The sequence below is a fragment of the Elephas maximus genome, chromosome 6, assembly GCF_024166365.1.
Source record: "Elephas maximus indicus isolate mEleMax1 chromosome 6, mEleMax1 primary haplotype, whole genome shotgun sequence".
Classification (NCBI taxonomy): domain Eukaryota; kingdom Metazoa; phylum Chordata; class Mammalia; order Proboscidea; family Elephantidae; genus Elephas; species Elephas maximus.
In genome coordinates, this window is record NC_064824.1 from 85,288,185 (window position 1) to 85,360,273 (window position 72,089).

Below are 72,089 nucleotides of genomic sequence, written 5' to 3' on the forward strand. Positions count from 1 at the left end.
ATGTGCAATGCGTCTCTTGGTTTCCTGACTGCTGCTTCCATGGGCGTTGATTGTGGATCCAAGAAAAATGAAGTCCTTGACAACTTCCATCTTTTCTCCATTTATCATGATGTTGCTCATTGGTCCAGTTGTGAGGATTTTTTGTTTTCTTTATGTTGAGGTGCAATCCACACTGAAGGCTGTGGTCTTTGATCTTCATGAGTAAGTGCTTCAAGTCCTTTTCGCTTTCAGCAAGCAAGGTTGTGTCATATGCATAATGCAGGTAGTTCATGAGTCTTCCTCCAATCCTGATGCCCTGCTCCTCTTCATGCAGTCCAGCTTCTTGGATTATTTGCTCAGCATACAGATTGAATAGATATGGTGAAAGAATGCATCCCTGAAACTTTAATTATAGCCATTACTAACTATATTGGCTCACTTTCTACAAGTGAAAACTAGATGCAATCATTATGAGCCTGCGCAAAGCTGGAGCATTTAGTGACCTCCTTTCACCATTGGTAGAGGGTCACCTGCAGTGTTACTAACTCTCAGGCACTTTTGGGCTAACCCTGGTAAGAACTGAGCACGCTCTCTTGGAGAAAACCCTGAGAGAGAAAAGAGAATGACAGTGGATTTTTGACAGTATGCATAGAGCTTTCCATTACCCTGTGTTTGAAATCAAAGTTGGGCTAAGAAGAAATAGCATGAGGCACCAAAACTGCCTGCTATACCCTTCCTTACCTCATTCTGAGAGAACGAATAATTATCTGATTTGATTGGACGTTTGATGAGTTTTCTTTACTAGAAAGCAGTACCCTTATATACAGAAATGTCACACATGTACAATTTCTTATTTCCACATCGCTGTTTGTGATGTGAACTGGGGGCTCTATGATACTGATAATCTTATTTCTTTGTTTTCTGCCTACGTAAAATAAGCATATCTCAGAGGCAGTTAGCAATTTTGTTGGTCTTTGTAAGACTGTTCAACTGTGGTAGTTCTTACACTGGATTTTTGTAACAAGTGGCCAGTTAGAACATTGTATGACTATAAGATTTAGCTTTAGACTTAAACAGAAGTAACAGCATATACTTAGGAATCAGCACTGAGCCACTTTCTCCAAGTCAGCTTCATTTATGTATCGGGGCATTGGGATAGCTAATATCAATGAGATATCCTTTTCCCACTTATTGTTCATTACGTGTAGAACTCTCGGGGCACTTCGTAGTAGGAAAGTAAAGGTGTGGGTTTTCAGGGTTTTCTAAGTCAAAAGTGTCCTTGATTCCTAACAGTTTAGTATTAGCAAGCACCAGAGGGTAGAAGGTCAGGTCTTTGAGATGTTACAATGGAATTATTTATTTAAAGAGGATTTTGTGGGGAACTGGATGTGGAGTTCATGGAAGAAGTTAAAAAATGTGTAAGATCACGAACCTACAGAATTAGAGAGTAATAGAACCATTGAACAAAAAGAAAAAACTCATAAGAGTGAACTTGTGGGTAGTGAAACATCTCCAAAAAATTTGTTTTAGGTTTAAATGAAAAATTCAACTTAGATTGCTTACAGATACACTATTTAGGACAAGTCTGATGGTAACGAAACCCTGGTGGCATAGTGGTTAAGAACTTAGGCTGCTAACCAAAAGTTCGACAGTTCAAATCCACCAGATGTTCCTTGGAAACCCTATGGGGCAGTTTTACTCTGTCCTATAGGGTTGCTATGAGTCAGAATCGACTCAACAGCAGCGAGTTTATGATGGTGACAATTGAACTTTGGAGTTAAGTATTGAGATTCACAAACATTTATAGGGTACTTGACACCTCAATGAATGAGTGTCCTGGTGGTGCAACAGTTAAGTACTGGGCTGCTAACCAAAATGTTGGTGGTGCAAACCCACCAGCCTGCTCCACAGGAGGAAATACCTGGCAATCTGCTCCCATAAAGAGATGACATTCTAGGAAACCCTGTGTGTAGTTCTGCTTTTTCCTGTAGGGTCGCTATGAGTTGGAACTGACTCAGAAGCACACAACAACAACAAAGGAGTGACTATAGCAACCCTGAGTAGAGGGGAATCATGGTGCAACAAGTGTTTAATAAGTAGGGATAAAAAGCCAATGAAAGAGAAACCTCTTAATTTCTTTCCATTTTTAAGTATTTATAATTCTAGGAATTCTTATCCACACTGTATTCAAATTATAATAATATTAAGGAACCCCAGAAAGTACATGTTCCCTGAAGGTGACCCCAGAAAGTGTAAAAGAGATGGTTAGCAGTGTCATACGCTGCACATGAGAGGAGGGTGTTGTTTTTGGCTGTGTAGAGGACTTACCAATGTGCCTGCATTACATAGTTTTAAGTACCGAAGATTTCTAGAACTTTGGATTTGCCATTATTAATTTGCTAGAGCAAAAACACTCCAAAATTCAAGCATAAAATATTTTTGAATTAGTTTTTTTTTTCATTATTTACCACCACTCCTTTTGATTTACGTTTGTTCATCACAGACTACCTGCTTACTAGCTGAAATGTACTCTTGTTTCATTTTGATTTTATGGTACATGTCCAAACAAACAAACAAACAAAAAATAATAACTTAAGATTTCTCAATAAATAAGCTCCCCGAAGATTAATACTTTAGATAATTACATTTACTCTATTACATTGTTCTGATGTTAAATAATTCTTATTTTTGGAATATGAATTTTCTCTTATTTATATCTGAAAGCTTGTTCAACACGTTTTCACCTTGACTTATGAAATTTTGACAGATTCTCAACATATATCGTTTTGGACTCTCATAGATGAACCGCTCTGTTTCTCAGCAGTTAGCAAAATCTTCTCTTAAATGATCAGCCAAACTGGCCCTTGTTGCTGCCTCTTAACTCTGACTTTTAACAAGTGCCAAGACACTGGGGGAAAATTGCGAATGGGAGAAATATGAGCATTTGTTGAGATTCTCTGTACTATCTGATTAAAATATTATTTTTCTTGTCCCTTGTGGAGTGGAATTCTCACTTATGAAAATTTTCCCAATCCAGTAATCTTTCAAGGTTCTCAGGAGAATCACTGGGCAATTAAAACTGAGAAGACTGTTACAGAGTCTTCCTGAAGTCCAGGACCTCTCAGAATGTTTGGGTAAAGAATAACATGCCAAAGTACATGTTTTTGTTATTTAGAACAACAAAATCCACATAATTTGAAAGAAATTGTAGTCAAGGCATTCTTTATATAACTATGCAGCCTTTTATTTACCTTAGCAAACCAGTCTAATAAATGCAATTTGCGTTCACTCTTCTCTCTTAAAACTCACTCTTCTGAAGGACTATAAATAGTCTTACGGGTTTAACTGTCACCCACCTGCAGTGTATTTCTGCATTTATACCTGTAGTCCTGGTCATGTTGGGATGCTCTAGTCCATATCTTTAACTGCTTAATACATGACATGAAAGTATTTATTCTCTTTTTACATGAGTGCAGCTTGTTGTCTCCACTAGGTTGTAAATAATCAAAATTCAGGATTCTTATATTTCCCTTGCTCTTCCCCCTCCCCCACCTCTGAAGTTCCATGCAATTTTCTTATACTTAAAAAAATGACATATAATTTGCCATTTGCAGCTCATATGATATTGTAAAATTACATAATGGAATCTAATAAGAAAAACCATTGCCTTATATTTATATAGTGTTCTGACCTTTAAAATACTTTCATCATAAAAAAAATAGATTTGTTTTAATATGATAGTAGTGTCTTATGGCACTTAAGTCATGTTTATTTGCTTTCTAAGTACTAGAATGCATTAAATAGAGCCCTAACCAAATCCTATAACTATTGAAAAAAAGATATATCTGTATTAGAAATAATCATATTCCACATGAACGATTAATTCTACCTTACTCTGAATAGTTTGTGTGATATCTGAAATATTGTTTTTAGCCTCGAATATTACACTGTAAGAGGAACACATGGAAGCTATCCAGATTATGAGCATTCTGCAAAGCAGTCATACTAAGAATAGCTGAAATAACTGGAATAGTTAACCAAATAAAGAGAACATGTAGGACTTCTGTGTATTACTACAAAAAAGAATCAAGACCGGTAGATGGAAGTTAAAGAGAGATGGCCTTGAGCCCAATTTAAGGAATAAATTTATTATGCATGCTTGTATCTCCAGTGCCTAGAGCTGTATCTGGCAAATGGCAAGTTCACAGGAAATGTTTGTTGTTGCAGATGATCAAAGTTAAATATATGCTTTGTAAAAGGAGTGAGGTCATTGTCACTGCATATATGAGAGGTTGTGTGAGGTTTGGTCAAGACTGTTGTAGAGGTGGTCCAAGATGGTGGAGTAGTCAGATACTTCATAACGTCCCTCTTACAACAAAGACCTGAGAAAACAAGTGAATTGTTTTGGAACCCTGAGCATCAAAGACAAGGCTGAAGAATCAGACTAAGCACCACGTGGAAAGAGGGATAGTATAAAAACAGCCCACACAGAGAATTACAGATCACTGGTACACAGCTACCTGAACCTGCACGGTGTAGCCATATTGAAACAAAGCAAGCAGCATTCTCAGCCAGAGTCCCACAGACCTGTAGCACCTCCTCCTCTCTCCAGCCACCTGCACAGGGGGCCTGAGGACCAGTGGTGCCTCCCAGTCCTTCCAGCTACCTATGTTGGGGGCCTGAAGACTGGCAGTGCTCCTACTCCCTCTGGCCACACACATCAGAGGCCTGAGGGCCAGCAGTGCCTCCCACTCCATCCAGCCACCCACGTCAGGGGTCTGAAGGCCAGTGGTGCCTCCCACTCCCTCCAGCTGCCCACACTGGGGGCTAGAGGGCCGGTGATGCCTCCTACTCTCTCCTGCCACCTGTGTCAGAGGATAGAGGATGGGTGATGCCTCCTTTTCCCTTTAGTCACATGTGCCAGGGGCCCAAGGACCAGCAGTGCCTCCTATTCCCTACAGCTACCTGTACCAGGGGCCTGAGGATTGGCTGCACAACCTCCCACATGACACACTAGTGGACAGGGGCACATCCTCCAACTGGGCACCCATGGACAGGTGACATCCCCCCGCCTCATCCCCTGCATCTCCCCCCTTCTGCAACCAGAGACTTGTGCCCACTCCAAACACACCCATGCAGCCCTGCTCACCTGGGACTGTCAGTGAGAGTCCATACTACTGACCCAGTGACTGACGACCTGGGCACACTCACCCTGACCACCTGGCAATTGGCATAGAGCACACACAATGCTCAACCTAGCGACCAGGGGAAATGTCCCCCGCACCTACAGCAGGTGACTGGCAGACATACACATCACCTCACCAGAACCACCAGCTACATCATCAGCAGCCCCCAAAACCAGTGAACAGAGACCTGTGCTCACACACCCAGTCACTGTCCCACCCATCCTGAGACAGGAGATGAGAGCTTCAATATGGCTAGATTAGTGACCACAGTAGCAACGTGCCCACCCTACTCAGATGTATCAAAGAAAAACAAAAATTCAGGATGCTGCAAATAAACATGCAATAAATAAATAAATATAATCACTTCATAATGCCTCAGAGACACCAGACGATATCAAATCCCATAAAGAAGCAGGACAAGATGGCTTCAGAGAGTGACCAAAATAACCAGAAAACCTTTTAGAGGAAGAAATAACAATGGAACTGATAAAGAATTCAAAGACTAATATACAGGGCTCTCCAAGAGATCAAGGAAAACACAGACAAAATCAAGGAAAATACAGACAAAGCAATAGAAGAATTCAGGAAAACGATACAAGAATAAAATGACAAAACAAATAGACAATTAGAACCCACACAAAAGCAATAATGAGAAATCCAAAAGATTAACAATAAAATTTCAGAAATAGACAACTCAATAGAAGGATATAGGAACAGAACTGAAACAATGGAAGACAGAATCAGTGAATTTAAAGACAAATCCTTGACACCAATTTGTTTGAGGAAAAATCAGAAAATAAGAATGAAGAAAAGTGAAGAAAGCCCAGAAATTATGTGGGACACTATTAAGAGGAAAAATTTGCACATGATTGGGAGGCAATGGAAAACACAGAGAGAATTGTCAAAGATTTGCTGATGGAAAACTTCCCTAATATCATGAAAAAAGATGAGAAGATATCCATCCAAGAAGGTTAACCCCAAAAGAGAGTCACTAAGACATATCATAATCAAACTTGCCAAAACCAAAGACAAAGAAAGTATCCTAATAGCACCACAGAAAAAAACAAAAGGCCACCTACAAAGGAGAACTAATAAGACTAAGCTCTGATTTTACTCAGCAGAAACAATGCAGGCAAGAAGGCAATAGGATGACATAAGTAAAACCTTCAAAGAATAAAATTGCCAACCAAGAATTACATATCTAGCAAAATTTTCTCTCAAATTTAATGGTGAAATTAAGACATTTCCAGATAAACAGAAATTAAGGTAATTTGTAAAAACCAGACCAAATTTATGAGAAATATTAGAGGAAGTCCTTTGGATGGAGAACCAGCAACATCAGACAGAAACTGAGATTAGGACACAGGACAGCATCAGCCAGATACCAACTAAGATAAAGAATTCTCAAAAATAAAACAAAGTTAAAAGACAGAAAACAGGGAACCAGAGACATTCATCTGTAAATGATAATGTCAAAACAAAAAAGAGGGAATAAATGGTGTAATTATAGAACATTCATATAGAGAGGAAGTCAAAATGATATCAAGACATAAAAGACTGGTTTAAACTTAGGATGATGAAGGTAAATTTCAAGTTAACCACAAAAAAAGTTAACAAACCTACTCATCAAAATAAAAAAAGAAGAAAAACATACTCTGTGAACACAAAATCAACAACAATGAAAGAAATGAAAAGAAAATCCACAAACAAAAAGAACTCAACACATGAAATTAAGCAGAATGAATAAACTGTCAACACCACAAAAAAGTACAACAAAATGACAGCAGTAAACTGATACCTATTGATAATCACACTGAATGTAAATAGCTTAAATGCACCAGTAAAGAGACAGAGAGTGGCAAAATGGATGAAAAAAAAAAAATGACCTATCTATGCTGTCTACAAGAGACACACCTTAGATACAAAGACCTAAACAGACTAAAACTCAAAGGATGGAAAAATATATATCAAGCAAACAATAACCAAGAAAGAACAGGAGTGGCAATACTAATATCCGATAAAACAGATTTTAAGGCAAAATCAACCATAAAAGATAAGGAAGGGCATTATGTAATGATTAAAGGGTCAATCCACCAGGAGGACATAACCATAATAAGTATCCACGTGCTCAATGACAGGGCTCCAAATACATAAAACAAACTAACGGTATTGAAAAGAGAAATAGACAGTTCCACAATAATAGTAGGGAAATTCAACACACCCCTTTTGGTGAAGGACAGAGCATCTAGAAAAAAACTCAACACAGATACGGAAGATTTAAATGCCACAATCAACCAAATTGACCTCACAGACATATACAAAGCCCACCACCCAATAACAGCAAAGTATACATTCTTTTCCAATGCGCATGGAACACTCTTCACAGTGGACTACATTTTAGGCCACAAAACAAGCCTTGAAAAAATCCAAAACATTGAAATAATACAAACCATTATCTCTGATCAGAACACCATTAAAGTAAAAATCAATAACAAAAATAACAAGGAAAAAATCAAATACATGGAAACTGAATAATACCTTGCTTGAAAACCACTTCGTAATAAAGGAAATCAAAGATGGGATAAAATAATTCCTAGAATCAAATGAGAATGAAAACACATCTTACCAAATCTTTTGGAACACAGCAAAGGCAGTGCTCAGAGATCAATTTATAGCTATAAATGCACACACCAAAAAACAAGAAAGGGCCAAAATCAAAACACTGACCCTACAACTCAAACTAACAGAGAGCAGCAAATGAAGCCCATGGTCACCAGAAGAACGGAAATAATAAAGATTAGATCAGAAGTAAATTAAATCAAGAACGGAAAAACAACAGAAAGAACCAACAAGACCAGAAGTTCGTTCTTTGAAAGAATCAACAAAATCGACCAACCATTAGTCAAATTGACAAAAGAAAAGCAGGAGAGGAAGCAAAAAGCCCAAATAAGAAATGAGATGGGCAACATTACAATAGGCTCAACTGAAAAAGGATCATAACAGAATACTATGAAAAACTGCACTCCAACAAATTTGAAAACTTAGAGGAAATGGACAAATTTCTAGAAACACACTAACACAAACTGAAGTAGAAAAACCGAAAAGACTCATAACAAGAGATAGAAGAGGTAATAAAAAAATTTCCAACAAAAAAAAAGCCCTGGTCCAGATGGCATCACAGGAGAATTCTACCAAACATTCAGAGAAGCACTCACATCAATAGTAGTCAAAATATTTTGGAGTACAGAAAAGGAAAGAATACTCCCGAATTCATTCTATGAAGCCAACATAATCCTGATACCAAAGGCAGGCAAAGGCACCATAAAAAAAGAAAACTACAGACCAGTATCTGTCATGAATGCAGATGCGAAAATTCTCAACACAATTCTAGCCGATAGAATTCAACAGTTTATGAAAAAAATACATATCACGACAAGCGGGATTTATACCTGGTATGTAAGGATGGTTCAACATTAGAAAATCTATCGACGTTATCCGCCACATAAATAAAACAAGAAAAAAATCACATGATAATTTAAATCTATGCTGAAAAGGCATTTGATAAAATCCAACGACAACCATTTCTGGTAAAAACTCTCAGCAAAGTAAGAGTAGGAGAGAAATTTGTCAACATGTTAAAGGGCATTTATACAAAACCAACAGCCAACATTATTCTTAACGGAGATAGACTGAAAGCATTCCCCTTGAGAATGAGAACCAGACGAGGGTGTCCTTTATCACCACTCTTATTCAACAGTGTGCTGGAAGTTCTAGTCAGAGGAATAAGGCAAGAAAATGGAATAAATGGCATCCAAACTGGTAAGGAAGAAGTGAAACTATCCCTACTCACAGATGATATGATTCTATATCTAAAACCCCCCAAAATTCCACAAGAAATCTACTGAAACTAATACAAGGATTCAGCAAAGTAGCTGGATACAAGATCAACTTACAAACATCAGCTGGATTCCTTTACACCAACAGAGAGAACTTCGAAAAGGAAACCAGGAAAGGAATACCATTTGTAATAGCCTCCCCCTCTCCCCGCCAAAAGATGGAATACTTAGGAATAATCTTACCAGGGCTATAAAATACCTATACGAAGAAAAGTGCTAAACACTACTGCAAGAAACCAAAAGAGACCTATATAAATAGAAAAACGTATCATGCTCATGGACAGGAAGACTCAACATTGTGAACATGCCAATACTACCCAAAGTGATCTACAGATACAGTGCAATCCCGATACAAATATCAACAGCATTCTTTAAGGAGGTGAAAAACTATTCACCAACTTTATATGGAAAGAAAAGAGGCCCAGATAAGTAAAGCATTTTTGAAAAACAAAGTAGGAGGCCTCACACTACTTCATCTCACAATTTAGTATAAGGCCACAGTAGTCAAAACAGCCTGGTACTGGTACAATGACAGACATATAGACCAAAAGAACAGAATTGAGAACCCAGATGTAAATCCATACACCTATGGACAGCTAATCTTTGATAAAGAGCCAAAGTCCATTAAATGGGGAAAAGGCAGTCTCTTTTAGGAAATGGTGCTGGCAAAACTGGATGTCCATTTGTAAAAAAAAAAATGAAACTGGGCCTGTACCTTACACCATACACAGAAACTAACTTGAAATGGATCAAAAACCTAAATGTAAAATTTAGAACTATAAAAATCATGGAAGAAAAAATAGGGACAACGTTAGGTGCCCTAATATATGGCAGAATACCAAACACAACTAAAAAATGCACAAACAGAAGCAGATGATCTAGATAAATGGGACTTCCCAAAAATTAAACACTTATGCTTATTAAAGGACTTCTCCAGAAGAGTAAAAAGAGAACGTATAGACTGGGAAAAAAAATTCGGCTACAACATACCTGACAAGGGTCTAATCTCTAAAATTTACAGAAAATGTCAACACCTCAATAACAAAAGGACAAATAATCCAATTAAAAATGAGCCAAGGATATGGACACTTCACCAAAAAAGACATTCAGACAGCTAACAAACACATGAAGAAATGGTCATGAAGCTATTAGAGAGATGCAAATCAAAACTACCATCTTACCCTGACATTACTGGCACTAATCAGAAAACAATCATAAAATAACAAATGTTGGAGAGGTTGTGAGGAGAGTGGAACTCTTATACACTGCTGGTGGGAATGTAAAACGGTACAATCACTATGGAAAACAATATGGCACCTCCTTAAAAAGCTACAAATAGAAATACCATAAAAAAAAAAAAATAGGACCCAGCAATTCCACTCCTTAGTATATATCCTAAAGAAATAAGAGCCATAACACAAATTGACATATGCACACCCGTGTTCATTGTAGCACTATTCATAATAGCAAAAAGATGGAAACAACCTAAATGCCCATCAATAGATGAATGGATTAATGAACTGTGGTACATACACAAAATGGAATACTATGCAGCAATAAAGAATGATGACAAATCCACAAAACATCTCATGATGTATGAATTTTGAGGGAATTGTGTTGAGTGAAATAAGTCAATTACAAAAGGAAAGATATTTTATGTATGAGACCAGTATTATAAAGAAGAAAATGTTTACACACCCAAAAACAAAAAAAAATTCTTTGATGGTTGCTAGGCATGGGAGGGGGAAGGAGGGAAAACCACCAAGTAGAAGACATGTGTTAATATTGGTGATGGGAAAGGCAATACACAATATGGAGGAAGTCAGCAAAACATGACCAGGGCATGGGAGGATGCTAGGTGTAATGCAAGAACAAAGGGCAACAATGGTAATTGCTACAGCATAGACAATCCTGCAACAGTAGTATTAACAAACATTAATTTACTAAACGATACCTAGGTAAGTAGGTATGCCAAGAGGTTTGGAAGGGTGTAAGGGAACACACCCACCTGCAAATACAGGTTTGTGGTTCTTCTTATATGTTAATATAGACAATAGAGCATACAAGGGCAACTTCTTAGACATAACCAAACAACTTGCAGGCTCTATGGAGAAGGATCATAGACTTGGGGGACATCTGCGTCAATTGGCACAACATAATTCATAAAGTCAAAGTTCCCTGTACTACTTTGGTGAGTAGCATCTGGCTCTTACAAGCTTGCCAGCAGCTGTCTAAGATACGTCTATTGGTCTCTTACCATCCAGAGTAAAGGATGGTCTCTTACCATCCAAACCACAGCCTACACAACCTCAAGACCAGAAGAACTAGATGGTGCCGGGCTACCAGTACCTACTGCTCTGACTGGTTTCACAACAAAATGTCCCAGACAGAGGAGGAGAAAAAAATGGAGAACAGAAACTCAAATTCACAAGGAAGACCAGAGACTAGAGGAACCCCTGAGACTAGGGCTCTAAGACACCCTTCTGAGCTGGAACTGAAGCCATTCATGAAGACTGCCTTTCAGCCAGACCATAGACAGGCTCATAAAATAAACAGTAACACCCATGAAATAAACAGTAACTCCATAGAACAATCAATTATACAAGATCAAAAGGGCAATATTTGCCCAAAAGCAAAGATGAGAAGGCAGGAAGGGATAGAAAATCAGGACAAAAGGAAAACCTAGGATGGAGAACATAGGATGGAAATGGCGAGAGTGCTGACACATTGCGGGGAGCGAAACCAATGTCATGGAACACTTTGTGTATAAACTATTGAATGGGAAACTAATTTTATCTGTAAACTTTTACCTAATGCACAATAAAAAATTTAGAATAAAGTTGTAGAAAGGATTTGTGCAATGGACCCCAGGTTGCACAACTTAGTCTACCTCTTAATTTCTTTCCATCATTTTGTATTTTTAATTCTGTAAATTCTTACCCATATTGAATAGCTAATAATGGTGTTTCTATGCTGAACATAATATTTACAAGATAAGAGATTTCTAAATTTAATGTGAAAGACCCCCCCCCCACCAAGTTTGTAGTTTTGAAAACTTTATTTAGACTTTTAATGGGCTGAATGTCTTAGGAATTCACAGCCTGGCTTAATCAAAGGGATCACTGCATGAAAATTCTAGTAAATTACTTCCTTGCTAAGCCTCAATCTAACTCATATTTCTGTTTCTAAGTAGTAAATATCCCTGATTCTGATAAGAATTTTGACATTCCACTTCATTTCTAATTTCTGACATGCTTCATCCTTTGATTAGTATTACCAGAACCCTAACCTGATGCCATGTGAAGCCACAACAGTGGTCAATTTTAATTCTGGCGTTGGCTTGATTTGTACTTCATCTTTCATTCCAGGCCTTAAAAAAATTAGCAATCCTTAATTGTTCACCAGATTCAAAACAAAAAAACCAAACCCATTGCTGTCAAGTTGATGCTGACTCATATGATAGAGTAGAACTGCCCCATAGGGTTTCCAAGGAGCGCCTGGTGGATTCAAACTGCTGACCTCTTGGTTAGCAGTCATAGCTCTTAATCACCGCATCACCAGGGCTCCCACCAGATACAGGCACTCAGTAAATATCTGTTACTTGGATTTTTTTTCAATACAGGAGTTAATTGTTGATACCGAGGTGAGGCATGTGGAAGAGAGTGGAGTAGTGTGGAATGAGGCAAAGTTCTCCAACATTACTGCTTTTATAGTGCTTTACTCTTGGTCCCCTGCCTTCACCCTTCTGGTTAGTTTTAGAAAATGTTTTGTAAGACCACTGAAAGTACACACTCCTGGGCATATAAACATCATATAAACACAGTGTTTCTATAAGATATTCCCCAGGACAACATTTGGTTATTTCCAAATCATCTGACTTCCAAATGCTAGCTTTTTGTTCATTTCAGTTTTGCAAACATGGGAAGCTCAATTTCTGTATGCAAGATGCCCGTAATTTTTCCAAGTACTCAGAATTTAAAAATTTGGTGGTTTTCTTCTAATATTAAAACATATAACATTAATTATATACACCCCTACCTCTGGCAAAAATCAACATATTTTTATAATAGTTAATACACTGAAAACATTATTTTGTGCATTGTGGGCCATTTTTCTCATACAAACCTATTTTAAGTGTTGTTTTAAATTACGCAATTATAATTTTCACTCAGTTTCAGAAAATATGCTCCCTATTATTTATATACCTCAACGAGGTGGATTGATACAGTGGCTGCAACAATGGGCTCTAGCATAACAAAGATTGTGAGGATGGCACAGGACCGGGCAGTGTTTTGTTCTGTTGTGCATAGGGTCGCAATGAGTTGGAACCGACTCGACGGTACCTAACAACATTTATATACGTTAGATTATGCAGTATTATTAAAATAATAATTATTGTTATGCTACTTACCATCATTGATATTATGTGAGGTAGCAGTGAAACGAGGTGAACTTTGAGGAGATTTATTTGTAATTCACATCTTTATTTGGTTCTAGAAAGTCTATCTTCTCTAATGGGTTTCTCAGTGTATCTCTGCACTGAGTAGAACCCAGTCATTATATTGGCTGAGTGAGAAGGAATGCTCTGCCAGGGTAAAAAAAAAAAATTAGGGAGTTCTTATTTCTGTCCAATAGGACACATTATTTTTGTTCTCTTTGGTTATGTATTAGGTATATTAAAAATCTTAGTTAGGATTAATTATCCTAACTAAATAATCAAATTGATCATTTAGCCATAGGTTGCCAGGCCGTAAGAAGCCACTTTTGTACCTGATCAAGAAGTATATATGTCATCCAGAGACCCTTATATGTATTACTTAAGGAGTTTAAGGATTGTGTTATTATTGAGGAGCAGATATTTCCAGATTTTAAGTCGGGAAGGAATATGATCAGATTTGCTTTTTTAGAAAGAATATGCTGGTTTCAGTACACCTTTGTTGGAGCGGGGTAGAATTGGAAGCTGGAAGAAAATTTCACAGCCATAATTGAAGCTGGCATTACCAGTAATGAGAATAAGACAGGGACACAGATTTGAAAGATGGCAGGAGTTAGATGACAAACATTTGAGAACAAGAAATAAAGGTGATGAACACAAATAAGTGGACTACATTCCTGGCTTGGGTAAATGAATAAACTAAAATTCTATTGACTGAAATAAGTAAATAAAATGTCAGTGAGGAATGGGAAAACCAATTTGGGGGGAGAAGGTTATGATTTCAATTTTTGGTATATTGAATTTGAGGTATTTGAGGGACAGTCAAGTGGCCATGTTTAGAAGATATTTTTGAGTATGGGTCTAGACCAGAGAAGTTCTTGAATAGAGAACTATTCAAGAGGTCATCAAAGTCATCAGAGTGTATGTGGTAGTTGATATCATCAGTCTGTATATTGAGATGAGAAAATGTACGAAGTTGGAACCATAAGCAGTATTAAAAGTTAAATGAAACTGAAAAAGAATAGTCAGAACAGTAGAAAAAGTAAGAAAAATTAGTGTCATGGAAGCCACAAGTGAATGAGACTTCCAAGAATTAGGAAAGGTCAATAATATGGGATGCTCTAGTCAGATCTGGGAAAATAAGGATTAAAATGTGCCCACTGGATTTGTCATTTAAAAAATTGTTGATGTCCTTAGCAAGATATTTTACACTGGTGGTGGTAGGGAAAGTATATTTTGAATATTTCATCAGCTAAGTGTGATGGAGTCCTGACGAATTTATGAGAAGGCATAATTCTTCATTTTTCTCTCTCTTTTTTTTTTTTTTTCCGTGTCAGAGAACCAGAACAGCCAGAGTTACAGCCAGTACTTTAGTGCAGGCTATTTTATCCTTTATTAGTCTTTTTTTTTTTTTTTTAAAGTAATAGTACATAACGTAACTGGACTTCTATTTTCCCCGCGTTGGGCTAAGGCGATAACTTTCATTTCTGTTCCCAAGTAACCAATAAATTTCAAATGAAAGTGAGAGCCAAGCAAAATGCACAATTGTTTATTTCTACCTAAATGCACTTGATTTCTTAGTTCTCTTTGTTTTATACTTGCCCACAAACCCAGCCCAGTGCAGAACAGGTTTTAATTTTTTTTTCAATTAAAGATTGTTGGTGCCGTTACACTTCATGCAACTGAAAGCATAAGTAGGTCCAGATGAATTATTATAAGAAAAGAGGATATTTTACTCTGTGACGATCTTGAAACTTATTGGAAAGATTTTGAATAGAGTTATGTCTACTAATTGGCTTTTAAAGTCAACTATAAGGTTGATACATAAACAACAATTGGTGGGTAAAAAGAGATGTTTGTGGGAATTTATGGAAAACCTATGATCTAATTCTTGTATATAAAGTTTCCTTTTTATATGTATGCATTTGCCATCAGATTTTTGCTACACTAGATTTTTAATAAAAACCAATGGTTATTGCAATAAAATTTTCTGAATGTTACAAGCTATTATTTCTTTCTATCAGACAGTGATCGAGTTCTCAAATAATTTTTCATTTATGTTTATAATTTTTTTAGCCCTCCCTTCTCCCAACTATGCAATTATTATTTTAGTAAAATTAATGTAATTATGAATGATAGAAAGTACATTTGATTTGGATGGTGAGCTTTTGTTTGCTTGTTGTAAGCTGTATTTTTTCTTGATATTTTATTTTATCTTAAATATTTATTTTAGCCATTCTGTTTTATAAAAGTACTTCCGTAGTTTAAAAAAAAAACATGTTTTCAAAATAATGGCTCAAGATTTTTAACATCAGTAGGTGCTAATTTTCACTTTCTAGAATTTTGTCCCATGACCTTTTATTGCAAGATTCATTACCAAATCTACAGGTCTGAACTTTGTCACCTTCCTCAGAATTTATTCCTTCTGACTTGTAGTGGCACTTGAGAAACTGTCCTGTATATTATTCAACAGTCATAACATGGGTCGCGTTAGCAGATTTGAGTCTAATTTCAGCACTACAACTGAGAGACTATTTTTTGTTTCCTAATTGATTTTACATTTGGCTGTGAACAAAGAGAAAATAATAAATGTCTTTTAGGAATCAGCACAAAACAATGTTCTTTATTGGTCAGTGGAAGAGTGTCTCTTGGATAATAAAAGATGCAGATTATTGAAATTCAAAAGCATAGAAAACATACAGAAGAGTAATTCTTAATATAAAAATGTGTCTTTTTTTAAAAAATATTACTTTGAACAATTTTCTGCTGCTCTAGAAACACATTTAATAATTTCCTTTTTAGGATTTAATTATTTGTTCAGTGAATTAACATTTAATATCACAGGCAAACCATCTGATTTCAAAAATAAACCTTAATTCTTAGTATAACTGCTTTTTTTTTGGAGAGAATGAAAGACAGTAAAACATGGAGTAAAATTTGAACCTGCATAAAACCGAAGAAATTAAAATTTTTTGTTTTGTTTTACTTTGTATGCACTTATTCTTTCTAAGTGTATGGTATGCTGTCAGACTAAATATGCCTTTATCAGATGACGATTTTTAATTAGTCTCCAAACATTTGCTGAGTACTTACTCTGCCCTAGATACTCTCTGCTAAGTATAGGATGAACTAAGAAACATGGAAAACAGCAGTGAACCAACAAAACATGGGAAATGTCAAAATCATGTGAATCATTTTATATTTACAATGTTTTTTATATACCGTCTGCCTCAGACAGTTTATATATACATATATATATTTTTGACAGTTTATATATTTAAAAGTGCAAATATTTTAGACAGGGGTTGCTAGAACATTAAATTCATAGGATGTGAAAACTTGCAGCTGTTAATGGTGTTTGGGCTGACATTCAATAGTTAAAGTGAGAGAGCTTTAGAGGATTGGCACGAAAAGCTGCTCTCTTGTTTCTATTTCTGTAATCATTTGAAGAGAGATATAAGCAAAGAAAGGACTGAAAAAATAGAGCTATTTGTATTTGAAGAACAACAACAGCAACATCAATGAAATCAACGGCTGTTGTGTCAGTGCTGTCAAATGAAACTTTTTCCACCTACATTCAAAATAAGCAGTTCTCTCTTGTTTGGGAAGTTTATATGTGAATAATTTTGCCACAGATCCACAGTTGTATTGCATAGATAAATGAAGGAAGAAAAGTCAGAAAACCTTTAAACAGTGCTTATAGTCTAAATAAATAAATACCTTTAACATTTTAAAAAGCATTCTTCACAAATTCCCTCACTTATAGTCTTCTTATAAGAGATCTGCTGATGTAGCAGGAATATTTTTAAACAAAGAAGTTCTGGAAATCCAGAGTATTAACATTACAAACTTTGCAGGCCCCGTTATTTGTTTGCTTGCTTCTTTTGACAAACTCTCAGAAGCACTCTTTTTAAAGTACTAAATTTATTATATTTGTTGTCATGAGCTATTGTTGAGATGGGTAGTACCTATAGGGTCACTATGAGTCGGAATCAACTCAGCGGCACTGGGTTTGGTTTGGTTTTTTGGGTAGTACCATCCTCAGTCTTTGATAAACTGTTTTTCTTTACCAGAGAGTCCAGAGAAGAGACCTAATTGCATATTTATTATAATTAATAAAAAAGAGTTTTCAGCTTTAAATCCCTGGGTGGAAAGCCTGATCTTGATGAAATTGATAGAACCATTTGAGAGAATGTCTTAATATGGTTACAAGCAATAAAAAATAACACAAGGTATCTTATCCAAACCCAATGGAAATTATTGAGAAGATATTGGGATATCTCATGGAACGCAAAAAAAATTTAAATAACTAGTCCTTAAAAAAAGAACAAAAACGAGGGCAGTGCTATGAGCCTCAGAAGCCATAATATATACCATGGTAAGGCAGTGTTTGGAGTGTGGACCTGGCAAGAACACTACAAGTTATCAACTAGGGATCCAAATCATCTTTTGTGCTATTGGCCCAGGTCTATCTTACCGGCATACCAAGTACCTATTTGGGCCATTTCTCCTTTCAAGCCATTCTCACTTTCAGAACCACACCATAAGATTAACACAATAAAAATTGTTACCATGAAGGTAAGAAACAATAAATCCAAGGAAAGAAAACATTGCCCAATGTCCAGAGCATAGATTATCTAAGTTGTGTACCCAGGCTTCTCTTAGATTGGGTCCATCTTAGCAAAGTGTGCCTGAGTTTCCTGCTCTACTTCTTTGAAGAGAATATAACCCACCTTAAGGTTATGGCAATGCCTTTAGGAAATGGGAGACTCTTCTAAGCATATAGGAATGGTCCTAAAAGTGCCATCAGGAATGTTCCCATAAACAATCTTAATACATACAATTTTTCCCAAAAGGCCTTGAGTGTTATTTTAATTAATGATGTAAATAGGGTCAAAATAAGAAATTATTAATATCTTGGCTACTTTCTTACTGACTCTTGGTTTCTTTGTTGACCAGTTCTATTTTTCAATTTGATTAATTGAACATTATTTGAATATTTGCTATATAAATCACACTGTTTTATTATTATTTTTTTTTTGTGAGGAATTAAAGATGAAAATGATACAATTCCTGTCTCAAGGATCTTGGAATTCACTGGAAGAAACTTCTTATTTATTTGTTTAGCAGAGATTCATTGGGGGAGTGATATAAGGGACATAAAGTAATTGCTAAGGGAATTCATATCAAAGATTGATTAATTCTCATAGAATGGTGGCCATTCATGGTGAAAATGAAATTAGGGTCTGTCTTTGAAAGAGAGGAAAATTTTGAATAGGTGGATTACGGGGGAGAAAAAAGGGGTAATTTAAATAAAGCACACAGCTCTAGAAAAACACAGAGCTGTGAGAGGTACTAGGATGTTGGGTAGTGTGGGAATGTAGAACTACTTTTCTTGTCCTGCCTCTTGGAGAATATAGCCCACCTTAAGGTTATGACAATTTTCTTATAAAATGGGAGACTCTTCAAAGTATGGGGGAGTAATCAGGAAAGTTTGGGAGGGATGCTGAGAGATAAGACAAGAAAAGTAAGTTGGGACTAGTTTGTGGAAGGTTACAATTGCATGTTGAGGTATTTGAGCTTTATTCTAGGTGTATTATAGAGAAATAGAAAGTTTTGTATCAGAGATGTATGAATAACTTTGATTTTGAAAGAACAAATTTGTACTTCGATGAATTGGAAAACTAGACACAGTTAATATGGTGGCATGATTAGCTGCTAACATAGGCTCAGCCTGATGTTACTCAAGAATCAACATGTGGCATGAGATAACCCTTAGGAGATAATTTTAGAAGCCCTGGAGTATGGAGTCTTTTCCTTTTTAGTTCCCTCCTCTACTATTGGAAATAAAATGGGGTTGAGTGTATATACTCTGAAGCTGGGTGGGGAGGATACTTAAATAACATCTGGAGGACTTGAAGGTTGCACAGTTATGAGTCTTGGAAAATGTATGAACAACCTCTACTGTACCCTAATTCTTTGGATCCCTTGAAGGGTATGGAAGAGAACCCAGCTTTTCCCATAGCTCCACGTAAAGGATCAGGAAGTTACATAAGGCATAGAAACAATGGGGCACTTGATGGCACATCCAATTTAGCAAAGACTTTAGGGGTATATCAAAGGAAGACACAGATAATCCCCTAAACAAGTCCTAAGCTCAAGGCCTTTGTGCAAATTAGACAGAAGTGCCATTCTGGGTGGATAGAGTCTTCAGAAATAGAGTAGGATCTGGATTTCAGTGTCCAATCATTCCCTCAACTAGGTATCCTTGAACATAACCTGAATAACTTTACGTGATGATTCTGCCTCAGCAGCAAGGAGGGCAGGGGTGATGCTGAACATTGCCTTAAGAAAACAACACACACCAACTATGTGAAGACCACTCTATCAGCAGAGACTATCAGTATCACATAAAACAGATTAATCAAAGTGTCTAGGAACATCTTTCACCAGTAGATAGGCAGTAACATTAAAAACTCTTGCCTTTTTCTGTTCTCCTTCCTCCACTCAACAGCAGAGGAGCTGGTGCCCAGAAAAGAAAGGGGAAGAGTTGTCTCTCAGCCAGGCCACCTCTATACCTCCTCATTCTTAGAAATCAGGATCTGTTTCTACTCCTCAATGAAAGGGGGGAGGATACAACCATTGAATCAGTTTGAGAATGAACTTTTTGAAAAGAATGTGACTTGGGCTTAAAACTAGAAGTGATACAGTAATAGTAGTCACATGTATCAAGAAAGGGATGGAAAGGAACCAAAATATCATTAAACGGAAAGAGGAACTCAACATAGCATCATGGGAAAACGTATACTAAGAAAATTAAAACTAACTTATGCTTGTACTCTGATGACTTGAAACTCTTTGATAAAACTGTGCATAAAGCTATGAGGGTTTGAATAAAAAATGACAAAAAAAAAAAAAAAGGAAATATAAGCCAAAATGAATTGCTCGACATTTCTCATAAAATCACCCAGTTAAGCATGTTATGTCCTCTCTGTTCTTCTGCTTTTAGTTTTCCTTCTAAATCAGCAATTTTGCTGCTATTGTGGGCTATATCCACACTTTGCATTTACATATTGCAAAATTTCATATTTTTGGATATTTTCCAATATGCCCCCCCATAGTCTTTGCAGCAAGCTTAAACTCCACTCATTTCAGTCATTTTAACTCTGAATGGCACTATCAAACAAACCAAACCCCTTGCCATGGAGTTGATTCTGACTCATAGCAACCCTATAGGACAGAGTAGAGCTGCCCCATAGGGTTCCAAAGGTGTGGCTTGTGGATCCAAACTGCTGACTTTTTTGGTTAGCAGCAGAGCTCTTAATCACTGCACCATCAAGGCTCCAAAATCTACCATAAATGCCCTATAAAAGATTTATTTACATGTACATTTTGATGGTAATTTACATGTATGTTTAGAGTTGACGAGTTATATCATTGTTTAGTGACAAAATCACAACCTAAACCAAGGAATCAAAAATTCTCAGTTTAGTGTTACATTTTACCTACCCCATGCTGCCTGGCTTTTACGTAAACATCATTTTTAACAGAAAAGACTGCTATATGACTGAATATAAAGTGTATATCAATTCTGTCAACATGTAAAAGATGTTGACATTCTTGGAAAACAAGAAAATGGTATGAAGTGATGTAGTACTGTCACCAGCTCTCCTTCTTAACCTTTCCTTGACACCAGTGTTGTTTTCATCATCTCTTCAACAGTTAACAGCAACTCCTTTTAGAGGAATGAGAAAGAGGAAGCATTAGAAAGAATATTATTCCAGGGTGTTTAATGACTGTTAAAACTACTCAAGAGATTTAAATTCTTAGAAAATCTGGGGTGTAGTCTTTCCTTATTATTGTGGGGAGAATACATAAATATGTACATACGAATTAGAGTAGTATAGGAATAATACAGCCAATAAGGTCTATGGAGTTTTTTATAATATGATTAGCAAAGATATGGAAAATCATATTTGCAAAGAAGAATATGAAGTTCACTTAAGCAAAATTAGTAAAGAGGGTATGTGTTACCTCCAAACCAAAAACCAAAAAAGACAGACCCTAATTTCATTTTCGCCATGAATGGCCCAGTGCTGTCGAGTCAATTCTGACTCATAGCGACCCTATAGGACAGAGTAGAACTGCCCCATAGAGTTTCCAAGGAGCGTTTGGCAGATTCGAACTGCCAACGCTTTGGTTAGCAGCCGTAGCACTTAACCACTACGCCACCAGGTTTTCCATGTGTTACCTCAGACATCAAGAATTACCAGTTTTGTGTAGCTCGTTAGCTTCAGAATAAAGTACAAATTCCTTAGCTTAGTAAATAAGAGACTTTGTGACTGCTTCAGGCCACCTCTTCAGCTTTACTTTATGTTGTCTTTCCATATCTCCCTGTGCTTTGGTCATTTCTGGATATGTACAGTTTCCAAAATTTCTTTCCTCTGTACTCTTGAAAATGGTAGTTTCTCTGTCTTCCCGCAGCCCATCTTTTGAGACTCAGCTCAAGTGAGGTGCCATTCTGTGCACCAGTAGCGCTCTCTGTAATATTCTGATAATTTTCAAACCCTTTTTTTACTTCTCCTTTGTCTTCCCCAATGAAATGTGAGCAAACATGTTTCAATCCCTTTATCCATAATGCTTCTGGTGCAGAATATCTGCTCATGAAATATTTCTTCAGTAAATAAATAGATGATGGATTTTAGAGTTAAGACATCCGAAAGAATAGAAACAAAGTGTATTTGCCCAGTAGAAGGAATTTTAAAAGGACCTTGCCTACTTTCTATGATCATATCTTGTGTTTTTCTCTGAAATTTTCTCCTAGGAAAAGAAAATAAGACAATTAAAATATTTTTGTATCCACACATTATTCATAAAAAATGACCTGTAGAGTTTCACAAATTGAGATGTCTTTTGTCACAGCCAGTGATATTTGCTAGGCCCACATCTGACATCACTGAACTTACTATAGTTCATTTCTGCATGGATGGGTCAGATTATGGTCCTAAAGACCCATGAGAAGTGCAGACATTCTAGCTAAACACAGATGTAAGAGGATAACAGGGCCCCCTATCAGTTGACATAATCTGTGTTTCTACCAATAAATTTAACAGGGCTGGATAAATTTAGAATTTGCTTATAATTAACTAAGGAAGGAGACTGTTAAACCAGATAGAAGTTTACCAAAGTATTATGTACTTACTGTTAATTATCAGAACTGTTTGACTTTTAAATTGTTGTTTTTATTAAAGAGATGACACATACACACAACTATGTATATATCTCTCATGAGCTTTTTTTTTCTAGTTAATCGTATTTAAAAAAGAAATTTAGCAATTTTTTTTTCATACTTTAGTTGACAGACATGGTCTCTGTTTTCATTGGAAAAAAACTCCCCTTCTAATGATGGGTTTCTTACTTTGCCCTTTTCAACACTTGTACATCAAAAACTTTTAATAAAAAAAAAATCCTCACAAATGAGGGTGTGTAGACTCCAAACAATATTCTGATTTTATTTTTACCCAAGCTATTTTCAATGCTTTCCTACCTATGTCTTTTACAGTTTGCCTCCCACAAAGTCTTTCTGGATAATGCAATCAGAAGAGATGGTTTTTTTTCTTAAGGGAGGAAAGAACTCAAAGAGTTACAAATCACCACTTCACTAAGACATGTAAAATAAAGGTCGTCGTTTTGTTTTTTTTCCATCCCTTATAGCTATGTTTTGTTTTTAACTGATGGTTTGCCCATTTAGGAAGAGAATCACTACCCAATATTAAGCTTGATTTCCATTTCTTTTCGTGACTCAATGAACTTAAAATCAAGGCCCAAACCTCTTTGCTTGCTCTGATGTTATTTCATCTTAAAGAGCTTTATTTAGAAGCGTCTGGGAATAATTTATACAAAGATATATTGTTATATTTCTCATGAAGTTAAAAGAAAAATCATTAATACTCATTGCAAAGACTCAACTATGAAGCAATTTATCATTTTTTGTTCTGAGAGAAGTCTGTTTTTTTTTTTCCAGTGTGAGATTAATTTAATCTCAAACTCGAACATCAATTCCAACAGCTAATGAACCACATATAATAAGCACATTTTAGAAGCATCTTTGAGTTAAGATCCTAAATTCTGACTCTGACTCTGCCTCTGGCAAATTCCACTTGCAACATACTGTCACATGAAGGAAGCCACTAAGGCCCAAATATTAAGGCATACTTTCAAAAAAAGGGATTTGAAAATAAAACTGCAGAAAGATGAGTTTGAGTTAGGCTCTTTAGTTTTTCTTCCTCCTTCTTTCTTGCATTATGCTTAAACAAAACAAACATTTTTACTAATCTTGGAATTTGTAGAGGAAAAATAATAGCGATGGTATAACATCTGTCTCTTCCTTTTCATTCTACAGTGTAAAAAAAAAATAGGTGACTGTAAATAGTCGCTGTGGATTCTTTTAATAGAATCATGGTAGTGATTATTTAAAAACCTCTTTAAAGTATTGAAAAACAAAGATGTCACCTTGAAGACCGAGGTGCACCTGACCCAAGCCATGGTGTTTTCAATCACCTCCTACGCATGTGAAAGCTGGATGATGAATAAGGAAGACCAAAGAAGAATTGACACCTTGAGTAGTGGTGTTGGTGAAGAATATTGAATACACCATGGACTGCTAAAAGAACGCATAAATCTGTCTTGGAAGAAGTATAACCAGAATGCTCCTTAGAAGCAAGGATGGCGAGACTTCATCTCACATATTTGGACATGTTATCAGGAAGGAACAGTCCTTGGAGAAGGACATCATGCTTGGTAAAGTACAGGGTCAGTGAAAAAGAGGAAGAACCTCAATGACACAGTGACTGCAACAATGGACTTAAGCATAACTATGATTATGAGGGTGGCGCAGGACTAGGCAGTGTTTCGTTCTATTGTACGTAGGGTCACTATGAATCAGACCAACTCAATGGCACCTAACAACAACAAAGTGATGTGTAAGTTGTGTCATATTTTACTGGTATTTAAATGTTTCATGGGCCTTCACAAGGTATGTGGCTTTTGACATTTATTTATTTATAGTTAGAAAGTCATCAGAAGCTGTGGCAGATCTAGAGACAGGCAACTCTGTCTGTCTTATGTGGCAATAATAAATCTCTCTCTCTCTTTCTCTTGTGTTCCTGTAGCATTCTTTCTGGATATCTGCTCCAGTCTCCCATCACTGCTCACTGGTTGATTCCTGATTCTTTTCCTCTATTTAGTTTTACTCTCCCTCATCACTTCTGGCTTCTAACTCTACCTCAGCCTTTATGACCTTAACATCTTTCCCTAACTTTAGATGCCTCATTCTCTTGTTTTCCATAATTGAATTCCCAAAAGAGATTTGATTGGCTCAGCTCTTTTGACATTGTCCACATCATACATCTATCAGCTCTTTAGACTGGATGCCTTAGGTCCAATGAACTGTAGATGTTGGAGTCATATTATGAAATGTAATTACATTTAGAAGAGAAAATAGCTTATTAAAGTACTCATGGAAAATTTTTTTTTTTTTTTTTTTTGGTGATGCCATAGCTAAGTCCTTGGCTGCTAAGTGAAGGGTTGGCAGCTCAAACTCACCCAGTGGTTTTGCAGGAGAAAAAGCCTGGTGATCTGCTCCTGTAAAGATTATAGCCTAGGAAACCCTATGGGACCATTCTATTCTGTCACGTGGGGTCACTATGAGTCAAAAATCAACTCTACGGCACACAACAACAACATGGCTTATTAAGGGTAATATTGCCAACAAGGCAGTCAACTTCTAAAGCTTCAGAACAGGGAAGATACCTGTCTAACTTGTAAGGTTCTCAGCATAGCACCATTGGTAAATGGACATTTATAATATAAATTTGATGGTCATTCATTAATTAAAATAATATTTTCATATATTGTTGAACGACTATGGGCTAAGCACTATTCTATACTCTATGGTTGTAGTACTAATCAACAATAAAAGTAAATTTCCTGCTCCTATGGCACTTACGTCCTCATGAAGAGAGGTAACGACAACTACAAGAAAAAAACAAAAAAATAAAGGAGGTCAGTGCTATGAAGGTGGTGATAAATTCTATGAAAAAGAATAAAGCAGGGTAAGGGGATAAAGACCTATGGTGTGTATGTAGGGTTGTGGAAGAAATTGTTATTTTACACAACACAGTCAGGGCATTTGACTAGAGACATAACTCAAATGCCTGCCTACCAAATCACCTCTGACTATTCTCAAGAGAGCTCCCTCAAGCTGATAAATTTTAATATCCTTAAAATGAGAAGGATTTGAGTAGTTTTTATTGCTTGTTTTTCTTTGTTTTATACTACTTAGGAAAAAGAATGTGATAAGAATATGTTCTACTTTTAATATCAGTGTTGAATAAAGTGGAAACCCAAGGGACAGGAAAGATTGTGGCATTATCCTAGAAAAAAAAAAAGAATCCGAGTCCTCAGTGATTGATGGAAAGAAGGGAGCTAGCCTGAGCATTAACCTGAGTTATGTTCTTGGGTCTTGGGTGTTAACTATGTAATGTTAGCTAAATAATGGTCCAATAATATCTACAACAGAAATCTTTCACCCACATGCCCACCTTGTGCTTTGATGTCATGTTGCATTATATCAGATCTGTCAGACTAGAATTCCATCCTCAACTTCAACATCATTTTCTCTCAACTCCCTTCCCCATGCCGTTAGTCACCAAATCCTGTCCATTAACTTGTAGACTATGTATGAAATATGTCCTTTGCTTTTCAATTCTTTTGTCACAATATCAGGGCTTTATAATTTCTGTCTTGGGTTATTACAACATCCTCTCAACTAGTCTCCTTGATACCAATCCTTTTATATCTTAGATGATACACTATTCCCAGAGTCTTCTTCCTAGAAAGAAAAAGCTAGTCTCTCTATACCTTAATTTCAAATCCTCTGAAGACTCTTCATTGTCTAGTATGATGGTTCCAAACACAGAAATTGGTGTTCACCAGTCTTGGATTTGAATATGTTTATCATGCCGTGTTTTCTTCTTTCATCTCCCACCACAACCTCCCATGATGTGGAAAACTATCACCTTCCTTGAAGACCTAGTTCAAATGTCACCACTGAGGGGTAAGGGGAATACTTCCTGCATATTTTGACATTTTTTATGTGGGGGAATCTTATAAGCATGACTCTTATGTGCTCTCTTTACCCATCCCTTCTCAGGAGGGGTGGAAAACTTCTCAAAGTGGTGAGTTTGGAAAGGAGAATGGGGCATGCACAGTTCTGGTCCCTCTCCTCACCTTTCTTGGGAGCTTACCTATACAGAGGACATGTTTTCTGCTCTTTTTTTTCTGCCATGTGGTGAAAGAGACCTGCTTTTATCTTCCTAATTCCAAGACTCAGTATTACTATGCCCATTGTTTTCTGGTAAGGATATATATGGCAATTGGTATAGATTAGGTACTCAATAAATAATTCTTAAATGGATACTGAATGAATAATAAGAGAGAAATTTGTTTTTCCAACTACCTACCAAACTCTGGTGAAGAAATCTGTGCTTTTTAGTGTATGCCTTTTGAATCCCAACAGTTAGCTACATTCATGTGTCACTTAACATCCACGATACATTCTGTGAAAAAGGACATTATGTGATTTGAACGTTGTGTGAACATGCCTAAATGGAGAGCAATAGCATTTACTGATTTTCCACCTTTGTGTTGTTTAATAACCTTTGTTTTACTTCCAAATTGATACTTCTCCTTTGCATCTTGTTGCTGTTATCACTAGCACTGGTTTTGCCACATTTGGGAGCCATGATGCACTTCACAGTAATATTTCAAAAGAGAATTAACAGAGAGATAATACTACAACACTCAAGAGATGTGTGATACATGAGATTGGATGCCGCTGCCTATGAGATGAAGGCATTGTTATACAGTAAACTTTTTATTTGTAAGTAGGGAAAGTTCACATTAAAATAGCAATAGAAAGTACAGTAATGTGCATATATAAGCCAGTAACATAGGCATTTATTATGACTATCAAGACATTCATATTATAGCTTATATATGTACTGTGCCATTATACACCTGGCAGCACAATTGCTTTGTGTATAAGAGATATGAGATACACATGTTGTGTGCAGGAAACTGTTGCATTGGCTATGTCCAATTGTGTCCACTATGTCCCATTCTCTGACTGGAATTTCTGAATTCTACTATGACCTTATGGGACCGCCAGTGTATATTCACTGGATGTTGCCTGAATGGACATTATACAGAGCACGACTGTACTAGAATAAGCTTTCTCCAACATCTTCAGGAAGTGTGGATTCCTCTCCCGTGGATCCTGAATGTCTGCACATTAGAATCACTTGAGTTGCTTGGAAAATTCCTACAAATTGCTAGGCTAACCCCAAGATTCTGATTAAGCAAGTTTGAGGCCTAGGGCAATAATTTACTATTTTAACAAGCACTGCAGAAGATCCTTCAATTGGTGTTTGGCTACCACATTCAAGTTCTTAAAGAACTTTGTTTATATCTCATTACTGTGTTTTATGTATTCATATGCCCTTTTTCCCCAGTAGGTTATGAACTTCTTAGGGGTGTTCTTCTCAGCATTTTGAGCACACAACACAGAACCTGGAACTTAGTAGCTAGTTAATAAATGTTTGTTGAATAAATGCTTTTTGATAAGAACACACATGAGGCTGTGTTTTCTCTTTTATTTATAAAGCCAGCATTTTGGGGTATTCAAAAAGAACACAATGGGGATAGAATTATTCCATTAAATGAGCTCATCATTAGCTTATGAATAGTCCAAAATACATGTGTTTTTCAAACTGTGTAGATTTTAGCATACTTTAAAAATAACACTGAACATCTTTTTTCCATGTATAATTCATAATTCTACACTAAACTGTCACAGTCTTTCTACAAAAAACTGAGTAAAATGATAAATAGCAATAACTTGTTTATTAAACTCATTCTATGTATAATGCATTTTCTTTATCTTGAAATTTAGCCATACCATAGTCACTTCAAATATTCTCAGTTCATCTAGCTTTCACTTATACGTACATTTTTCATCTGACCACAGCAGCGTATTTGCTAGGCAACAGAAAGAGGAAAATCTTTCAAAACATAAACCCATGAATTCCCCTCAAGAGAGGAAAAAGGCAATACTTGCTGCATTACTTAGTGAGTGAAAGGAAAGAAAAAATCAACCCAGCTTCTCTGCAGCTGAGCTTCAGCATGCAAGGCCACACCTGGACTGGGTAAAACTCTGATTATAAACCTTTGGCTAAAAGGAAAAGTTGTTGCCTGAAAAAGCCAACTGTGTCTTTGGGGGATTCATCTTGGCTACTTCTGTATTTCACAGATGTACTACCTTAAGTTCAATATTCTGAAAATGGCCTTGAGCATGTAGAAGCACGGCATCTTTTCTTATTGAAAAACCCACAGTGAACTCCCGTGTTTAAAATGTATTCAGAAATTGGCAGTGTATCAGCTAGCATCACATCCCTAAAATTTTTCCCCTAAAGTGAAATTAGTTATTTTACACATGTATGTTATGAGTGTGGTATTTGTATTTTCTAATTATTTTAAGGCTAAATGCAAAACTAATATAATGTAGTAATGATTTACAGTCTCAGGTTGGGATACACAAATATTATTTTCAAGTCTGGGTTATCAAATGACAAATATTGTTTGTAATTAACTACCTTATTTATATATATAAGACATACCCCAAGGAGAAACACACATACACACATTCTTTGCTTCCTTAAAATAATCCGTCCTCATATTAATGGTGAGATAAATAATGATGTCTTCCTGATTCTGTTATTTTAATAACACTGGTAAATATTTTTGTGGTGCTTATTCATAATAACATTGATAAGATAAAGTTAAGCAGTAAATAAACTACCTTCCTTCTATAAACATTCATTGTTTCCACATGAAATGTAAATATAATTTTGGTCAAAATGTCCTAGTGACACAAGAGTAACAAAGCATGTCAAGTGATAAATGCTATCTTAATGGCTTTGAGTTAAGTTATGGAAACTGTTTTATATCCAATGACAATACTAGGAACTTCCATTAAAGCCACAGTAACTTCCATGAGAATTATTTTTTATAGACAAACATTACATTGAAATAGCTAGCCAGGAAGAGTGCCAAAGTGCTTGTACTTATATTGACACTAGTAAATTCATTTGCTCTGGAACTTAAGGTAATAAAAGCAAACCTATCTATTGAGTTTCCTTGGAAACTCTCTGGGGCAGTTCTACTCTGTCCTATAGGGTCGCTATGAGTCGGAATCAACTCGACGGCACTGGGTTTTATCTATCCAGTTGGCTAAAAAATTGTATTGATTTGAGCTTTTAAAATAATAATAACTGAACAAAACATTCCCTAAAGATTTTAGGAGTATGTATAAATATAGCCATTACTAACTTTAATTAGAAGAATCTTTAAAAGTTTGATATGCTCCCTAGATAAAGGCATGCTTTTTAATTCTTCACAGAGATTTATTTTAGTGGTCTTAAGAAAATATGAGAAAATACCAGCATATAAAATTGATTTTATAGAGTCTTTACAAGTAATTTGGCAGAAAGAAGATTTATTAATAATTCTAGGCAGATGGATCATTTATAGAGGAATGAAGATCATGTGATAGAAATTTTTGACTATTAACTTTGGCAGGCAGTATCTGAGAAATAATTATGTGCTTGTTTTTGTTATCTCAAATTCAAAGGAGAATTTTATTAAAATAGGTTGCTAAGGCATCAGAACCCTAATAGATTGACAGCATTTTTCAAAGGCCTGTTGTATTAAATACCATTTTTCACAGTTTATAAAGTCATATTGATTCTTTTAGTTTTCATTCTTGTTTATTTTTTTTTAAGTTGAAAGCATTAATTATGGACAGCGAAAACAACCTTAATAAGAAAATCAGAAGACTTAGGTTTATGTGCTGATTTTGCAACTAACCAGATATCGAATCTTTAGAAATAAAGTTTAGTCTCTCTCAATTAGTTTCTACAGCTATAAAAAAAAGGAGATGGGTTATGTAATTTATAATATTCACTTATTTCTTAAACATTTTTCAATCAGCAGATTTATTGAATACTTACTCTCTACTGGGTGCCTACTATGTACCTACTACACCCCTAGGCACTATGACTATCATGAGGAACAAGACCGAATTTTCCCGGCTATGGAGGTTGCATTCTGGTGGTGGTGGGGGTAGAGAGAGACAATAAAACAATAAACACATAAATATATGATTTCAGATCACAGTAAGCATAATGGCAACACGGGAAGTGAATGGCAAGTGACCAGGGTGAAATGCTATTTGAGTGACATTTCGTCAAATCCAGATGAGAACGGCTCAGTCATGTGAAGAAGACTTGAAGAAGAGTGTTCCAAGCAGAGGAAAGAGCCAGTGTCAAAAGTCATGTGAATGGGCTTAGTAGGGTCAAGGGAAAATAAGCCCAATATTGCTGGAACATGGTGAGCAAAAGGGAGGTGGAAGTAGAGATGTCTAAGGAGTACTTGGGAATAGATTATATTGGGTTTTGGTGGATACTGTTGGTTTTATTCTAAATGCCATGGAAAACTATTGTAAAGTTTAGATAAGGGGTCCGATTGATTAATTTATCTTGCAAAACAAATACTACAGTGATTGTGTGGAGTGTGGGAAGAGACCATTCTGTGCTAAGTGTTGTGGTCGAATTGAAAGTACACTTGTATGGGTACAGATATGAATATGTATAAGCATACCTATATGATTTAACTTATACCTGAATGAGTTATAAATGCTTGATTTTAGATTATATATGGTTCATCAAATTACATCAAAATCTTCTGAAAGCAATGTGATATATGAATAAGTTACTAAGTAAATAAATTCTGTGGTTAAGTGCTATGGCTGCTAACCAAAAGGTCGGCAGTTTGAATCTACCAGCCCCTTCCTGGAAAACCCTATGGGGAGTTCTACTCTGTCCTTTAGGGTCACTATGAGTTGAAATCAACTCAACAGCAGTGAGTTTGGTTTTGTTTTTTTGTACTGTATGTGTGTTTTTTTTTTCTTTTGTTTTTAGTTATATGCTTTTAATGAAAAAAATATGTAACTAGTTACTAATTTAGATTACTTCAGAGGAGTGCTCGCTCTATTGATCTTTTTTTAAGTCTACTACACACATTGAGGTATGTTTTTAAACCACCCAAACTGAAAGTGTTGAAAGCCACCCTTGTTTTATCCTTCCCAATCTTGCTTCTTTCCCTCGTATTCCTTTCCACTGTCTTATGTTCCTTATCTTACACTTTCGGAATTAAAGCATTTAGAATAGTACATAAACCCAAACCAAACTCACTGTTGTGGAGTTGATTCCAACTCATAGTGACCCTATAGGACAGAGTAGAACGGCCCCATAGAGTTTCCAGGGAGCACCTGGTGGATTTGAACTGCTGACCTTTTGGTTAGCAGCCATAGCACTTAACCACTATGCCACCAAAATTTCCAGAACAGTACATAAAAACTAAATAATAATAGTTGTTGTTATTAACAGCATTTGCCATATTAACCCAGAAATCTTGGTGTCCTTCTTCACTTACTCCTCTCATTTTAAGTTTATAGCTATCTGTCATGGATAGAATCGTGTCCCCCCAAAATATCTGTCAACTCGGCTAGGCCATGTTTCCCAGTATTGTGTGATTGTCCACCGTTTGGTCATCTGATATGATTTTCCTATGTGTTATAAATTCTTCCTCTACAATGTTAATGAGGTGAGATTAGCGGCAGTTACCTTAATGAGGCAGGACTCAGTCTACAAGATCAGATTGTGTGTATGTGTGTGTGTTTTTAATTTTTATTGTACTTTAAGTGAAAGTTTACAAATCAAGTCAGTCGCTCATACAAAAATTTATATACACCTTGCTGTGTACTCCTGGAAACCCTGCTGGCGTAGTGGTTAAGTGCTACAGCTGCTAACCAAAGGGTCGGCAGTTCAAATCCCCCAGGCACTCCTTGGAAACTCTATGGGGCAGTTCTACTCTCTCCTATAGGGTTGCAATGAGTCGGAATCGACTCTACGGTACCGGGCTTGGTTTGTGATATACTCCTAATTGCTCTCCCCCTAATGCGACAGCACACACCTTCCCTCCACTCTCTCTTTTCCTGTCCATTCAGCCAGCTTCTGACCCCCTCTGCCCTCTCATCCCCGCTTCAGACTGGAGATGCCAACATAGTTTTCTGTGTCTACTTGATCCAAGAAGCTCGTTCTTCACCAGTATCGTTTTCTATCCCATTGTCCACGCCAATCCCTGTCTGAACAGTTGGCTTTGGGAGTGGTTTCTGTCTTGGTCTAACAGAAGGTCTGGGGACCATGGCCACCGGGGTCCTTCTAGTCTCAGTCAGACCATTAAGTCTGGTCTTTTTTGAGAATTTGGGGTCTGCATCCCACTGTTCTCCTGCTCCCTCAGGAGTTCTCTGTTGTGTTCCCTGTCAGGGCAGTCATCGGTTGTAGCTGGGCACCATGTAGTTTCTTCTGGTCTCAGGCTGATGTAGTCTCTGTTTTATGTGTCCCTTTCTGTCTCTTGGGCTCATAATTACCTTGTGTCTTTGGTGTTCATTCTCCTTTGCACCAGGTGGGTTGAGACCAATTGATGCATCTTAGATGGCCACTTGCTAGCGTTTAAGACCACAGATGCCGCTCTCCAAAGTGGATGCAGGATGTTTTCTTAATAGATTTTATTATGCCACTTGACTTAGATGTCCCCTGAAACCACAATCCCCAAACCTCTGCCCCTGCTACGCTGGCTTTTGAAGCATTCAGCTTATTCAGGAAACTTCTTTGCTTTTGGTTTAGTCCAGTTGTGCTGACTTCTCCCGTACTGTATGTTGTTTTCCCTTCACTTAAAATAGTTCTTATCTACTATCTAATTAGTGAATATCCTTCTCTGTCACTCCTTCCCCCCTCTTGTAACTATCGAAGAATATTTTCTTCTCTGTTTAAACTATTTTTTTTGAGTTCTTGTAATAGTGGTCTTATACAATATTTGTCGTTTTGCAACTGACTAATTTCACTCAGCATATTGCCTTCCAGATTCCTCCATGTTATGAAATGTTTCACAGATTCATCACTGTTCTTTGTCCATGCATAGTGTTCCCTTGTGTGAATATACCATAATTTATTTATCCATTCATCCATTGATGGGCACCTTGGTTGCTTCCATCTTTTTGCTATTGTGAAGAGTGCTACAATGAACATGGGCGTGCATATATCTGTTTGTGTAAAGGCTCTTATTTCTCTAGGATGTATTTGAAGGAGTGGGATTGCTAGATTGTATGGCAGTTCTATTTCTAGTTTTTTAAGGAAGTGCCAAATTGATTTCCAAAGTGGTTGTACTATTTTACATTCCCACCAGCAGTGTATAAGTGTTCCAGTCTCTACAACCTGTCCAACATTTATTATTTTGTGTTTTTTGAATTAATGCTAGTCTTGTCAGAGTGAGATGGAGTCTCATTGTAGTTTTGATTTGCATTTCCCTAATGGCTAACGATTGTGAGCATTTCCTCATGTGTCTGTTAGCTACCTGAATGTCTTCTTCAGTGAAGTGCCTGTTTATATCTTTTGCCCATTTTTTAATTGGGTTATTTGCCTTTATAGTTGAGTTTTTGCAGTGCTATGTAGATTTTAGAGATCAGGTGCAGATCAGAAATGTCATAGCTAAAAACTTTTTCCTAGTCTGTAGGTAACCTTTTTACTCTTTTGGTGAAGTCTTTGGATGAACATAGGTGTTTGATTTTTAGGAGCTCTCAGTTACCTAGTTTCTCTTCTGCATTTTCAGTAATGTTTTGTATACTGTTTATGTCATGTATTAGGGCTTCTAATGCTGTCCCTACTTTTTCTTCCTTGATCTTTATCATTTTAGATTTTATATTTAGGTCTTTGATCCATTTTGAGTTTGTTTTTGTGCATGGTGTGAGATATGGGTCTTGTTTCATTTTTTTTTTTGCAGGTGGATATCCAGTTATGGCAGCACCATTTGTTAAAAAATTATCTTTTCCCCATTTATCTGACTTTGGGCCTTTGTCAAATATCAGTTGATAATATGTGGATGGATTTTTGTCTGGATTCTCAATTCTGTTCCATTGGTCTCTGTATCTGTTGTTGTACCAGTACCAGGCTGTTTTGACTGCCGTGGCGGTATAATAGGTTCTAAAATCAGGTAGAGTGAGGCCTCCCACTTTGTTCTTCTTTTTCAGTAATGCTTTACTTCTCTGGGGCTTCTTTCCTTTCCATATGAAGTTGGTGATTTGTTTCTCCATCTCAATAAAAAATGCTGTTGGAATTTGGATTGGAATTGCATCGTATCTATAGATTGCTTTTGGTAGAATAGACATTTTTACAATGTTAAGTCTTCCTATCTGTGAATAAGGTATGTTTTTCCACTTACGTAAGTTTCTTTTGGTTTCTTGTAGTAGTGTCTTGTAGTTTTCTTTGTATAAGTCTTTTACATCTCTGGTAAGATTTATTCCTAAGTATTTTATCTTCTTGGGGGCTACTGCAAATGATATTGATTTGGTGATTCCTCTTCAAAGTTCTTTTTGTTTGTGTAGAGGAATCCAACTGATTTTTGTATGTTTATCTTGTATCCCGATACTATGCTGAACTCTTCTATTAGTTTCAGTAGTTTTCTTGAGGATTCCTTAGGGTTTTCTGTGTATAAGATCACGTCATCTACACATAGAGATACTTTTACTTCTTCCTTGCCAACCTGGATGCCCTTTATTTCTTTATCTACCCTAATTGCTCTGGCTAGGACCTCCAGCACAATGTTGAATAAGAGTGGTGATAAAGGGCGTCCTTGTCTGGTTCCTGATCTCAAGGGGAATGCTTTCAGAATCTCTCCATTTAGGATGATGTTGATTTACCCAGCCCAGTGCCGTCGAGTCAATTCCGACTCATAGCGACCTTATAAATGCCCTTATTATGCTGAGGAATTTTCCTTTTATTCCTATTTTGCTGACAGTTTTTATCATGAATGAGTGTTGAACTCTGTCAAATGCCTTTTCTGCATCAATTGCTAAAATCATGTGATTCTTGTCTTTTGTTTAATTTATATGATAAATTAATTGTTTTTCCAATGTTGAACCATCCCTGCATACCTGGTATGAATCCCACTTGGTCGTGGTAAATTATGTTTTTGATATGTTCTTGAATTCTATTGGCTAGAATTTTGTTGAGGATTTTTGCATCTAAGTTCATGAGAGATATAGGTGTGTAATTTTTTTTGTGGTGTCTTTACCTGGTCTTGGTATCAGGGATATGCTGGCTTTATAGAATGAGTTTGAAAGTACTCTGTCCTCTTCTATGTTCTGAAATACCTTTAGTAATAGTGGTATTAACTCGTCTCTGAAAGTCTGGTAGAACTCTGAAGTGAAGCCGTCCGGGCTAGGGTTTTTTTTTTGTTGGGAGTTTTTTGATTACCTTTTCAGTCTCTTCTCTTGTTATGGGCCTATGTAGTTGTTCTACATCTGTTTGTGTTAGTTAGGTAGGTAGTGTGTTTCTAGAAATTCATCCATTTCTTCTAGGTTTTCAGATTTGTTAGTGTACTATTTTTCATGGAAATCTGATATGATTTTTTTAATTTCAGTTAGGTCTGTTTGAATATCGCCCATTTCATTTCTTATATGGGTTATTTGCTTCCTTTCCTGTTTTTCTTTTTTCAGTTTGACCAATGGTTTATCAATTTTATTTATTTTTTCAAAGAACCAGCTTTTGGTCTTGTTAATTCTTTCAATTGTTTTTCTGTTTTCTATTTCATTTAATTCTGCTCTAATTTTTATTATTTGCTTTCTTCTGGTGCCTGAGAGTTTCTTTTGTTGCTCTCTTTGTATTTGTTCAAGTTGTAGGGATAATTCTTTTATTTTGGCCCTTTCTTCTTTTTGTATGTGTGCATTTATTGATATAAATTGACCTCTGAGCACTGCTTTCCCTGTGTCCCAAAGGTTCTGCTAGGAAGTGTTTTCATTCTCTTTGGATTCTATGAATTTCTTTATTCCATCCTTAATGTCTTCTATAACCCAATCTTTTTTGAGCAGGGTATTGTTCAGTTTCCAAGTGTTTGATTTCTTTTCCCTGCTTTTTCTGTTGTTGATTTCTACTTTTATGGCCTTATGGTCAGAGAAGATGCTTTGTAATATTTCGATGTTCTGGATTTTGCTAAAGCTTGCTTTATGACCTCGTATGTGGTCTTTTCTAGAGAATGTTCCACGTGGACTAGAAAAGAAAGTTTTTTTGGCTGCTCTTGGGCAGTGTTCTGTATGTGTCTGTAAGGTCGAGTTGGTTGATTGTGGCATTTAGATCTTCCGTGTCTTTATTGAGCTTCTTTCTGGATGTCCTGTCCTTCAGTGAAAGTGGTATTTTGAAGTCTCCTACTATAATTGTGGAGCTGTCTATCTCACTTTTCAATGCTGTTAGAGTTTGTTTCATGTATCTTTCAGCCCTGTCATTGGGTGCATAAATATTTAATATGGTTATATCTCCTGGCATACTGTCCCTTTAATCAATATATAGTGTCCTTCCTTATCCTTTGCTGTGGATTTAACTTTAAAGTGTGTATTGTCAGAAATTAATATTGCCACTTCTGCTCTTTTTTGATTGTTGTTTGCTTGATATATTTTTTTCCATCCTTTGAGTTTGTTTAGGTCTCTAAGTCTAAGATGTGTCTCTTGTAGGTGGCATATAGATGGGTTGTGTTTTTTAATCTATTCTTCTACTCCCTGTCCATTTATTGGTGCATTTAGTCTATTTACATTCAGCATAATTATGGATAGATATGAATTTAGTGATGTCATTTTGATGTCTTTTTTTGTGTGTTGTTGACAGTTTCTTTTTCCCACTTAATTTTTTGTGCTGAGTATTTTATCTTTATATATTGTCTTTTCCTCATATTTGTTGTTGATTTTGTTTCTGCTGAATCTCTATTTTTTCTTGTATTTTATTTATTTGTGTATTATAGTTTGTCTCCTTTGTGGTTACCTTAATATTTACCCCTATATTTCTAAATTTAAACCTAACTTTTATTTCTTTGTATTGCCTTGTCTTCCTCTCCATAAGAAAGACCTATGACTGAATTTCTTGGTCCCTCTTTATTGTTTTAATGTTGTCTTCCTTTACATAATAACATCGCTGTTTCCCTGTTTTGACTGTTTTTTATGTTGATTTATTTTTGTGATTTCTCTGTCCGGGTTGATATCTGATCGCTCTGTCCAGTGTTCTAGTTTTGGGTTGATACCTGATATTTTTTGTTTTTCTGGGTTTACCTAATATTATTGGTTTTCTAAGCAAAGAACTCCCTTTAGCATTTCTTGTAGTTCTGATTTGGTTTTTACGAATTCCCTAAACTTCTGTATCTGGAAATGTCCTAATTTCACCTTCATAGTTGAGAGTCAGTTTTGCTCTATGTATGATTCTTGGCTGGCAATTTTTTTCCTTCAGTACTTTCTCTAAGTCATCCCTTTGCCTTTTTGCCTACATGGTTTCTGCCTAGTAATCCGAGCTCATTCTTACTGACTGTCCTTTGTAGGTGACTTTTCATTTATCCCTAGCTGCTCTTAAAATTCTCCCTTTATCTTTGGTATTGGCAAGTTTGATTATAATATGTCTTGGTGGTTTTCTTTTAAAATCTACCTTATGTGGAGTTTGATGAGCATCTTGGATAGATATCTCCTCATCTTTCACAATGTCAGGGAATTTTTCTGCCAACAAATTTTCAACAATTCTCTCTGTATTTTCTGTTATCCCTCTCTGTTCTGGTACTCCAATCACTCGTAGGTAATTTCTCTTGACAGAGTCCCACATGATTCTTAAGTCTTCTTCATTTTTTAAAATTCTTTTATCTGACTTTTCTTCAAATGTATTAGTGCCAAGTGCTTTATCTTCAAGTTCACCAGTTCTGCCTTCCACTTGCTCAAATCTGCTCCTCTGGCTTTCTATTGTCTACTTCTGCAATTTTATTGTTAACCTTCTGAATTTCTGATTAGTCTCTCTCTGTGGGTTTTTGAAGTTATTAAATTTTTTGTTATTTTCTTGAATAACCTTTTTAATTTGTTCAGCTACTTTATCTGTGTGTTCCTTGGCTTGTTTTGCATATTGCCTAATCTCCTTCCTAATTTCATTCCAGACGTCTTGAAGATTTTTGTATATTAATCTTTTGAATTCGCATCTGGTAATTCCAGGAAGGCACCTTCATCCAGAAGACCCGTTGATTCTTTATCTTGAGAGCTTGTTGAGGTGATCATGGTCTGTTTCTTTATGTGACTTGATATTGACTGTTGTCTCTGAGCCATCTATAAGTTATTGTATTAGTTTTTTTTATGTTTGCTTACTGTATCCTAGCTTCTTGGTTTGTTTTGTTTTGACATGCCCAAATGGGTTGCTTGAGTGAGCTAGTTTAATTATTTTTGCCTTTGGCACTGTGATGTCCTGTCACCAGATGGCTAGAGCTGTTTTCATGTATATCAGTCTAGGAGTCTATTTACTTTTCTTGTTTAAACTCAGCTCAGGTGTCCAGGTAGCTGGTCCTCAAGTGTGTAGTACAGGCTCTGTCCTACAGTCTTAGAGGTGCAGGGGTGATTGGTTTAGGTATTAGTATCTGCTTGCAGCAGGAAGTCATGCTCTGAACAAGGCAGGGGGCTGAGAGTCATCCCACAAATATCTCTGAGGAAACTTGCCCCTCTTCCCTACAGTGTACAGATGGGTGGGTTCTGCAGACAGACCATGGAGCACCCAGTGTTTTTGGTTATAAGGACTGGAAGGTACCAGTTATCCTTGGACCCCTCTCGTGGGTGGCTGGGTGACCTGAGTGGAGACACCAGTCCTTAGGCCCCTGATGTGGGTAGGTGAGGACCCTGTTTAATAGGCAAAGCAATGTCAAACATCAAACACCCACCTCTCCACTGCACAGCTGGAACAGCTGTAGTCTGCCAACAAGGGCCTATTCTCCTGAAATAGGGCCACACAGGCCTATGCAAAGGGGAAGGTATTCAAAGTCCATGAACTTTTTATGCCTGGACAGGAGCCACTTCTGTCCTGAGCTCCCCAGGTTAGTGGAGCTGGCAAATTATCTTTTCCTCCCATTATGTATTTATTACTTCTCTAAGGCCGGGAGGTTGGCTCCAGGCTCTCAACAGGGCCTCTCAGGTCCAGGAAAATCAACAGCCACCAAAGCCAGCTTCTGGGCAGGGGGCATGGTAAAATGTATGCAAGTACTTAGCTTTTGCTGAGAGCACCATTCTTCTCTGGTTCTGGAGGTGTGAGTAGGATGTGAGGCTGGCTGCTTCTCCCTGAGGGAACTGCAGCCAAATGCTACTACCAGCCTGCTGCAGCCACTCCTGGAAATTGCACCTAAGGGTTCTGGCGATTCAGGTCCAGCAACTGCTCCCCATTTCTTAACTTTCTCTTTCTCCCCCTGCCACTCAGTCCATTTTCTAACTTTGCCTTTGATTGTCAGGGCTCCTAGCTTGTCATAAATTTAATCGTTTCACTTGTTTTCTCAGATCTTTGTTGTAAAAGCGTTCGAAGGAAGCCTCTGGCTATTCCGCCATCTTGGCCCCGCCTCACCCTAGATTGTGTTTTAAGTCAATCTCTTTTGAGATGTAAAAGAGAGAAGTGAGCAGAGAGACAGGGACACCTCACACCACCAAGACACTAGAGCCAGGAGAATAGCGTGTCACTTGGACTCGGGGTCCCTACATTGAGAACCTCCAGGGGAAGATTGATGACAGGACCTTCCCCCAGAGCCAACAGATAGAGAAAGCCTTCCCCTGGAGCTGGCACCCTGAATTTGGACTTCTAGCCTCCTAGACTGTGAGAGAATAAATTTCTGTTTGTTAAATCCACCCACTTGTGGTATTTCTGTTATGGCAGCTGTAGACAACTAAGAGACCACCCCACTCACTTCTGCCTCATATTGTCTGTCATCAGATCTCTGTGACTGAACATCATTTCATTAACATCTGGCCTTTCTTCTAGGTCCCACTGTCATCAAGTTAGTTCAGGCCCACATCATCTCAACTTTGTACAAGTACCACCATTAGAGTCAGTAAGTGGGACCCTGTCCTGAACCCTATGCTTTAGAGGAGCCCCCTCTGGCTTTCTTCTAGTCAAACACCAATAGAGCAAAACATCTGTAAGCCAAAAACCCAAACCCACTGCTGTCGAGTTGATGCTGACTCATAGAGATCCTATAGGACAGGGTGGAATTGCCCCATAGTGTTTCCAAGGCTGTAAATCTTTACAGAAGCAGACTGTCACTTCTGTCTCCTGCAGAGTGGCTGGTGAGTTTGAAAGATGAACCTTTTGGTTAGCAGACCAGTGCTTAACTACTGCGCCACCAGGGCTCCCTGATGTCTGTAGAACCAAGGTAAATGTGCTTACCTAGACCCTGTCTCCCCCACCCTTCTGTTGTTGTTGTTAGGTGCTGTGAGTTTGTTTCTACTCATAGTGACTCTATGTACAACAGATTCTATGTACACCATCCTCACAATCATTGTTATGTCTGAGCCCATTGTTGTAGGCACTGTGTCAATCAATCTCATTGAGGGTCTTCCTCTTTTTTGCTGACCCTCTACTTTACTGAGCATGATGTCCTTCTCCTGGAACTGATCCCTCCTGATAACATGTCCAAAGTATGTGAGATGTAGTTTTGCCATCCTTGCTTCTGAGGAGCAATCTGGCTGTATTTCTTCCAAGACAGATTTGTTAGCTCTTTTGGCAGTACATGGCATATTCAATACTTTTCACCAACACCTTAATTCAAAAGCATCAATTCTTCTTTGGTCTTCCTTATTCATTGTCCAGCCTTCACATGCATATGAGGTGACTGAAAACACCACGGCTTGGGTCAGGCACACCTTAGTCTTCAAGGTGACATCTTTGCTTTTTAACACTTTAAAGAGGCCTTTTGCAGCAGATTTGTCCAATGCAATGCATCATTTGATTTCTTGGCTGCTGCTTCCGTGGGTGTTGATTGTGGATCCAAGTAAAATGAAATCCTTGACAACTTCAATCTTTTCTGCATTTATCATGATGTTGCTTATTGATCTAGTTTTGAGGATTCTTATTTTCTTTATGTTGAGGTATAATCTATACTGAAGGCTATAGTCTTTGATCTTCTTCAGTTAGTGCTTCAGGTTGTCTTCACTTTCAGCATGAAAGGCTGGGTTATATATGTAATGAAGGTTGTTAATGAGTCTTCCTTCAATCTTGATGCCCCATTATTCTTCGTGTAGTTTAGCTTTTGTAATGACCCACACAGTAGAATGCCTTAGCATAGTCAATAAAACACAGATAAACATCTTTCTGATATTCTCTGTTTTTTTTTCCAGGATCCATCTGACATCAGTAATGACATCCCTGGTTCCAAGCCCTTTTCTGAATCCGGTTTGAATGTCTGGCAGGTACCCTGTTGATGTACTGCTGCAACTGCTTTTAAATGATCTTCAGCAAAATTTTACTTGCATGTGATGTGTAGTCAGTGGGATCACCTTTCTTTGAGATAGGCATAAATATGGATCTCTTCCAGTCAGTTGACCAGGTAGGTAGCTGTCTTCCATATTTCTTGGCATAGACTAGTGAACACTTCCAGTGATGCATCCATTTGTTGAAACATCTCAATTGATATTCCATTCATTTGGAGCCTTTTTTTTTTTTTTTTGTACTTTAGATGAAGGTTTACAGAACAAACTAGTTTCTCATCAAACAGTTAGTACACACATTGTTCTATGACATTTGTTAACAACTCCACAACATGTCAACACTCTCCCTTCTCAACCCTGGGTTCCCTGTTACCAGCTTTCCTGTTCCCTCCTATCTTCCAGTTCCTGCCCCAGGGCTGGTGCACCCCTTTAGTCTTGTTTTGTTCCATGGGCCTGTTCAACCTTTGGCAAAAGGGTGATGAACCTCAAGAGTGAGCTCATTACTGAGCTGAAAGGGTGTCTGGGGGCCGTACTGTCAGGGTTTCTCTAGTCTCTGTCAGGCCAGCAAGTCTGGTGTTTCTTTCTGAGTTAGAATTTTGTTCTACATTTTTCTTCAGTTCTATTCAGGACCCTCTATTGTGATCCCTGTCAGAATTGTCAGTGCTGGTAGCTGGGCACCGTCTAGTTATACTGGACTCAATCTGGTGGAGGCTGTGGTGGTTGTGGTCCATTAGTCCTTTGGACTAATCTTTCCCTTGTGTCTTTAGTTTTCTTCATTCTTCCTTGCCCCCAAAGAGTGAGATCAGTGGAGTATCCTAAATGGCTACTCACAGGCTTTTAAGACTCCAGACGCTACTCACCAAAGTAGAATGTATAACATTTGCTTTATAAATTATGTTATGCCAATTGAGCTAGATGTTCCCTGAGACCATGGTTCCCACGGCCCTCAGCTCAGCAATTTGGTCCCTCAGGGAGTTTGGATGTGTCTATGGAGCTACCATGACCTTACCTTGTACCGGTTGTGCTGGCCTCCCCAGTATTGTGTACTGTCTTACCCTTCACCAGAGTTACCACTTGTCTATTATCTATTAAGTGTTTTTCCATCCCCACAACTCCCTTCCCTCATAACCATAAAAGATTGTTTCTTTTTGTATGTAAACCTTTTCATGAGTTTTAACAGTAGTGGTCTCATACAATATTTGTCCTTTTGCTGTTGACTTATTTCAGTCAGCATAATGCCCTCCAGATTCATCCATGTTATGAGGTACTTCCTGGAGCTTTGTTTTTATCGCCAATGCCTTCAGTGCAGCTTGACCCTCTTCCTTCAGTACCAGCGATTCCTGACAATATGCTGCCTCCTGAAATGGTTTCTTTATAATATGTGAATTAGGTTTTTGGATAAAAGAGAGAAAGAATTAATTGCCAGACTTTTTATTTTCCTTCTGCAAACTGCATACTTCAGTCAAGATCTCAACACCAGAGTTGATTTTTATTCTTAGTTAAAGTTGGAGCTATAAAGGCAAAGAGGTTTTGTAACCTTTAGACCTTAAGTGGAGATCTTTTATTGTTCAGTTGCCACAAGTAAATCTAGAGGCAGTTACACATTATTTTCATGTACATTCTGTGATTATCTGGATAAAATTGTATCATTAAGAGAATCCACCCAGTTCTTAACCTGCAAAATTTGAGGAGTTTCAATATGGGAATATATAAGTTCTCATTTCATAAAGTTTTTGAGGGAAATCATGCAAAATAAACAACAATTAAATAGTGGAGACATCAATCTATCTTTCTTTTATACAGTTTTAAAATTTCTGGAAAACAGCAATACACTGAACTATCCACTAGACACTGTATTAAGCACTTTGTATTTGAATTTTTATTTTGTCTATTTTATTTGATCATGGTTAATTAGGGAGATATTATCCACATGATATAGTTTAGGAAATGGTGACTTGGAGAAATTTAGTAACCTGTTCAAGCTTACATAGTAGTTTTGGAACAAAGATTTAAAGGATGTTTTTCTAAGAAACCTGTATTCTTAGCCATTATATTATAAATCCAAGACTGTATGCAGTAATATTGCATAGTAATACTACATGTAAACTATACAGAATTGAATGGAATACTGAGAAATGCTTTAAGAGATCTAAATATCTTTGAACTCAGTCACATTTTAAAAAGTGACAGATCGTCTACCAGTTTTTCTCTGAAGGTTTTAATATATCTAAAAATAGCAATAAAGTTAAGGCACAGGCTACTTCCTGGGGATTAAGGATGGGCTGGAATTAAAGGCCAAATGCTTTCAACAACTTCTAATCAAAGTGAATCCTCAGGAAATGCCTTGTATCCTCATCATTGTTTAATTGGATGTCTCTTATACTTGCATTTAATCTACTACCTCCTTAAGTTGTGTTAATTATTAATCTTGAAGCTTCAGAAATTAAAAAAAAAAAAAAAACCTTCCTCTGTGACTTAATATAATATACTCCTCTCACTCTGAAACTTTTTTTTTATGACAATATGACATTTGGTGCAATGATATTCTCAGCAAAATGTGATTTAAACTCTCCTTACCTCCATCCTATAAATCACATCCTTAATTAGTACAATGACAATATTAATTTTCAAGTCATCTTAAATCCAAATTATTTCCCATTTATGATCTTATTTGCAATTGTAAGACAAAGAACTAAAGGAGGGCAACCAAGGCAAACTGCTTTTTTGAAAAAATGACAATCCTAACAGCTACTGACTGATGTGTTCTTATTTGAACACTGATTGAAAATTCTATGTATGAGGAATGGAATGACTTGTTTTCAAACTCTGGGAAATCAAGTTTTTCTTCCAGCGTCTCAGCAGCTAAATTTTCTTTTGGTGTTTTAAAATACAAGGCCATCTTTAAGTTGTTTCCTTTGCCACTTGGCATTATGTAAGAAATGCTAACACAAGGAACGGTTATATGTGGTTGTTTGCTTTAGAGTATTATTATAAGCGGCTGCCTTGTATAAGTATTCTTTTAAAAAACGTAGGTTGTAATCTCTTTCATTGAATCCTGGGAGTAGATAAATACTGAGAGAAAGCTCAGGAAATGTCAGAGGAAGGTGCATCCTGGGAGTGTGTTAGTCCATCACTTTCAGGAAGTGACAATCTAATGCTCTGTCAAGTTGGTCTGTTCAGGCCTTCTCAATGTGGCAAGCTTCCTCCGATTCATGGCTCTGTAAGTAGTTATAGCGCAAATAGGAGTGGCTCTCCTAGGCTTCTAACTCCCCTTCTAGGAAAATGTTTCCATCATTCACCATTTCCTACAATTGTTATACCTCAAGCTGAAAAAGCTATGCCTAGCTGGGAAAAGGCGGGATTCTGGAACTCTCCTTTTCCTGTCTATCACCTGAATTAAAGCCAGAGAGAAGGGAAAGGGATGTAACACATCATGACATCCCTGTTGAAGATGGAATTTTACAAAAAGTTTTAGAAACTTACTGCTAATTCCTGAATGGGTGCTTTAATTTGCATATAGAGCCAACTAGGGAATGTAGTAATTCCAAAGTTAGGTTTATATTTATTTTGAAATGTTCTTCCCCCACTCCACCTTTTAACATAGTGAAGCATTTTAAATTACTTTATTTGAAACATAGTTGGATAGGAATCACAGTCCTCTTTTTTTTCCTCCCCTTTTGGTTTCCTGTTGCTGAATGACAGTCCTGTTTGATGGCTATTGAGCTGATGGCCTACAATGCGCAGTCAGAGTTAGAAGGTTCCAGAGTGTTTGCACATTTCCCAGGCGCTCTTTGGACTCACTTGTTCTTTCTGCAGTATTTATTGATAAGACGGAGATACAGAAATAAAAAATGGTTGTCTATGAATTTTTCCTAGTGATCTGCCATCGTAGGAATTTGCGCAGGGTGCTTCCTAGGCATTTGTTAAACCTGTATCATTACCTTTTATGAGGAAATAACACTATCATGTTGCTCAAGAGAACAGGCCTTCTCCTATTTTCCATCAGTAAAAAAACAGTCTATAAATTAAGAATGACCCTTGATCTAATGCCAAGGTAAATCTATAGCATCCTGGGATAAAAATAGAAAACAACATAAGTTTAAAGATTTTTTTTCTTTGTTAACATGATAAATGGGAATTCTGAAGAACAAATGTTCTTAACCTTGTCAAAATTTTTTTTATTAACAATTTTCACATGTAGGAAAACTTTAAAGGATGTATCCTTATGTTCATAGCATCTACAACTTGGACCATTAACCAAAGCTGACCCTCATGTAACACTGGAAATAATATGTAAAATTCTAGCAAAAATAAATTGCTTAGTGAATTTATAGGAATTTTACTACCCCTTTTGAAGACAAAGGAAGAAAAAAATCCTTCCCTCTGACACAGTCATCCACCCAGTGCTAAGTAGTCAAACTTTTCAGTTATGAAAAAATACTAAAGAGGGGAACACGAACATTTATGTTCTAGGCAGTTCTCAAACTGTCTTAGTTATAGATACAAAACTAAGGAATACTTAATAACCCAAGCCAAACCCAGTGCCATCGAGTTAATTCTGACTCATAGCCACCCCACAGAACAGAGTAGAACTGCCCCATAGAGTTTCCAAGGAGCGCCTAGTGGATTCGAACTGCCGACCCTTTGGTTAGCAGCCGTAGCACTTAACCACTACGCCACCAGGGTTTCTTAATAGAAGTATTTAAACTTTTTTTGGCTTTTTCATCTCCCTTCTCCCTGCCTCCCTCCTTCCTGATGTATCAGAGAAAGTATTAAAAAAAAATTATATATAGATGTGTTATTTGCCATTTTTCTTGCTTGCTTTCTTTGTAAAATGAAACCTTGTTTTTCTACAAAGAGTTTGTTGAAACCATTCTGGGGGGAACTTCATCATCTGTGACACAATTCTAACATTCAGTGATTCCTTTTTCAGAAGTTTCTTCAGCAACCAATGAAGTATTCCAGAGTTATGTGCAAAGTTGCTGTCCATACTCTCCTACTAAGACTCTTGCTGCTACTGGCCGGCAGGGTGCAGTGTCTTTCTTGATTTTTGCTTTATTTTTCAGGATATTTCCTGGCCTCATTGTGATCACTTTTTCATTGTCTGCCAGCTCGTGAACTCTCAGGAACAGACATCCTCACAAACAAAATGACATTATGAAAAACAGACCCCAAATACTGGCACACCAGCAAAACAGATGGGGTTATGAGAAAGAAGGAAAAAAATTAAAATAAAAAAAGGAGGAAAAAAAGCTTCTTTGGAAAGATTGGCTATGTACAAAATATTGCTCCATTCTCTACTACCCAAATCAGTACAAATTTTAATTTAAGCAAGGGAATTCTAATGCAATTATATTAAAAGAGAACATATTGCATTAGTAGATAGAAGGGGTGCAACTATAGGATTTTAAAGAAGTTGATTGGCAAACCTCTGGGTTACTGGTTATAAACTTACATTTGAAACCGTCAGAATTTCAGCAAATTTAAATAATTGAACCAAAATTTGAGTGTATAAAATTGGGTTTACCTAAATATTGAGTATTTGTTTTGACTAAAATCCATAGTCTTCATAATTAACCCAACTTCAAAATAATGATTAAAGAACTGTGAAATTAAAAAAAAAAAAAAATTCTAACATTGAGATCTAACACTTACTGAGAATTTTAAATTGCAAATATTACCTGTATTATCTCCAGTCCCTGGAGAAGGACATCATGCTTGGTAAAGCAGAGAGTCCTGAAGAAGAGGAAGACCCTAAACGAGATGGATTGACACAGTGGCTGCAACAATGGGCTTAAACATAGCAACAATTATGATGATGGCACAGGAGTAGACAACGTGCCATTCTGTCGTACAGAGGGTCGCTATCATTTGTAACTGACTTCACGGCACCTAACAACATTTCCTTTAACCTCATAATAAACCTATGATGAATTTCATAATCCCCTCACAATTACCCTATGATGAAGATAATTTCACCATTCCATTTTTTTAAAAAAAGTGAAGAAATTAAGGATTAGGCAATTCGGCCTAGATCACACAGCTCACATATGGGACTGGAGCCCTGGCAGTCTGATTCCAGAGCCAACACTCTTAGATACTACAATGGCGTCACTAGGGCTGGTGTCACCCAGTGCAATAACTCATGGTATCACCCCCACCCTATGGACCTCCTTTAGTACCAGACCATATAGAATCCTTAGTAACGTTTTTTATACCAGTATTACTTGTAAATCATAATTCCTATATATTGCTTCTTTTCCTTTAGTTACTCCTTTATTCTCAAAAAAGTTATCGATAGAGGTTCACAAATACTAATTGCTACAATTTTGTAGCCAAAACACCAGAAAATTTGACAAAATCAGCAACTATAAAAACACTGACAGCAACAAAAACATGTACTTGTAGTGCATGTAGATGAAACCTCGTGATCTGAAGCGTCACTGTAACTGGGTAATAATGACAGCTCTGACCGAAGTGCATTGTTGTTAGGTGACATGGAGTTGGTTCCAACTTGTAGCGACCCTGTGTACAAAAGAATGAAACACTGCCTGGTCCTGCACCATCCTTATGATCTTTGTTATGCTTGAGCCCATGTTTCAGCCCCCGTGTCAATCCATCTCATTGAGGGTCTTCCTCTCTTTCTCAGATCCTCTGCTTTACCAAGCATGATGTTCTTCTCCAAGGACCGTCTCTCCTGATAACATGTCCAAAGTGTATAAGACCAAGTTTTGCCATCCTTCCTTCTAAGGAACATTCTGTCTGTACTTATTCGAAGACAGATTTGTCCATTCTTTTGGCAGTCCATGGTATATTCAATATTCTTTGCCAACACCGTAATTCAAAGGCGTCAATTCTTCTTTGGTCTTCCTTATTCATTGCCCAGCTTTCACATGCATATGAGGCAATTGAAAACATCATGGCTTCGGTCAGGTGTACCTTAGTCCTCAAAGTGACATCTTTGCTTTTTAGCATTTTAAAGAAGCCTTTTGCAGTAGATTTGCCCAATGCAGTGTGTCATTTGATTTCTTGACTGCTGCTTCCATAGGTGTTGATTGTGGACCCAAGCAAAATGAAATCCTTGACAACTTCAACCTTTTCTCCATTTATTATGATGTTGCTTATTGGTCCAATTGTGAGGATTTTTTTTTTTTTTTATGTTGAGATGTAATCCATACTGAAGGCTGTATGTAGCCTTTGATCTTCACCAGTAAGTGCTTCAAGTGCTCTTTACTTTCAGCAAGCAAGGTTAGAAGGTTTGAAAAGTGAATTAGGATAGAGTTTTAGCCTTGTAGATATATCGATACATGTAAGCTGAGCTTACAAAAAATGTTTTTGTTGTTATAACCAACTACAGGGATATTTGTATAGACAGTCATTTTGGTGTCACCCCCTCTGACAGTGTCACCTGGTACAGTCTGCCCACCCCTTCCCCCACACCTCTCTAATGACGCCACTGAGATGCTATATCCTACTAAATACATCTTCATTCATTGAATCATTCTTGGTGCCTGCAGTTCTCAACCTGGCTACTGAATCATTCTTGATGCCAGTGGTTTCCAACCCAGGTTATGCATTAGATAATTTAGAATGTTTAAAGAAAATTCTAATGTCCAGGCCTCACCTCAGAGCAAATGAATCAGATTTTTTGTGGTGGAAAGATCTGACTTATGCATTAGTTTTTCTTTTTTCTTTTCATTAAGTGAAATATTGTTTGTAATAGAAAAAGTTACTTAAATATCCATCAATAAGTGACTGGTTAAGCAAATTACAGAAAAATGTTTCTGTTTGCCATTGAGTTAATTTTGATCATAGTAACCCCATGTGACAAAGTAGAACTGCCTCATAGGTTTTTTTAAAATTATTATTTTGTTGTTGTTGAGAATATACACAGCACAACATACACCAATTCAACAGTTTCTACGTGTACAATTCAGTAACATCGATTACACGTTTTTATGCAAATAACACGTGTTTTATATTTTTTTTCCAACTGCACCCTCCACCTGTGTGGTATTTTCATAACCACAATATGCTAATTTTTTTTACAGCAACATTCAAATTGTGTACTATTCTCGACCTCCTTTTCTGAGTTGTTCCTCTTTCATTAATGTAAACTCACTGTTCCCTAAGGTTCCTATCTAATCTTTTGGGTTGCTGTTGTCAGTTTGATCCCATATAGATAGTTCTTAAAATAGCATGATGCTCATGATAGACATTTTTTACTAGTTAAGCTAGATTATTGTTCAGCTTTAAGATGACTTCAGGGGATATTTTTGGCTTAAGGTTTAAAGGTTATCTCAGGGCAATATTTTTAGGAGTGCACCCAGCCTCCATGGCTGCAGAAAGCCTAGAGTCTATGAGAATTTGAAAATCTATTCTGCATTTTCCCCCTTTTGATCAGGATTTTCCTGTGGAATCTTTGATCAAAATGTTCAATAATGGTAGCCGGGCACTATCCAGTTCTTGTGGTTGCATGGCAGAGGAGGCAGTTATTCATGGAGGCAATTAGCCACACATTCCATATCTTCCTCCTTTCCTGACTCTCCTTCTTCCTCTGTTGCTCTAGGTGAATAAGACCAATCGTTGTGCCTTGGATGAATGCCTGCAAGCTTTTAAGACCCGAGGCACTATGCAGTGAACTAGGAGGTAGAACAGGTACACTAAACACATTATTAGGTGAGTTAAATGGGATGTCCCATGAGACTATAACCCTAAACCTACAAACCAAGGAACCAAATCCTATGAGGTGTTTGGTTGCACATAGGCAGCCTCAACAACTACTCTTTTTTTGCTATGGTTGTGAATATATCCATCATGAAACTTTTGCCAATTTGACTTTTTACAGGTATACAACTTATTGACAGGAATTATAATAATTGGCAGTACAACCTTACTCTTAATCAAAGCAATTTTTCTATCACCATTAGCACCCTTTTTCTCCCTCCTTCCCACACCTGGTAACCACTAATAAGCTTTGGTCTGTAAACATTTGCCTTTTCTTGTCTTTTTGTATAAGTGAGGTCATACAATATTTGTCCTCCTGTGATTGGCTTATTTTGGTCAGCATAATGCCTTCAAGCTCCACCCATACTGAAGCATGTATCAAGACTTCATTCCTCCCACTGGCTGAGTAGTATTCCATTGTATGTATGTACTACACTTTGTTTATCCATTCATCTGTTGATGGGTATTTAGGTTGTTTCCACCTTTTGGCTACTGTAAATAGTGCTGCAATGAACATTGGTGTAGAAGTCTCTTTTTGAGTCACTGCTTTCAAGTCTTTTGGTTATATACCTAGAAGCGGAATTGCTGGGTCATATGGTAGTTCTATTTTTAGTTTTTTGAGGAACCACCACACTATTTTCTGCAATGGCTGTACCGTTTTTCATTCCCATCAGCAATAGATAAGTATTCCAATTTCCCCACATCCTCACTAACATTTGTTATTCTCTGCTTTTTTAAAAATCTTAGCCATCCTAGTGGGAGCAAAATGGTATCTCATTGTGGTTTTCATTTGATCTCACTGATGGCTAATGACTGAGCATTTTTTGATGTATTTGGTGACCTTTTTAATATTCCCTTAAGTGATATCTAAATTCTTGATAAAAATCTTCAACTCTCAAAAATCTAATGATCCTTAAGAAAGAATAATACTTGCTATAGAGTAACTTTAGTCCAAGTGCTTTCTCCGTGATAAATAATATATCTTTATATTTCTATGTTTTTGTTTATTTATCCAGATGATAAATATTGGCTCAGCTATTGTGAACATTTGAATTTCATAGGAATTGACAATAGATTTTCCTACTGCAAATCGGCTCATGATTTAAATCATCCCCCTTCTTTTGAAGTTTATTTTTGGGTCAAGTGGAAAAACCACAGGTTTTAGAGAGAAATAGTACAGTCATTCAACTTTCCAGCCAGGTGACTTTGACCAAGTTACTTATCCTTATGTCTAATATGAAATTAAATAATAACTTATATAGTTGTCATGAGAATTCAATGACAACACATATTTAAAGTTTCTAGAACAGAGCCTAACACAGATTAGATTCTTAAGAAAAGTTATTAGCCAGCTGCAGAAAAGGCCAATAGTTGGTTATGGGAAATAATTCAGAAGTCCTAAAGGTTCTCATTTCTTGTTAAAATTCTTAGCATCTCACAGAAGATATCAACACAGCTGAGATAATGATTATAACCAGGCTCTGAAAAGAGGAGATTAGAGGCATGGAGTCATTGGTTCCTGTCTTAGTCATCCAGTGCTGCTATAACAGAAATACCACAAGTGGATGGTTTTAACAAAGAGAAATTTATTTCCTTGCGTTATCTTAGGCTAAAAGTCCTGATTCAGGGCATTGGCTCCAGGAGAAGGCTTTCTCTCTTTGTCGACTCTGGAGGAAGGTCCTTGTTCTCAATCTTCCCCTGGTTGAGGAGCTTCTCAGGCGCAGTGACCCTGGGTCCAAAGGACACACTCTGCTCCCTGAGCTGCTTTCTTGGTGGCATGAGGTCCCCCTGTCTCTTTGCTTGCTTCTTTCTTTTTTATCTCAAGAGATTGCCTCAAAACACAATCCAATCTCATAGATTGAGTCCTGCCTCACTAACACAACTGCTGCACATCCTCCCATTATTCATCTCACTAATATCATAGAGGCAGGATTTACAACATATAGGAAAGTCACACAATACCGGGAATGATGGCCCAGCCAAACTGATACACACATTTTTGGGGGGACATAATTCCATCCATGACAGTTCTTTAGATTATTATACTCCATTTGGCATTGTTCTCAACAGAAAGACCAGGTATATACAATGCACTTACTCTTCCTTACTGAATTTCATTGATGTAGATCCCTTATTGAACTCTTCATGGTCATTTTGAACACTAAATTCATGCTCTAAAACATGAGTTAGAATCCAGATTTAATCTCATTTGTGAACATAATGAATATAACATGCTTTCAATTTTATTATCCTTGCCATCCAAAAGCATTCACTGTAACAAATTTAATTTTATTCTTCAAAAAAATGGATTTTATCAGCAAAATCTGATGATCTAGGAAATACCAACTTCATAAACATACAAATGACCTTTAACTACCCTGTGCTCAAAGCGTTTCATTTCCTGAGAGTTACTGAACAATGTCTTCAGGCAACGTTAAATAGATTCGTTTCACAAAATATTGCATCTAGTTTCTTTTTCAATTTACACAAGATAAATTGATACTATTTTGATATATTTCATTTCAAGACATTTAGTTCAGAGACTTTATTGTGGATTATATATATTTTGAATGTCTTCCTCATAGAGAAGAAAACTGAGTGTCCTATAAGGTGAGATATTTATAAGCATCTAAAATGTAATCTGATTATCACACGCGTTAGACTTTCCTTCAGAAAAAAAAAAGGTATAGATTTATAAAAGTCAAGGCACCAAATTCTCTCTAGAAGGCAAACCTCAGAAGGATTAGAAGTGGTTCTAATATATGTATCAGATCTAAACTTCAAACTCATGTATGGTAACATATTTTAATAGTTGTTAAACAAAGGGGGTAAGTTCAAGGATAATGGTCAATAGGTTGACATTCGTGATGAACCACAAATCCAGTTATAGTATGGAATTGATTGCATGAAAGTTTAGATGAAAGAGTTTAGACTTTAGTAAAAATTCATTGCTCCTACTATTGGGGAAAAAAATACAATCGACAAGTGTTTCCTCTGTCTCAACAGCATCATTTTGTAATTTCAGTTTCAATAAACTTAAAATTGCAATAATGTGATTGTAAGTTTTGTCAGTCACTTTCAGATGTCTTAGTAACCTCTCTGTTATAATGACGGTCTAAAAATATCATCTAAGCCAGAGAAGTTACCATGAGAAGCCCATTTGATAATAATAATACTATTATTAAGAAATAGCATTTATTAGCTTACCAAGCACTCTGCTAAATGTTTCATATTTATTTTCTCACTTAACCCTTTAGCAGTCCTGAGATGTTCTCTAATTATCTATATTTTAAAGGTCTTTAAACTGAAGCACATAGAAAGAAAATAGCTTGCCCAAGTTCACTCGTTAGAAGTGATGCAGCCAGAATTCAATACCAAGTATTTATAACTCCAGGGAACATGCTCTTGACTAGTTAATTCTCTTACCTCTCTCAACTTGTAGGTTTATCCTAACAGTTTTATTTTTATCATGTACTTAATACGTATAACTTGCTTTTGCCTTTACATTTTATCTCTATCTCCCCTCATTTCCACTTAATTCAAGTTAAAATTTTTGTCTTGCCCATTTTTTAAAAATTATTTTTAAATAAAAAAAAATTGTCCACTTTTTTTTCCCACTATATTATTAAGGCTATGGGAAATAACTATCTCATGTGATGCATAGATGAACATTTAATATTTTTTAATGATGATAATAAAAGTGGAGCACTTGAGTGTGGGTGGGATCTGTGACTTGCTTCTAACCAAAAGAATATGCAAAGCAATAGAATATCACTTCTCTGATAAGGTAAGGGGTGACACAGATGTTTGTTCTCGACTACTCACCTAATGATGCTCCCTGGTGGTCTAGTGGTTGGGATTTGTCACCCTCACTGCCGCGACCCAGGTTCAATTCCCAGTCAGGGAAGATGTTTTTCTTCCTCTCTGCCCACAAACTTGCCTCACACCTCCATGCCTGCCTTTTGGAAACCCTGCTGGCGTGGTAGTTAAGTGCTACAGCTGCTAACCAAAAGATCGGTAAGTTCAAATCCACCAGGCACTCCTTGGAAACTCTATGAGGCACTTCTATTTTGTATTATAGGGTTGCTATGAGTCAGAATCAACTCGATGGCACTGGATTTTGGGTTTACGAGTAGGAATCCACTCAACAACAACGGGTTTGGGGTTTTTTTTTGGTACTAACCTAACCAGCTGTAGCAGTACATCAACAGGGAACAGCCAGAAATTCAAACTGGATTCAGAAAAGGGATATCATTGCTGATATCAGACGGATACTGGCTGAAAGCAGAGAATACCAGAAAGATGTTTACCTGTGTTTTATTGACTATGCAAAGGAATTGGATTGTGTGGATCATAACAAATTATGGCTAATATTGTAAAGTATGGGAATTCCAGAAAACTGTGCTCACATGAAACCTGTACATAGACCAAGAGACAGTCATTGGAACAGAACAAGAGAGTACTGTGTGGCTTAAAATCAGGGAAGGTGTGTGTCAAGGCTGTATCCTTTCAACACACTTATTCATTCTATATGCTGAGCAAATAATCTGAGAAGTTGGACTATATGAAGAAGAATGCAGCATCAGGATTGGAGGAAAACTCATTGACAACCAGTGATATGCAGATAACACAACCTTGCCTGCTGAAAGCGAAGAAGTTACTAATGAAGACTAGAAATTATAGCTTTCAGTATGAATTACACCTCAACATAAAGAAAACAAAAATCCTCACAACTGGACCAATAAGCAACATCATGATAAATGGAGAAAAGATTGAAGTTGTCAAGGGTTTCATTTCACTTGTATCCACAGTTGGCATCCATGGAAGCAGCAGTCAGGAAATCAAATGACATATTGCATTGAGCAAATCTGTTGCAAAAGACCTCTTTAAAGTGTTAAAAAGCAAAGATGTCACTTTAAGGACTAAGGTACTCCTGACCCCAGCCATGGTATTTTCAGATGCCTCATATTCATTTGAAAGCTGGACAATGAATTAGGAAGACCGAAGAACTGATGCCTTTGAATTATGGTGTTGGCAAAGAATATTGAATATACCATGGGTTGCCGGAAGAACGAACAAATCTGTCTCGGAAGAAGTACAGCCAGAGTGCTCTTTAGAAGGGAAGATGGTGAGGCTTCATCTCATATATTTTGGACATGTTATAAGGAGGAACTGCTCCCTGGAGAAGGACATAATGCTTGGTAAAGTAGAGGGTCAATGAAGAAGAAGGCCGTCAATGAGATGGATTGACACAGTGGCTGCAACAATGGGCTGAAACATAGCAACGATTGTGAGGATGATGCAGGACCAGGCAATGTTTTGTTCTGTTGTACATTGGGTCACTATGAATCAGAACCCATTCACTAGCACCTAACAACAACATCAACAACTAACCTAAAACTTGGTTGTTCAAACCCACCCAGCAGCACCACAGAAAAAAAGACCTCTTGACCTGGAGCAGTTGTACTTTGTAACACATGAGTTCACAATGAGTAGGAATCAACTTGACAGCAATGGGTTTTGGGTTTTGGATTATATTATAAGACTCTGTCTTGTTAGGAGATACTCTCTAGAGACACCTTCTCCCTAACTGGCTTTTTGCTAAGAGACTTGCTCTAGAAATACTTTTTCCCTAGCCAGCTTTCAGAAGTAAGCAGCCATGTTGGGAGACCTGTGTGGTAAGGAGCTGAGTATTGCTTTTAGTTGCTGAGAGCAGCCTCTGGCTGACAGCCAGCAAGGAGCTGGGGACCTCAGTCCTACAAATGCGTGGAAACAACCTGAATGAGCATGGAATTGGATTCTTCCCCATTGAGCCTTCAGATGAGAACTTAACCCTGGCTTACAACTTGATTTCAGACTTGGCAAAGGACTCTCAGCTAAGCCATGCCTGGACTCCTGACCCACAAATCTATGAGATAATAAAAGATGTTTTTTAAGCTGCTAATGAAAACCATTGGCACCAAGTTGAATTCTGACTCACAGTGGCCCTATAGGACAGAGGAGAATTGCTCCATAGAGTTTCCAAGATTGTAAATCTTTATGGAAGTAGACTGCCACATCTTTCTTTCATAGAGTGCCTGGAGTGCTCAAACCACCAACCTTTTGGTTAGCATCCAAGCTCTAACCGTTGCATCCCCAGGGCCCCTTTTAAATTGCTGTTTCTGGTAATTTGTTATTCATCAGTGGATAACTAATTAACAGAAAAATAAAAAAATTGTTTTTGATCAATAATATAAAACATGTAAATTTTGAACAAATAAATATTAGCCTTGCATTGTTATCCGAGTATGACTATAGCATGTAGTACTTGTACTGAGAAAATGTGATAATTTCAATTTTCTCTATTCTGACCACCAGAAGGATGTTTACCTGTGTTTTATTGACTATGCAAAGGCTTTGGACTGTGTGAATCACAACAAATTATGGATAATATTTCAAAGAATGGGAGTCCCAGAAATTGTGCTCATGCAGAACCTGTATGTAGACCAAGAGGCAGTCATTTGAACAGAACAAGGGGATACTTTGTGGTTTAAAATCAGGAAAGGTATGTGTCAGAGTTGTGTCCTTTCACCATACTTATTCAATTTAAATATTGAGCAAATAATCTGAGAAGCTGGACTATATGAAGAACACAGTATCAAGACTGGAGGAAGACTTATTAACAATCTGCGATATGCAGATGACACAACCTTGCTTGTGGAAAGCAAAGAGGACTTAAAGCACTTATGAAGATCAAAGACTATAGCCTTCAGCATGGATTATAAGCGAATATAAAGAAAACAAAAATCCTCATAACTGGATCAATAAGCAACATCATGATAAACCGAGGAAACATTGAAGTTGTCAAGGATTTCATTTTATTTGGATCCACGATCAACACCCATGGAAGCAGCAGTGAGGAGATGAAAGGAAGTATTGCATTGGGCATATACTCTGCAAAAGACCTCTCTGAAGTGTGAAAAAGCAAACATGTCACTTTGAGTACTAAGGTGTGCCTGGCCCAAGCCATGGTGTTTTCAACTGCCTTATACACATGTGAAAGCTAGACAATGAATAAGGAAGGACAAAGAAGTGATGCCTTTGAATCATGATGTTGGTGGAGAATATTGAATATACATGGATTGCCAGAAGAAAGAATAAATCTGTCTTGAAAGAACAATAGCCAGAAGGCTCCTTAAAAGTGAGAATGGTGAGACTTCGTCTCATGTACTTTGGACGTGTTGTCAGATGGGACCAGTCTCTGAAAGACATCATGCTTAGTAAAGTAGAGGGTCAGAGAAAGAGAGGAACACCCAATGAGATGGATTGACACAGTGGCTGAAATGATGGGCTCAAGCATAGCAATGATTGTGAGGATGGCGTTGGACCAGGCAATGTTTTGTTCCGGTGTACGTAGGATTGCTATGAGTAAGAACTTACTCGATGGCACCTGACAACAAACATGCTCCCCAGTTATTTTAGGTCAGTTAACTAACTACAACATAGGATAGTAGGTTTATAAGATCTTGGTAAAAAAAAACCCAGTGCCGTTGAGTCGATTCCGACTCATAGTGACCCTACAGGACAGAGTAGAACTGCCCCACAGAGTTTCCAAGGAGCGCCTGGAGGATTCGAACTGCCGACCCTTTGGTTAGCAGCCGTAGCACTTAACCACTATGCCACCGCCACCAGGGTTTCCAAGATCTTGGTACATTTAAGATAAATGTTACCACTCTCAGATATCCAGTTAATCCTGTTAGCAGAGCTCCCATGAGAACTATTGGATTTCCTGTGCTCAGTATTGAACTGTTGTAAATGTGTATCTGCTGTCTTGCCTTGGAATTCAGATTGTGCAGTAGAATCAAATAGCAAAAACAATTGCTTATGAATCATTTACTTTAGGAAAGACACTGTGTTTACATTTATTGCCCCATTTAATTTTCACAGTCAGCTTATGAGGTAGGTACTAAAGTATTAAGACTTTAGTATTAAATATGAAGAAACTAAGATGAAATAATTTGTCATAGCAGTCACAGTGTCTTTAAAAGACAAGTAGGAATCAAAGTCTTTTTAGCTTGGCTCCCAAGCCATGCTTCCAGCAACAAAACTCTATTGACTGCTACCTAGTCCGATAATACTGTGGTTAAGAAAAACTGTGAGTTTTCCTGGAGATGTATAGTACAGTGCATCCATGGGAAAATATCTTAAAGTTCTAAATTAATGACTTAAAAAACAACTTTTGGAATATAATTAGTTCTAAATTAGAGCCCGTACATCATTTTACTTTTATGGTTCTCTCCTAACTAAAATATTCCAGCCTTAAGTCCTTTTTAGAATGATTTGGGGTTCAATAAATAAACTGAAAGTCTAAAATGGAGTTGGTAATGTTATATTTACAGTTGTTTTATATGCAGTCCTGCTATAACATGTGTTACTCTAGAAAGTACTTGAACTTGGCATACAGCGGTCTGTATTGGAGTTCATTCAACATGATCTAGTCAGTGGAGTAGAAAATTCCTACTTGTAAGATAATTCTTCCATTAGCATTCCCACTTGCTAGATTTCTAGGAAATATTAAATAAGGCAGCAGTGTCAATTTTTTCATATATCCTCAAAACTTTTTAGAGTCTAACAACACCATAGATATGTTTCTTTCTTAACAATTTCTGAATATTTATCGATATGGTATTGAAAGTATAAAGTATAACGCAATTGTTCCACATATTCAACAATATATATTAGAGACAATTATGTGCCAGAAAAGTTGCTAAAATTTGGAGATGCTAAAACAAAAGAACTAAGAGCTTATAAAAAAAAATTGAGGAAATAGAAATGACAACTAATTCTAATAAATTGTAATAAATACTCCATAGAGCACTACCACCATTGATTTTGACTTTAATTATAAAAGATACCACAAAGAGACAATTTATATTTTTATGTTATATAGAAAAAAATAGGTAAGTAGTTCAATTATGGCAGAATTGTTTGTTTTTTTTTCCCACAACACAGTAATTGTGACAAATGAAAGTATAGTCTACTAGTATGTTTATGAACAGTTATATATGGCATGGAACTCATGGACAATATATGATCTTGCTTTAAGAATTATATTTACTTTTTCAGCTAGGTTATTTTATCTTCCATCACTTTGCCATTGATTGGTAAGAGAATAAACAAAATGATAAGGTTGAGAATATGTTTTTGTCTTAGTTAATAAGAAAGAATAAAAAGCAAAATCCTTAACAAAAATGTGTTCTTGTTGTTGCTGTTGTTAGGTGCCGTGGAGTCTATTCTGACTCACAGTGACCCTATTGCACAACAGAATGAATCACTGCCCAGTCCTACCCCATCCTCACAATCGTTGCTATGTTTCAGCCCATTGTTGAGGCCATGGTGTTAATCCATCTCATTGAGGGTATTCCTCTTTTTTGCTGACTCTCTACTTTACCAAGCATGATGTTCTTCTCCAGGGACTGGTCCCTCCTGATAAAATGTCCAAAGTATGTGAGACACAATATGGCCACCCTCACTTCTAAGGAGCATTCTGACTGTACGTCAAGACAGATTTGTCTGTTCTTCCGGCAGTCCATGGTATATTCGATATTCTTCGTTAACACTGTAATTCAAATGTATCAATTCTTCTTCAGTCTTTCTTATTCATTGTCTAGCTTTTGCATGAATATGTGGTGATTGAAAATACCATGGCTTGGGTCATGTAAAAATGGTGTGGGGGCAGTGTCTGACCTCCTCTAACTTCACAAGGGAGAAAGGAGAATCAAGATCAACAACCCAAGGCTGATTCCTATGAGGTGGGGTTCAGACATGCTTCCTCTCTCCGCCATCTTTACCGATTCTGACACCACCTGTTCCTCCAACAGTGCTCTCTACTTCTCTGCTGGACTCCATAATTCATTGCAATGGCCACACAGAACTCACAGACAATACTTACGATTATGGAATTTATTAGGGAAGTAACAGTTAAAATTCAGACTCAGGAACACCCAGGATACAGTTTGTCCATCAGGATAGACTCTCCCCAGCCATGTTCACAGACATGCCTCTCCCTGGCCCTAGACCTCTGTCCAAAGGTACTCAGCTCTCTTACTCCATGGGCCGGAAAGCCCATCACACCATCTCCTGCTTCCGGGTCTCTGCTGCCGGGTGTCTGCTGTGGGGTTTCTGCTGCTGGGTGTCTTCTGCCACTTCTTGCCATCTTCAGAGTTACAGCTTGCTCTCTGTCTCCTGGGTCCAGGGGCTTCTCAGTACAGGGATCCCAGGTCCAAAAGACACACTGACTCTTAGCTGTTTTTCCTTGGTGGTGGTAGAAACTTCTCTTCTCTTCCGCCTCTGGGGTGGTTCATTTCAAGCCCAGCGGGATGGCAAAACTAACCAATTCCCTTGGTGGGAACAATTGCCCTATCATACAGTCCCACCTAATCACCCTGGCGGAAGTTACAAAACCATGGCTAGAAAGGCTCCACAAAAGAGATCTATGGCACTGCAGATCAGGTGCATCTTAGTCCTCAAAGTGACATTTTTGCTTTTTAACACTTTAAAGAGGTCTTTTGCAGCAGATTTGTCCAATGAAATATTCTGTTTGATTTCTGGCTTGCTGCTTCCATAGGCATTGATAGTGGATCCAATTAAAATGAAATCCTTGGCAACTTCAGTATTTTCTGTTTATCATAATGTTGCTTATTGGTTCAGTTGTGAGAATATTTGTTTTTTGAATGATGAGGTGTAATCCATACTGAAGGCTGTAGTCTTTGGCCTTCGTAAGTGCTTCAAGTCCTCTTTGCTTTCTGCAAGCAAGGTTGTATCATCTGCATATCACAAGTTGTTATTAAGTCTTCCTCCAATCCTGTTGCCACATTCTTCTTCATATTGTCCAACTTCTTGGATTGTTTGCTCAGCATATAGATTGAATAAATATGGTGAAAGGATTTGTTATGATCCACACAGTGGAATGCCTTTGCATAGTCAATAAAACAGGGAAATACCTTTCTGATATTCTCTGCTTTCAGCCTAGATCCATCTGACATTAGCTATAATATCCCTCATTCCATGTCCTCTTCTGAATTGGCTTCAATTTCTGGCAATTCGCTGTTAATGTACTGCAACAACAAAAAAGTGTTGTTCCAAATAATTAACCATTATCTCATTATATAGAAATTAAAAAAAAATGTTGGTACCTTGCCTTACATCATGTAGTAAAATAAAATTTGTATGGCTTAAGGGATTTAAATACTTTAAGTTTTCTTAGCAGGAAGGAAAAGTCTGACATATTTGACCCAAAATAATTTTTAAAATTGGACCATATAAAATACTACAAATTAAAATACAATGACAAAATGGCATCATATTGAATATATGTGTGTGTGTTTGTTTGTGTGTGTAATTAAAGGGTTTATATCTTTTATATATTAACAGCTTTTATAAAATAAGGATACCTATGCACTACTAATGAAATTGGGAAATGACTTGGCCAAGCATGACAGTTATTAATTCTTCTAGTTCTCTGCCTTTTGGACAGATGATAAATCGTGTGATTCTATTATCACTGAAGTTAAGCAAGACTATATGACTTACTTTGGCTGTTATATATGCAAGTGTAAGTCAAATGAAGTCAAGTGTGTCAATTCTGGGTGGGAACTTTAAGGCCCAGTGTCAAGAAGTTTTTTGAGGAATTTGTCATAACCTATTCTCACCAAAAGAAAAAAAATTCTTTTTTTTTTTTTTTATTCTCACTGCTGTGGTCATATTGAAAGCCCATGTCAAGATAAAACCATCAAGTTGGATCCCAATCAACTCGATGGCAATGTGTTTGGTTTTTTGGTTTGTCCTCAACCCAAGCACAAGTAAAAAATACAGTTTTTCTAATATTAAGGCACCAAGATTTGGTGATACTTGTTATTCTAACATAACCTAGCCACGGCTCAGCAAAGTATAACCTATAAGCCAAATCTGCCTGATGCCTGATTTTTGGAAATAAAGTTTTATTGGAACACAGCTGTGTCTATCAGGTATGTATTGGATCTGGATTCTTCAATGCTGCAGTGGCAGAGTTGAGTACTTGAGTCAGAGACTACATGGCCTAAAAAGCCTGAAATGTTTACTTTTTGGCCCTTTACAGAATATGTTTCCTGACTCTGACCTAACCTGAGCTCATCCTGAGTGACGCAACAGGCAAATGGAGAATACAATTGAATGATAAATATATGAGAAAAGGTTAAATGTCGCTAGCAAACACTAGTAAGTTCAGTAAGTTCTGAAATTAGTCGTTAGGCAGCCTTGCATGATTCAGCATACTTGGCCTTTGCATCTCTGCTGTTGCTATGACAAGAACATGAGTAGGCTAGCCCATTGACCTAACGGAGCAAATCATAAAGCAGAGCAAATCACTCCAGCTGAACCCAGCTTAGGTCCATATACCCTCAGCTGACCCCCAGAAGAAGGGAGGGCCAAGGTGAGGTCAGCAGAGCTGTCCAGCCTTGTACAGCTGAACCCTGAGATATGCAAGAAACAAATGTTTATTGTATATGCTACTGAGTTTTGGAGTGCTTTGCTATACAGCAAGACTTGAAGAACATAGGCCACATATTAGTAAGAAAAATATCCATGTACATTCAAGCATGGCAAAGAGTGTTTGAAGATATAAAGCAAATACTTAACTGTGGTTCTTTTAGATTTAGGAGTATGGGCAATTTTATTTTTATAGTTATATAAGTTTAAACATATTTGTGTAATTAATGTGTTATTTTGACATAAGTGGAAATTTAAATAAAAATGATAATGGATAAAAAAGTCCATCTTTTATATTAAAGGGAATAAATCACTGTTGAAACTTATTACTCTGAATAAAAATTTTCCCTTAGAAAATAAAAAAATGATCTCAATTCTGAATAAACTTAAAGTGATAAGAATGTGAAGATATGTAGATTAACTATTCACTTTTGTAATACCTGGACTGAGTGCCTTTCACTGACCATGTTTTGGGCTGTATAAAATCTCAAAGAAATGTTTATAATTTTAAAACAGACATTAGTTTATTCTTTCTATTTCTTGGACATCCTGGTGGCGTAGTGGTTAAGTGCTACGGCTGCTAACCAAAGGGTCAGCAGTTCGAATCTGCCAGGCGCTCCTTGGAAACTCTATGGGGCAGTTCTACTCTGTCTTATAGGGTTGCTATGAGCTGGAATCGACTCGACGGCACTGAGGTTTTCTATTTCTTAGCAACATTATGAGTAGTGTGTTTTTTGCCATTAAAAACTTTATCCATTTTTTTTGTGGCTAAAAGGCAATTTTCCCAGGGATATTCTTTTAGAAAAAATTAAAATATTTGAAAAGACTCCTGTAGTACTTGCTGAGTGATATTTGAAACAAAGGCAGACCTCTTTGCTTTTGATTGAGAACATGTGAGATTAATTCATCCACAGCTTTAAAATCTACTCTGGGAGACTTTCAGGTTTTGTAGTGTTATTTTCACAAATGATTATCTCAAAAGTCTGAGAAAATTTACAAGTTATATTTCATATTTCTCCTCACTCCTCACATCCAGTCCATCAGCAAGTCCTGACACTGCTTTCCTGCACCTCCAGTTTGCTCATGATCCTGTCAAAGTAAAATTTTTAAAGTTAGAAACATAGCTTTCTCATAAATATCAAGTAAATACATGCCAAACATTAAATCATTAGTGAGGGAATCCGAAGGATGGTAAAACTTAGTTCAAGGAGCATTTGAAGAACAGAGATTGTGCAGTCAGTTGGGAAAGGCGTGCTGAAATAAGTTTGCCAAATTAGTGATAAAACTGGCTAATATGCTGCAGGGAAATAGAATTATAACATTTGAATTGTCATCTTTTCTGGACAGAAACTGTTTTCATCTCCACTGGACCAAAGCTATATGTGACCGTATACTTTCAAATATTCTTAGCCTTAATCAGTAGGAAATAGCAAAGCAAACAAAGGTACATGCTCTAGAGAACTGGATTATTCTTGGGTGGTCCTGTTAGATAATGCCCCAGGATGACACTGAGAGGACGTGCAGTTATTCTGTTGAATTTATTAACAATTTTGGATAATTTTTCTCAACAGTCTTGCTCTCCACACTGCGATCGTAAACGATCTTCAAAAAAATATTTTTGGGAGGGCGGGGGCCAAGATGGCGGACTAGGTGGACGCTACCGCGGATCCCTCTTGCAACAAAGACTCGGAAAAACAAGGGAATCGATCACATACATAACAATCTACGAACTCTGAACAACAAGCACAGACTTAGAGACGGAAAACGAACAAATACGGGCAGACAGCGACTGTTTTCAGAACTAGGAGCCAGCGCACCAGGCAGGTGACCTTCGGAGCTTGATCGGGGGCAGAGCCCAGCGGGGCAGACGGCACAGAAAGGGGGCCCACCCCTTCCCCCCCGAACCCATCCCGGGAGGAAGCCTAGCAGGTTGGCGTGGGCGGCGTAGGGGCGCAGCCGGAGGGAGAAGCACCCGGGAGGCAGTGACTGATCTGGGAGGGGGGAGAACAGCGTCCCAGCTGGGGTGCCGTCCCGCCGGGAGTTAGGCGAGAAGCTGACGGGGCGCGAGCGGGTGGGGGGTCAACTATATTTCCCTAAAGTGACCCCAGGGCGGGGCCCACACGTTCGTGCGGAAGGACGCACACCCAGTCTGCGCGTGTGGCACGGCACACCAGAGGGAGAAATCCCCGGAAGTGTCTGGTCTCAAAACAGGGAAAGCAGCATCCCAGACGGGCAGCCATTCCGCTGGGATCTGGGCACGCGCGCAGGCGCGTGGGCGGGGCATGAGCGCGGGGTCCATTTTTATTACCCTGAATTGACCCAGGGGGCGGGACCACCTGGTCGTGCGAGTGACGCCCTCCCAGTTTGCGCGAGAGGTGTGGCACACCGGAAGGAGAAGTCCCCGGGAGGAACTGATTGGTCCCGAAGCGCAGAAAGTAGCGTCCCAGACAGGGTGTCGTCTTGCCGGGGCTTGGGCGCGCGCATGAGCGGGGCGTGAGCGCGGAGTCCATTTTTATTGCCCTGAATTGACCCAGGGGGCGGGCCCACCGGGCCGTGCGGAGGAACTGATTGGTCCCGAAGCGCAGAAAGTAGCGTCCCAGACGGGGTGCCGTCCTGCCGGGGCTTGGGCGCACGCACGAGCGGGGCGTGAGCACGGAGTCCATTTTTATTGCCCTGAATTGACCCAGGGGGCGGGCCCACCTGGCCGTGCAGGTGACCCCAAACCAGTTCCCGCGAGAGGTGTGGCGCTCTGGAAGGAGAAGTCCCGGGGAGGAAGTGACTGGTTCCCGTACAGGGAAAGCAGCGTCTTAACCCGGAAGTCATCCCGCTGGGATTTGGGCGCGCGCACAGGCGGGGCGTGACCGCGGGACCTAATTATAATCGCTTGAATAGACCCTGGGGGCGGGCCCACCCGTTCGTGCAGGAAACGCCCACCCAGTGCCCACGAGCGGTGCCGCGCACCGGAGGAAGTCCCCAGGAGGAATTGACTGGTTTCCGAACAAGGAAAGCAGTGTCCTAGCCAGGGACCCGTCCAGCCCGGATTTTGGCGAACGGGGGCGGAGCGTGAACGTGTTGTTCAGCTCTATATTCTGTGGTGCTACACTCCTAGCTCTCAGATCCCTCCCCCACCCTCCCCAGGCGACCCCATTAACATCCGAATACCCGGAGCCAGAGAGAGAATTCAGATAGGGATCTGACTGCATTTTTTTTTAGCTGACTACTTGGAAAATCTAGTTTCCCAGTGATGGCTCGGAGACAGCAGTCCATATCAAACCACATAAACAAACAGACCATGACAGCTTCTCCAATCCCCCAAACAAAAGAATCAAAATCTTTCCCAAATGAAGATACAATCCTGGAATTATCAGATACAGAATATAAAAAACTAATTTACAGAATGCTTAAAGATATCACAAATGAAATTAGGATAAATGCAGAAAAAGCCAAGGAACACACTGATAAAACTGTTGAAGAACTCAAAAAGATTATTCAAGAACATAGTGGAAAAATTAACAAGTTGCAAGAATCCATAGAGAGACAGCATGTAGAAATCCAAAAGATTAACAATAAAATTACAGAATTTGACAACGCAATAGAAAGTCAGAGGAGCAGACTCGAGCAATTAGAATGTAGACTGGGACTTCTGGAGGACCAGGGAAACAACACCAACATAGCTGAAAAAAAATCAGATAAAAGAATTAAAAAAAATGAAGAAACCCTAAGAATCATGTGGGACTCTATCAGGAAGGATAACTTGCGAGTAATTGGAGTCCCAGAACAGGGAGGGGGGACAGAAAACACAGAGAAAATAGTTGAAGAACTCCTGACACAAAACTTCCCTGACATCATGAAAGAAGAAAGGATATCTATCCAAGATGCTCATCGAACCCCATTTAAGATTGATCCAAAAAGAAAAACACCAAGACATATCATCATCAAACTTGCCAAAACCAAAGACAAACAGAAAATTTTAAAAGCAGCCAGGGAGAAAAGAAAGGTTTCCTTCAAGGGAGAATCAATAAGAATAAGTTCAGACTACTCAGCAGAAACCATGCAGGCAAGAAGGGAATGGGACGACATATACAGAGCACTAAACGAGAAAAACTGCCAACCAAGGATCATATATCCAGCAAAACTCTCTCTGAAATATGAAGGAGAAATTAAGATATTTACAGATAAACACAAGTTTAGAGAATTTGCAAAAACTAAACCAAGACTGCAAGAAATGCTAAAGGAGATTGTTTGGCCGGATGACCAAAAATATCAGCTACCAGCACAATACAAGGTCACAAAACAGAACGTCCTGATATCAACGCAACTCAAACAGGGAAAGCACAAAAACAAACAAATTAAGACTAATTCTAAAAAATAAATAAATAAACAAAATAATACACACAACAGGAAATCATGGAAATCAATAGATAAACGATCAAAATAATCAAAAAGAGGGACTAAATATAGGAGACATTGAACTGCCAGATGGAGAGTGATACAAGGCGAAATAGAAGGATACAAGTTAGGTTTTTACTTAGAAAAATAGGGGTAAATAAAAAGGTAACCACAAAAAGGAATATCAATTCCATAACTCAAGAAAAAAGCCAAGAAAAACGTAACGACTCAATAAACACAAAGTTAAACATTATGAAAATGAGGATCTCACAAGCTACTAAGAAAAACGTCTCAGCACAAAAAAGCATGTGGAAAAATGAAATGGCCAACAACACACATGAAAAGGCATCAAAATGACAGCACTAAAAACTTACTTATCTATAATTACGCTGAATGTAAATGGACTAAATGCACCAATAAAGAGACAGAGAGTCACGGACTGGATAAAAAAACATGATCCATCTATATGCTGCCTACAAGAGACACACCTTAGACTTAGAGACACAAACAAACTAAAACTCAAAGGATGGAAAAAAATATATCAAGCAAACAAGCAAAAAAGAAGAGGAGTAGCAATATTAATTTCTGACAAAATAGACTTTAGACTTAAATCCACCACAAAGGATAAAGAAGGACACTATATAATGATAAAAGGGACAATTGATCAGGAAGACATAACCATATTAAATATTTACGCACCTAATGACAGGGCTGCAAGATACATAAATCAAATTTTAACAGAATTGAAAAGTGAGATAGACACCTCCACATATATAGTAGGAGACTTCAACACACCACTTTCGGAGAAGGACAGGACATCCAGTAAGAAGCTCAATAGAGACACGGAAGACCTACTTACAACAATCAACCAACTTGACCTCATTGACTTATACAGAACTCTCCACCCAACTGCTGCAAAATATACTTTTTTTTCTAGCGCACATGGAACATTCTCTAGAATAGACCACATATTAGGGCATAAAACAAATCTTTCCAGAATCCAAAACATCGAAATATTACAAAGCATCTTCTCAGACCACAAGGCAATGAAGCTAGAAATCAATAACAGAAAAACTAGGGAAAAGAAATCAAATACTTGGAAAATGAACAATACCCTCCTGAAAAAAGACTGGGTTATAGAAGACATCAAGGAGGGAATAAGGAAATTCTTAGAAAGCAACGAGAATGAAAATACTTCCTATCAAAACCTCTGGGCCACAGCAAAAGCAGTGCTCAGAGGCCAATTTATATCGATAAATGCACACATACAAAAAGAAGAAAGAGACAAAATCAGAGAACTGTCCCGACAACTTGAGCAAATAGAAAGTGAGCAACAAAAGAATCCATCAGGCACCAGAAGAAAACAAATAATAAAAATTAGAGCTGAACTAAATGAATTAGAGAACAGAAAAACAATTGAAAGAATGAACAAAGCCAAAAGCTGGTTCTTTGAAAAAATTAACAAAATTGATAAACCATTGGCTAGACTGACTAAAGAAAAACAGGAAAGGAAACAAATAACCCGAATAAGAAACGAGAAGGACCACATCACAACAGAACCAAATGAAATCAAAAGAATCATATCAGATTACTACATAAAATTGTACTCTAACAAATTTGAAAACCTAGAAGAAATGGATAAATTCTTGGAACAATACTACTTACCTAAACTAACACATTCAGAAGTAGAACAACTAAATAGACCCATAACAAAAAAAGAGATTGAAACGGTAATCAAAAAACTCCCAACAAAAAAAAGTCCTGGCCCAGATGGCTTCACTGCAGAGTTCTACCAAACCTTCAGGGAAGACTTAACACCATTACTATTGAAGGTATTTCAAAGTATAGAAAAAGACGGAATACTACCCAACTCATCCTATGAAGCTACCATCTCCCTGATACCAAAACCAGGTAAAGACATTACAAAAAAAGAAAATTTTAGACCTATATCCCTCATGAACATAGATGCAAAAATCCTTAATAAAATTCTAGCCAATAGAATCCAACAACACATCAAAAAAATAATTCACCCTGATCAAGTGGGATTTATACCAGGTATGCAAGGCTGGTTTAATATCAGAAAAACCATTAATGTAATCCATCACATAAATAAAACAAAAGACAAAAACCACATGATCTTATCCATTGATGCAGAAAAGGCATTTGAGAAAGTCCAACACCCATTTATGATAAAAACTCTCACCAAAATAGGAATTGAAGGAAAATTCCTCAACATAATAAAGGGCATATATGCAGAGCCGACGGCCAATATCACTCTAAATGGAGAGAACCTGAAAGCATTTCCCTTGAGAACGGGAACCAGACAAGGATGCCCTTTATCACCACTCTTATTCAACATCGTACTTGAAGTCCTAGCCAGAGCAATTAGGCTAGACAAAGAAATAAAGAGTATCCAGATTGGTAAGGAGGAAGTAAAGCTATCACTATTTGCAGATGACATGATCGTATACATGGAAAACCCTAAGAAATCCTCCAGAAAACTACTGAAACTAATAGAAGAGTTTGGAAGAGTCTCAGGATATAAAATAAACATACAAAAATCACTTGGATTCCTCTACATCAACAAAAAGAACACCGAAGAGGAAATAACCAAATCAATACCATTCACAGTAGCCCCCAAGAAGATAAAATACTTAGGAATAAATCTTACCAAGGATGTAAAAGACCTATACAAAGAAAACTATAAAACTCTGCTGCAAGAAATTCAAAAGGACACACTTAAATGGAAAAACATACCCTGCTCATGGATAGGAAGACTTAACATAGTAAAAATGTCTATTCTACCAAAAGCCATTTATACATACAACGCACTTCCAATCCAAATACCAATGTCATACTTTAAGGGAATAGAGAAACAAATCACTAATTTCATATGGAAAGGAAAGAACCCCCGGATAAGCAAAACATTACTGAAAAAGAAGAAGAAAGTGGGAGGCCTCACTCTACCTGATTTCAGAACCTATTATATAGCTACAGTAGTCAAAACAGCCTGGTACTGGTACAACAACAGGCACATAGACCAATGGAACAGAATTGAGAATCCAGATATAAATCCATCCATTTATGAGCAGCTGATATTTGACAAAGGACCAGTGTCAGTCAGTTGGGGAAATAATAGTCTTTTTAACAAATGGTGCTGGCATACCTGGATATCCATTTGCAAAAGAATGAAACAGGACCCATACCTCACACCATGCACAAAAACTAACTCCAAGTGGATCAAAGACCTAAACATAAAGACTAAAACGATAAAAATCATGGAAGAAAAAATAGGATCTACCCTAGGAGCCCTAATACAGGGCATAAACAGAATACAAAACATTGCCAAAAATGATGAAGAGAAACCAGATAACTGGGAGCTCCTAAAAATCAAACACCTATGCACATCTAAAGACTTCACCAAAAGAGTAAAAAGACCACCTACAGACTGGGAAAGAATATTCAGCTATGACATCTCAGACCAGCGCCTGATCTCTAAAATCTACATGATTCTGTCAAAACTCAATCACAAAAAGACAAACAACCCAATCAAGAAGTGGGCAAAGGATATGAACACACATTTCACTAAGGAAGATATTCAGGCAGCCAACAGATACATGAGAAAATGCTCTCGATCATTAGTCATTAGAGAAATGCAAATTAAAACTACGATGAGATTCCATCTGACACCAACTAGACTGGCATTAACTCAAAAAACACAAAATAATAAATGTTGGAGAGGCTGCGGAGAGATTGGAACTCTCATACACTGCTGGTGGGGTTGTAAAATGGTACAACCACTTTGGAAATCCATCTGGCGTTATCTTAAACAGTTAGAAATAGAACTACCATACAACCCAGAAATCCCACTCCTCGGAATATACCCTAAAAATACAAGACCCTTCACACAAACAGATATATGCACACCCATGTTTATTGCAGCTCTGTTTACAATAGCAAAAAGCTGGAAGCAAACAAGATGTCCATCAACGGACGAATGGGTAAATAAATTGTGGTATATTCACACAATGGAATACTACGCATCGATAAAGAACAGTGACGAATCTCTGAAACATTTCATAACATGGAGGAATCTGGAAGGCATTATGCTGAGCGAAATGAGTCAGTTGCAAAAGGACAAATATTGTATAAGACCACTATTATAAGATCTTGAGAAATAGAAAAAACGGAAAAGAACACATACTTTTGTGGTTACAAAGGGGGGAGGGAGGGAGGGAGGGAGGGAGAGGGCTTTTTATTGATCAATCTGTAGATGGGAACTGCTTTGGGTGAAGGGAAAGACAACACTCAAAACATGGAAGGTCAGCCTAATTGGACAGGATTAAAAGTAAAGAGGTTTCCGAGATAAAATGAAAGCTTCAAAGGATAGCGAAGCAGGGGCTGGGGTCTGGGGAACTTGGTTTGAGAGGACTTCTAAATCAATGGGCAAAACAATTCTATTATGAAAACACTCTGCATCCCACTTTGAA